A 71,301-nucleotide genomic window follows, 5' to 3' on the forward strand; every position below is an offset into this window, starting at 1 on the left:
TGTAGAACCACTGCTTCAAAAAGGTAAATATATGTAGGTGCATGCCTTTAATCTCAGCACTTGGGAGGCAGAGGCAGGCAGATCTATGTGAGTTTGAGGCTAGCCTTGTCTACAAAGTGAGATCCAGGACAGCCAGGGTTACACAAGGAAACCTGTCTTGAAACATACATCCACCATCCAAAAGGAAAATACAACATCCTTCCCTTCACAGCAAACATTCCCTTAGGTGATGGGCTCCACTACTAGAGGACAGCACTGTACACTGGGAAGAGTCTAGCAGGGATAAGGCAGTTTTACCCAACTTATCCAAAATCTCCATCTGCTTCATTCTAATAAAATGAAAAGATTTAGAAACAACCCAGAGACAAGTCAATGCCAGACACATACTCCATATCACCAAAGAATTTAAAGGACATTTGATAACTGGTAAATGAATGTTTATTTGAATTTTTTTAATTAGACGTACAACTAATTCATGACAAATTACCAGATGAATTTTATAATATTCTTCAGGACTGGGGTTTTTCGATGACTTCAAATTTGGGATCTAAAAAGAGGGAAAAGTTTCAGGCTTAGCCATGCAACAAAAACAAGATTCGCTACAATGCTTGAATTTTCTTAGATTTTTTTTTTTTTTAAGAAAATATCTGTTTTTGCCGGGCGGTGGTGGCGCACGCCTTTAATCCCAGCACTCGGGAGGCAGAGCCAGGCGGATCTCTGTGAGTTCAAGGCCAGCCTGGGCTACCAAGTGAGCTCCAGGAAAGGCGCAAAGCTACACAGAGAAACCCTGTCTCGAAAATCAAAAAAAAAAAAAAAAAAAAAAAAGAAAATATCTGTTTTTAAACATGTATACAGCCGGGCGGTGGTGGCGCACGCCTTTAATCCCAGCACTCGGGAGGCAGAGGCAGGCGGATCTCTGTGAGTTCGAGGCCAGCCTGGTCTCCAAAGCGAGTTCCAGGAAAGGCGCAAAGCTACACAGAGAAACCTTGTCTCGAAAAACCAAAAAAAAAAAAAAAAACATGTATACAAAAATATAACAACTGTCAACCTTTCAACAGCTTCTGTGAGTAGGGATCTCTATTTCCTATGCTGCATAAATAGTGTTGTGTGACTAGGCCAACCAAATGAGAAAGCTATCATAATCCACGTGCTCTCCTACACTGAAGTAAAACAGTGACCCAAAGGCTTCCTTTTGAACACATCACGGTTATAGGAACTCCACATGTAACTGTTATTTAAACTTCCAAACAATCCAAAAAACTCTCCTGGATGAAGTACAGCTCAGTGAGAGCATTTGCATAACAGAGGCAAGGTACTAGGTCTGAGCCTCACATGAACACCCAAAAGAAAATGTACGTGAATATTCTCTACCTATAATAATCCCCCAAATTTAATTTGTGATTAGACTGACCTTGAAATTTGAAGGTAGGAAACGTATTCATGTCCCCTCCACCATACATTTGTTTAAGCTTATAAAGCTCTTTGTCCAGCTCTTGCTGATACTCTGGGCCAGTATCAACAGGTCCTCCAGATGTCCTATTGGACAAATGAACAAAGAAAGCTGATTTTATGAACTAATTAAAAAAAAACAAAAACAAAACTGAAATTATACTTTATCATTAAGTTTTAAGAGATTTTAAAGGTACACCTATGGGGTAAAAAGAAAACTCTTTAGGATTTGAGTTAATTCAAATTTGTTTCAGAATAGGTTTCAGAGATGAGGCAACTTCAAACAAATCTCTAACACTCACGGTTTGTTAGCATCAAAGATACTTACTAATCAGACCCTCTCAGGATCTGAGTTGCAGTATATGGAAAATGATGCAGTCCAGATAAAAAAAGAAGAAACCCAAACCAGTAAAACAAGAAATCCCAGCAAAACCCAGCCCATCAGAGACCTGAACTGTTAAGCCTGGGAGCTGCTAAATAATAAACTGGTAAAGGGGCCAGGGAGACGGCTCAGCAGTTAGGAACATGTGCTGCTCTTGCACAGTACTCAGGTTCATTGCCCATCACCCACCAGTGGCTCACCAGTTAACCAGTTCACCATTAACACCAGTTCTAGGGGGCCGAACACTCCCTTCTGACCTCCATGGGCACCAGGCACACAAGCTGTGCACATACATATACATATATGCAAAACACTCACACACATTAATGAGAGATAACAACAACTAAGTTATTACAAACAGATGGGTCTTTCAAATACCCGAGGTCTGTATGTTGTACGCATGTATGGAGGCCAGGGGCCAATGATGACATCTAGTCACTTCCTCTACATCTTTCTCTCTCCATTTTGATTTTGGAGACAGGATTTCCCACTGAACCTTAGTTCATGAATAGGCTAAACTGGCTGGCCAGCAAGACCCCAAGGATGTCCTGTCTCTATCTACTAATGTTAGATTAAAGGCAAATGCTGCTGTGGCTACAGCATCAGGCTTTTTACATTGGTGCTAGGGATCCAAACTCTGGAACCTCTTTATTATGCAAGAACTTTACCAACTGAACCACCTTCCCAGTCCTCAAGACTTTTATTGACTGCATGGTTAGTTACCATTAGAGATCCAAAATAATTACCTGGCATTTAAACTTCAACCAAGTGGGTCCAACCTTTAACATTTGCCTTAGTTAGGGTTACTATTGTTATGATGAAACATCACTACCAAAGCAACTTGGGGAGGTAAAGCTTATGCTTCCATATCACTGCTTATCATCAAAGAAAGTAAGAACAGGGACTCCAGTAGGCAGGAACCTAGAGATGGGAGCTGGTGCAGAGGCCACATATGGAGCGGTGCTGCTTACTGGCTTATTTCACGTGGCTTGTTCAGACTGCTTTCTTATAGACCACAGGACTTCCAGCACTTGGTGGCCCCACCCACAATGGTGTGGACCCTTCCACATCAATCACCAATTAAGAAAATGCCCTACAAGCTTGCCTATGGTCCTGTCTTAGGGAGATATTTTCTCAGTTGAAGCTCTCTCATCTGATAACTCTAGCTTAGGTCAAGTTGACATAAAACCAAAAAGCATAACACTTTAATTTGACACTCACCTACAAAGCTCATGCTTGAGATTGTGCATATCCCCTATGCCCTGTACCTCTGGGATCAAAAGTGTGTAATTCTCCAAATTTCATGCTTTCTAGTTTTCACATTTTAATCTGACATCATTTTTCCATCCTAAAAGATATAACCTTCCTATTCCTATTTACCTATCTAGTCTTTAAAACTATTATTCTTAACCTGGTATAGTACTCGGTGTGTCTTCCAGTTGGTTGAGAATAAGCTATAAGCAAAATCATGAGTAAATTCTTTCCTTTCCTTTTCTTTTCTTTTCACACTGGGAAGATGATTTACAGCTGCCCAGGAGACACTCAAAAGAGTAGAATGATCCCAAGCACTGCCTTCAAAGCCCTAATGTGAACTTTTCCAAAATACCTTTCAAAAATGTCTCTAGCTGGGAAGTGTTTCCTTTCAAATCTCCAAACACTAGGAACCACCTAGTATCTAACCATTTACGTATACTTGTTTGTTTATAAGCTTTCTATTTCCATCAGGTTTTAAGAATCTGCATGTTATAAAAACATGGCCCATATCATTTAGCCCTCATTGTGGTGATATTGTGTTCCCCAAAATATTGTGCACCCTAATAAACTTATCTGGGGTCAGAGAACAGAACAGCCACTAGATATAGAGGCCAGAAAATGGTGGCACACATGCCTTTAATCCTATCACTTGGGAGGCAGAGATCCATCCAGATCTCTGTGAGTTTAAAGCCTGACTCACGCCTTTAATCCCAGGAAGTGAGCCTTTAATCTCAGGAAGTGATGGCAGAAAGCAGAAAGGTATTTCAGGTGTGAGGACCAGGAACTAGAGCTGGTTAAGCTTTTAGGCTTTTGAGCAGCACAGTTCAGCTGAGAGGCATCCAGTCTGAGGAAACAGGATCAGCTGAGGAATTGGCAAGGTGAGGTGGCTGTGGCTTGTTCTGTTTCTCTGATCTTCCAGCATTCACCCCAATAACTGGCCTTGGGTTTGGTTTTATTAATACTCTTTAAGGATTCATGCTACACCTCATGTTCTTTATAAATGACAGAAGACTAAAGAACAAAATTATACATTCCTGTGTATCATTTTCCTAAGATTTAGGGGTTGAACTAAATGATGGAAAAATTGGACATTCATCTCATATGTGTGCTTTGCAATCATGTTTTTCCAAGTCTTTTGAGTGTTTTGTCATTTCCAGGGATATATCACCATGTAAAACATTCTTAAAGAGAAAAATGCTGTTTACGTACATCCCCAAATCATGTCACAGAAAAAGCCAAAATTGAGAGTTGGAATACACTGATTGTATGTTTTGCCCAATCATTCTTAGTTCTATGATGTTAAGCTAATCAATGTCTCTGGGACTCAATTTTCTTAGATAGCTACTAAATGATTTCAAGATGCTGTGCACTTCTGTGACTTATTTCTTTGTAATGACATTATTGTGTCTATGCTTCAAATGACAACAGATTTACTGGAACTGTCCTTGGAGCCTTTATAAAGAAGATAGTTAGGACTTACATCTTGAAATTTGCATACTTTGAATATTTATAGTCACAGTGTTCTTGATCATCTCCCCACTTACTGTCGCTTTGCCTTGTACTCCCTTATCTTGTCCACGAAGAGTTTCTGTATAGGATCAAGTTCCTTATTAAACACCACCGCCGTCACACCAATGTTCCTCCTCAGATGCACAGAGACTGCCGAGCGAAGGACAGAGGAGAACCTGAAGAGCCTCTGGAGAATCATGGTGAGCCTCTGGTACTGGACAAGCATCAGAAGGTTATGCACTTTTCATAAAACACCCCAAATGCATCAATTAAGTTATAGAACTACACTGCACCAGAACTCAGGCTACATCTGGTCACTCACAGGCATGTGTAATGACCCTTCCATTACAAAACCTTTGCTTTTTACCGAAAGGCTCTGGGACATAGGAGCAGCTGTGAGTTCTAGTAGGGTTACAGCAGAAAGACCTAAGGAAACAGTGAGGTGAGGCTCTCAAGAACATTACTTGTCTCCAGCAGGAAAAGACACTTTGCTCATAATGTGCCAGTTTCCATGACCCCTCAGAGGGCCAACGGGCGGTGGACAAAGAGAGTACAGACAGTTGTCTTAGCCAGGAACGAGAGACTGGAAAGTTCCACTTCACAGGCCCACTTAACATCATAACAACCAAATCAGCTTCCAACAGAAACAGTAAAGGAAAACAACCACCCCAAGTGAGCCCTGCAGTAACAGAGAGATCAGATGATAGAAGCTCATCAGAGAGTTTGCACAAGGTCAAAGTCAAAAGTTTAAAAATCAGAGCTTAGCCTTTCAAGTCCTTAGACCTCCTGAAGCTAAAACCAAGTAATTTTCTAGCTAAAAATGTTGATAGATACATTAAAGGACAGGATAATTCTTGTTGAGACCTGAGTTAATGATTTACAACTCAAATGCAAAAATATTCCTAATTACAACAAATATACTCAAGTAGGAACTCCATAAGGAAGAGACAGGGAACCTGAAATTTAGCAGAAGAAAAATTTCTCCAGATCTAGACTTAGCTTATAAAGGGAAAGGGATCACCAAACCCTAGTGAAATGGCAATAGAAGGACCACATTTCAACAGACGGGGGATAGGTTTGTAACGTTTCTTTAGACCCTGGGAAATAAAACCAGCCCTCTCCCACCTCACATCTGTTTAATAATCATTGTGCTACAGTCTGCTGTCTCACAGTTAATGCTTCTCAAACTGTCAGTGACAAAGGGTCACTCAACCCCTGAGGAAAACCGGCTCCCACCCAGATTTTATCTGTATCCGCCTGCTGAAAACTGACTTCTACTGAACTGTGAGGACCCATGGCAGTGGGCACACTGCTACTAGTGTATATTAGTGGGGAAACTAGGAACAAGGATTTAACAACTTTTACAGCAATTTGACAAATTAATTTGTCCCTTGAATCTGGTGAGGACAGTTACAAAAGTGGTGGTAGATGGGTAGCATTTGATCCCCAGAATCTGCGCGTTCTGTTTCCTTTTGGTTGTCTCTAAAGTCAGGATTGGCAGCAAGCTTATAACGCCAGCACTGGGGAGGCAGAGACGAGCAGATGTTTGGACTCAGTTGATAACCCAGTCTTCTTGGCAAGATCTTGGACACTGACTGACCTTGTCTCAAAAACCAACATGCATAGTACCTGGAGAGTAACAGCTGAGGCTGACCTCTGGCTGCCTGAGAAACACATATAGAAGTGCCCACATACACCTACATAAATACCCAGATGCACACAGATAGACAGACAGACAGATAGAATTACATAGAGGGGTTGGAGTAGCCCTTTATCACTGAAAGTTTGAGAATCATTAACTACAAGCCAGCAGAATGGCACAATGGTTACTAAACCTATGTGAAGGGAGTAATTTTATCTCCCAGGGCACATTTGTTGTCTCAAGACAATTTTAGTTGTCCCGAATAGGTTGGATGCAAGTGTCTTGTCGTGGGTGGGGATCGGCCACACTTCTATACCCCTACAACATGAAAAGTAACAACCCTCCTACTCTCACTTCAAAAAGTTAGGCACTCTAAAGTGTCAATCAATAATACCAACTTCAACAAAGCCTCGAATAACATTTAGTACTGCTCAAAGAAATCAAACAAGCAGAGGGATATCATTCACTGACCAGGAGGAAAACATTTGAAGAAATTAAAGTCTTGATTAATGCGTCACTCATAATCTACCAGAGAATTATGCAGGTGAAAGGGCTACAAGCAAACAAATAAACAGAAGGTCCTTATATCAGGAAAGTATCACCCAACTCAATGTCTGTCCTCCGCTCTGGAAATCTAGGAACACGTAAAATACATCAGTAAGGGTAACAACACTTGTTTCCTAGAAATTTTGAAAAATACATTGCCCACTTAAGGAAATACCCTTTAAAGAGTTAGGGGAAGGTGGTCTTAGTCTTGCTTTCAGTTGATAAAAACTATATCTAAGGAAGGTTATTGTTTACTTAACGTTCTACAGTCAACCTGCTCTCAAGCTGACTTCAAAGACTGTCATTTCTTCTACAAAAATAGGCAAAAAAAAAAGTCCCAGTTTTCAATCATGTATCAGCAAAGTACTGATTCTCAATTCACATTTCTAATTTTACCCTATTTCCTGAGTCCCAAACATACATGTATGTGTTTATCTGCCTCCTAAATCTGACACAATCATCCAAAACATGAACACATAGTCTCTTACCAAAACTACTTGCTGCTTCTCCTTTACTGCCTTCCACTTTTTCAGATTCAACAGTGAATATGGACTGTTCACTAGCACACAGAAGAAAATGTCACCTGAAGTGTATAAAACATCTGTGACAAATTCTGTATTGATGTACTATCAGGAGCTAGCTGTCTGTGAGGGGTCCAACATTAAAATATCGGGGAAAGCATCGTGGGGGAGGAGGGGGAATCAACGTTCAAACCCAGAGGTGTAGCCTTGGGAAGGAGCATGGCTCTCCTATTTATAGCGATGACTGACCAGCCCAGCCAAAAGCTCGTCCGTTTGCTGCCTGTTAGTATATATTCATACATCAACCCATTGTTTCTAAAGCCAACCCGTAAAGCTGTTTTTCACACCATCGTGTCTAGACTAGATGCAAACTTTGGGGAATATCACTAGTGCCCCCCCCCTTTTTCCGTCTTAAGGGGCTCGACCGGGCGCTCCTGCCCAATTCCCGAGCTCCGAGCTCGTGCCTCGACCTCGGGCTGCCCCCAGCGGGCTGCAGATCCACCACCACCCCCCGCCCTTCCGCCTTCCGTGCGGGGCTGCTCTGCTCTCCAAGGGGGCATCGACGGTCTTTTTGGTGTCTCGGGCACAGTTCGATACCCAGCACGGCCGGAGGTCACCCGTGACCTCGGGCCGGGTGCCAAGGACGCGGGGCTCGCTCGCTCGCTCGCTCCGACTACAGCAGAGGTGATGGGCAGCCCTTGGCTGGTGAAGAAACCCAGACCCGCAGTCCCCAGAGGCCCCAGCGCGCCCGGTCACCCTCCCAAGTCACCTTGCCCTGAGTCCCGAGCTGCCAGAGTCGCCGCCGCCGCCGCCGCCACCGCTCGACTTCCGGCCCTGGCTCCGCCTACACACGCCTACCCGCCACCGCAGTGCATTGTGGGCCGCCGCCTCATCAGTCGTTCGACGCTCACCGGACAGGAAGCGCCTCGGAGACAGTCTGCGACCGGACGCCTCTAGGTGAGACAGACGCCAACCAGGAGGAGGAAGTGGAGGGCAAGTGCTTCCGGGTCCCCCCTCGCTGAGACTCCGCCATCTTATCTTCCCTTCCCTTCGCTTCACCCCTTTTCCGCCCCCCCTCCCCCCCACCACCACCTCTTGGAAACAGTGCCCTGTACGCATGCGTACTTGGTCCTCTCTGCTCGTTCGGGCTCCCTTCGGAGTCGGCGTCTTGTTCCGTGGGGTTGGGGGAGGTGGCTGCAGTGTGGGAGGGGGACGGGGGGGGGGGGGAGCAAGCGAGCGCGTAACACCGAGCGGCCAGGGGCGTTTGTGCCTCGCGAGCCTCCGTGGCCGGCGGCGTTCGTGCCGCGCAGCCTGCTGGGAGTTGTAGTTCCAGGCCCAGGGGTGCCTGGGAGGCGGGAGAGGGGCCGGGGTTCCTTAGCGCCGATTCCGCGGGAAGGGCCCCGGGGCCTCCTCACTCAGCGAGTGGCGGGCGCGGCGCGGCTTGACCCGGAGCGTCGCTGCACGTGGAGCCCGCGCCGCCGCCGTTCCCAGCCGGCTCTGGAGCGCGGCCGAAGCGGGGTGGAGGGGGAGGCCACGGGGGCGGATTCCGGAGCTGGTGAGTGCGGCGGCCCGCCGGGGCCGGCGGGGAGCGCGGTGGCCCCGCGCGGCCGGCCTGGTTCCGGGGCTTTTTCCCTCCCCTTCGCCGCGGCCCCCCCGCGGCCGCCTCTGTGTTTTGTTTCCGCTGGTCCCCGGCGTTTGTGACTCCCATTTCCGTTCGTGGAGACTTGAGGGAGCCGGGTGGGGAGGGGCGGGAGAGGCTGTGCGGGGAGCCGAGGGGAGGGGCGCGGGGAGCGGCGTGGGCCGGGGCCGGCGCGGCGCGGCGGAACGCTCGGGGCGCGCTTGGGCGCCGGGCGCAGTGCGGGCTCCGCGCGCTGGCTCGCCGGCTGCTGGCTGGCTGCTGGCTGCTGGCTGGCTGGGCGGCCCGGCGCTCCCCGGTCTCCCTGGAAGGGGCCAGACCAGCCTGTCACCCGACTCGGCGACCCCCGCACCCCACATCCAGATGCCCCTCGGGGACGGTCTCAGAATTGCACACTATAATCTTTCTGATGACTTCCAGTTCCTTTTACGAAGAAGTCAGTGAGGGTTAACGTAGTTGGCCAGCTTTTATTTATTTTATTTTATTTTTTTGTCGTTGGCGTAGTGCAACGACGATGGAGTTCAGGGATTCCACCCTAGGGTTAACAGCATGGGGAAGGGTGCCAGTTCGCCTTTTCAAGAGGCCGAGTAGTCCTTTGAAAGTAGATCCATATAGGTAGGGCCAGTGACATGGCCCGACAGGTAAAGCCACTTGCTGCCAAGCAAGCCTGATTACCCGAGTTCAGCCCCTGGAACCCCAGTGGCAGAGAGAACTGACTACCACAAGCTGCCCTCCGACCTCCACACACGTGCACCTACAGACATACCTCACTCTCTCGCTCTGGCTGCCCCGAGATTCCCTGTGTAGACCGGGCCGCCTAGAATGCAGAGGTCTGTGTGCCTCTGCTTTCTGAGCCCTGGCATTAAAGGAGTGTACCACCACACCTAGCAGTAAGTAAAGGCAATTTTTAAAAAAACCAATAGGTAGTTTGGACTAATGATAGGTCTGAGTGCTGCCAAGAGGAAATGATTGCAACAGATTCACCATCGTCACGTTCTTAGATACCACACAGTTGTCTTTAACTCCACAAGATACTGGCCACCACTTTAGTGCTTTTTTTTTTTTTTTCTTATTTGTATGCAGACCCGGGTACCAAGTGGACTGAAGTCCATTTTTACCTGTACTGCAAGTACAGAAGTGTGTCTTGGGTACATGGTCATGAAGTAGTGAATTAAGTACTGAGATGTAAAGTTGGAAGAGTCAGGAGAGCAGATAAAGGCCAACGACTGAATTAACACCGGTCACGGGAGTCTTCTGGCAACTAAAAAAACCTTAAATCTACAGGACTGAAAAGAAAAATGGTAGTTTTGAAAACTTGTATGCCCTTCACCTGAAGAAGGGTCTTCAGTTTTTAACTTTTAATCAGATTTTCGTTTTTGCTCTTTACACATACAACACAGATGTACATGCTGTCTGTTTTCCTAATGGTGATTGCATTTTCTAGGAAATGCACAATACAACGTGAATGAATTTCGTTTTGGAATGATTTGTACCTGTGCATTTCTTTATACCCTGAATTATTTTAGTTTGCTTTAGTATGAATTTCCTGTTTCTGTGCTGAGCTTTGCCAACTTTGGGAGTTTGTCCCAGGTGTTTTTTTTTTTTTTTCTCTCTTTTTGGTTATTAATTAACTGAGCATTTGGTCTTTCCACTTCATAGTCACTTAAACAAGAATATTAATCTTTATGTAATCAGACCAGATATTTAGCTAGACAGTTGTAATCAATCTCCGTGTTAAGCTTTAGGTTCGAATCTAAGTTGCTTTAATATAGTTGCTCCAACTTTGACTTGCTTTTGTAGTGTCTTGAATTAACTTACTTAGACTGGGCCAACAAGTTCCAATAAACAAAGGAATGGAATCGCCATATCGGGCTAATAAATGGCAGTTGAAACAAAAACTAGTTTATAGATGTGGTATATGAGCTTTCACATATATAAAGAGCACCTCTTCTCCCTCGGCTTTAATTCAGATTGAGTCTTTTTCTTGCATATCATTTTTGCTTATACAGATGATGTTTAAAAACCTTGACATTGAACTCTTCCAGGACTGAACATTGAAAGACTTCAGCCATGACTAAGAGAGAAGCAGAAGAGCTGATAGAGATTGAGATCGATGGAACTGAGAAGCCAGAGTGCACAGAAGAAAGGTTGGCGGTTCTGAATTGACCAGTTTTTACTATTACTGGTATTCCAGGTCACAGTCAAGGACCAGGCCAATGTGTTTAGTTTTGTCCCCCACCCCCCACCCCCGACTTAATAGGTCTGTAGCGCAGAGAGAAAGGCCTTTCTGAAATATAAGCAGTAGTCATGGGCACACAGTTAGAATAGCCTGTCCCCACCCCCATCTAAAAGGCATTTCACTTATTTTTTTTTATTTACTAAGTGCTGATCACTTTTATTTCAAAGACAGTTTAATTCAACCTGAATTTAACAATAGTTATGAATGACTGCTGTACATTAGTAACTTGGGAGTAAAACAAGACAGTTCCAGATGTCCTTATAAAAGCCAATGAACACCTGTGTCCACGGTACTGAGCACACAGGAGAAGTGCTGCTTCTTGGAATGATGGTGGAGCCTTACTGGAAAGGGGGTGGTGATGAATGCCGAGTCAAGGGAGAGATTCTGATGGAAACAGACTTGGAAAAAGTCATTAAGGAGGTTGTGGAGATAGTAGCGAAGGTGCTATTGTACTCTGAATCAGGAGACAAGCTAATCTACTGAAGCTAATGGGACTGAAAGGTCCTGGGGACTTCTACAGAGTAGCAAAAGGCAGGCTGGGATGACGTAGATCTGGAGGATGCTGAGTTAAGACAGCTAAAATTTAAACTTCAGTGCTAAAGAGAGCTTTGGATTGTTTGTTCTATTCTGCAGCACAAGAGTAGAATGCCTGGGATCAGCTTAGCTGGGAGGGTTTGACCTGAGTACTTTTAGAGCTTCTAGTTGAGTTGTCAGTGTGGTCTGCAGTCACCTAAGAGTAGTCTGGAGCTATAGTATCTACCCCAAAGATCACTCGTGATCTTGTTGGCAGGGAACCTCAGTGTGTCCATTGAGCCTTCCTCTAGGGCGTTTCAGTTACTCTGAGAAGGTGCCAAGAGAGAAGCCATGGTGCCTTTCAGTAACTCAGCCTAAGAAACCTTGTAGCATTTGGTCACACAGCTCAACCCTTGTTCAGGTTGGGAAGGAGCTGCAGAACTGGAGTCTAGCATATCTGTTTATTTTTATGCACACAAATACTCCTAAATGCTCTGTAGAGCCTAAAGTGTTTATCACTGGCCCTTTGCAGGTGTCTGGATGGGAGATTAGCTGTTAACATGTGGCTCAGTGTAAAGGAGGCCACAGTTTGTTATGTTGCAAGAATTGAGAAACAGTAATGTGAGATCATCCACATTCCTTCAAAAGAAACTACTGATTAAGATTTTTAGATTTCCCAAGGTTTATAATTTTGCAACAAGAAACTTTGAAAATCTTACTTAATACTTGTTATTCATAGAAGTGAAATTTTAGAATCTGTTCTAAGGTAGCATTTGGATCTTTTAAAAATCATTATTACTAAAAAGGATAGGCTTCAGTGCTTAACAGCCAAAAAATATGCTGAAAGTGCTCACTTTCAAAAAAACCAAAACATTCTTTATATTAACCAAGAATAATAATACACTGTTATTTTAAAATAATATTGTTTTTAATCATGAATGTTCTGTTTTATAAATTTTAAACATTTTAAGAAATGTGTTGTATATATTCACTAAATATATATATTTATTATATATCATTATACTTGGAAAATATGTAAAAATAAAATGACGTTGTGTATGTGTGCACACTCATGCACTTACACATGTTTGTGTGTGTTGAATATGGATGCCTGTATGCCATAGCATGCATGAGGAGGTCAGAGGTCAGCATCAGGTGTTTATCCTCACTATCCAGCTTGTTTAGACAGATCTCGTGTTTACCACTGCATAGGCCAACCCAGCTGGCCTGTGAGCCTAGGATTTTTGCTGCCTTGTCTCCCATCTTACTGTAGGAGCACTGGTGAGATGTGTACTACCACACCTGCCTTTACCTGGGTTCAGAGGATCCAAACTCTGATCCTCAACATGTACAGCAAGTGTTATCCTACTGAGCCATTTCCCTAGCCACTCACTCATGTTTTATTTTATTAGAAAATTTTATTTTTAATTATGTGTATTTCAGTTATATGTCTGAGTGTGAGTATATGCAGGTGAGTTTAGGTACTAGCAGAGGCAAAAGCATCAGATCACCATGCAACTTGAGTTTTAGATGGGTGTGAGCCACATGATGTAGGTACTCAGAACCAATTCATGTCCGTCCTTCCGTCCGTCAGTCAGTCCCCATGTGCGCCCCCCCCCACCACTGAGGTATTTTACTGACTCCCACTTCATACTTATTTTAATAACTATGAAGAGATTTAAGTCATATTTAAAGTTTAAATGTGTTTGAAACTTAATTTAGTAAATGCTCTTTCCTCAGTCTTCTCTTCCCCCCCCCCCCCGTAAGCATTTACAAGAGATATGTACAGTTACTTATCAAGGCTTTTAACCTATTTGAAATGTGAAATAACAGTGCAAAAGAGCTCTAAGTAAGTTTTAAGGGGCAATATAATTTTCTAAGACTACCAGGCAGTGATGGTGCAAGCCTTTACTCCCAGCACTCAGGAGACAGAGGCAGGTAGTTTCTGAATTCCAGGCCAGCTTGGTCTATGTAGTGAGTTCCAGGACAGCCAAGACTATTCAGATAAACCTCTCAAAAACCTAATAATTGGTTAGTATTCAAATTAAATCGGAAATATTTATATTGTTATGCCTTATCAATTTATATTTACTAGATTATATTGGTAAGGAAATTGATTAGTAGAAATGATGTACAAAATTTTGGTTTTGATTTTTGTTTTGAGTTTTGAGATAGGGGCTCATAGAGCCCAGGCTGGTTTATATTTCTCTATGGACCTGAGGATGGAGGATGACCTTGAACTGATGCTCCTGTGTCTACTTCCCAAGTGCTATGGTTACAGGCTTGTGCCAAAATCTCAACAAGTTTTGCAGATTTTAAAGGACACAGTGTATCACCATGGTTCTGGGCCTTAAATTCTTGAAAATAACTTAAGAGGTAATATAAAGGCACACATTTCCCCTTCTATAATATACATCAGCACTTACTTATGTACTGGTGCATGCATTTATGCACATAACTAAGCATGTTTTTAAGAGTGTTTAAGTTTCAGATTAGCTATGGAATTTAGCGCTCATATTGACAACATTAGTCCTGAGTCTAACAGCATCAAAGAGGAAATTAGTGCAGAACATAGAAGGAAAGAAAAGAGTTTCAAAGACCGTGTATGGTTCTGGTACTAATTTTGTTTTGAGCACAGTGTTATCTTTATATCAGGATAACATGTGATTATTAACCTTTATCTCCATTAACTTTTAGCATTGTGGAACAGACCTACACACCGGCTGAATGTGTAAGCCAGGCAATAGACATCAATGAACCAATAGGCAATTTAAAGAAACTCCTAGAACCAAGACTGCAGTGTTCTTTGGATGCTCATGAAATTTGCCTGCAAGATATTCAGGTAAGGTTTGTCTCTGTAAATATCTATAAATATATCTGATATAAAATTTGAGCACTTAGAAATGAAAATTCTACCAGGCGGTGGTGGCGCACGCGTTTAATCCCACCACTTGGGAGGCAGAGCCAGGAGGATCTCTGTGAGATGGAGGCCAGCCTGGGCTACAGAGTGAGTTCCAGGAAAGGCGCAAAGCTACACAGAGAAACCCTGTCTTGAAAAGAAAAAAAAAAAAAAAGGAAAGAAAAAAAAAAGAAAAGAAATGAAAATTCTTTCAGCAAATTTTCTTTATCTAAAACTTAAAGATTGAGTAATAAAATTGAATATGAAAGTCAAATTAACAATAGAGTGGTGGGAAGCATTAAGAAGTGAGACTGAAGAAGTTTGTGCTGCCTGACTTAACTTACTTAATAGGAGTTTTCTCACCTTTAGAATGAGGGCCATTGACGGAATGGTTTTATTGCCTTTGCATTTCTCTGGCAGTAAATTGGAAATATTTCCAATTGTAGTAGTATAGTATGTTTGAAGCATCCTCACAGACTTAGTTTACCTTTTTTTCCAGGTGATATTACTTTAATATATAAGAAGTAGTAACGTGAGTAAGATTGCTGAAGTAGTTTTCCATGACTTTACTTTTTTTTTTGGTTTTTCGAGAGAGAGTTTCTAGTGTAGCTTTGCGCCTTTCCTGAAACTCACTCTATAGCCCAGGTTGGCCTCAAACTCACAGAGATCCGCCTGCCTCTGCCTCCCGAGTGCTGGGATTAAAGGCGTGTGCCATCAACGCCCGGCCGCTTTATTCTTTACTGTCTGTAATCTTCATGCCTGTCTTGTGATGCCATTTTTCCATGTATTACAGAACTTTGCCTTAGTATTTTAAAAAATCGAGTCCTCTGCAGTTACTGTTAAATAATATTCTGTTATAAAGTAAATTGAAATATGCATTAGTTGCTATTAACCATATTTTAAGTCTTTTTCCTTTAATATACATATAATAAATGTTAATGGTGACTGGATATTGTCTTCTAAAATTAGAGACTATGGTTGTATCTACATGTTAAATTTTCTTCTTAGTAGTGAGAAGATAAATTAATAAGGTATTTTGAAAGCAGTTGATATTCAGTATCTTATTAGAAGTGTAAAGTGCCCAACAGTTCTACTTCAAAGAATTGTTCCTACATAATGCTCACCTGCATAATAGTATATTTATAAATATCCTAAAACTAAATCTTTTAAAACAGAATATTCAATACATAAATGCAGGATTCAAAATAGTCACTAAAAGTAGTGAGCTAGAGCTATAAGGATAGAGCACATTGAGCTAAACACTTGCAAAATACTTTCAAAGGATCCCATTTAATTGTATCAGTCATCAAAAACCACCATGTTATTATTTCTCTTCTGCATTGATAGATAGAATACCTGGCCTCGTAATGAAATATGACCTACAATGTACCTATTCTATCATAGTTTATTAGTAAGCATGGAAGTACGTGTAAATCGTGATATCATTAACTTGAGAGCTATGCTTGGATATATGGGCATTTCACATCCTTCTTAGCACCTCTCCCCAGCTGAACAAAGAATATGAACATGGCAGCTTCTGTTTCCCATGTCAGTGCAAGCATGCATTTGACATTAGTACCTGCTGCTTCTGGGAATGCCTTGGCATCGTCAGATAAATGCCAGCTTGAAAGCAGCTGGAGCAATCACTGAGTTGTACTTCTTTGAAGAATATGTTACACATTCAACCATGCTGGAGTCTTGTCCTTATATGTCCTAGTCTTAGTATGCTGTCGTTCGTATTCAGGATCTGAGATCTAACTTTTCAGTGGGTAATGCTAGTGTCCTCTCAACCTGGAGGAAAGGCTTGATGTTCAGAGAATGTTTAAATGCCAAGCAAAGACTTACATTAAGGAGTAGAAACTGCCACATTTAGCCAATCCAATGTGTTATAGAGTTTTTGTTTCTGTTCAAATCGGATATAAAGTCCACTTAATACTATAGGTTTTATGTATAAGACATTGTAAGTAGTTGAAATTGTGATTGTACCTTTACTGAATTCTTGGTAATAAGAGTGAAAGGAGGATTTGTGTGTTGAGTATATGTGCAGACACATCTAGACACAATGTACTTATGATGAAAGCCTGTTCCGAGCTAGTAATACAATAGCAGAGGTCAAGATTATTTTTATTTCATTAATAAGTCATGGTAAGAAATGCATTCACTAGAAGGATATATGAAGAGAAAAGAGCACCAGTGTTCCAAGGATGTGGAATTATGACAAAAGTAGATCCAGTAGTTGAGTCATGAATCCTTTAATTTTATTAACTTTGTGATTAGAGGCTTTAGTGTGAATCCTAAGTTTTAATATGTGGCATTAGTTACAAGGGAGATATGACATGAATATGTTAGTAAACTTAGATAAATTATCAGCCGCTAATTAACATCTTTCCTTATCTGATAAACATTGGATTATCTTGTCCTTTAAATGCATTTGCAGAATGAAGAATTGCCTGTTGGTGTTATTTAAGATCCCAGCTGAGATTGCAGAGCTCCCATAGAAAGCTGCCACTTAAAATACCTTTGCAGCAGCAGAGAATGGTTGCAGGATGTCTGCCTGGTACACATGAGGCCCTGACTAGTCCTCAGCACCACCAAAATAGAAAAATTAATGTGGTGGGTTTCTGCTGTCCTCCATTACTTCCTCAGTGGTGAAAATATTTCTAGTTTTAGCAAATAAATAGTATGACAGCTTTATAATTAAATGCATCCTTATAAATTATTAGTATGCTCAGAAATTCTGTTTGGTACACTGGTTTATACTCAACCACAGACAGTAACTTAGCTAAGGATTGAGCTAAAATAATCTTACTTACTCTTGTCTGTTTAGTTGGATCCAGAACGAAGCTTGTTTGACCAAGGAGTGAAAACAGATGGAACTGTACAGCTTAGTGTACAGGTAATTTCCTACCAAGGTAAGTTACTTCCATCGGCAGAGACTTAAAAATGGAGTTCATGTTTGTCCCCTAAGATAGCTGAAATCTGTCTGCTGAAGGTGTTTGAGACGAGTGTCCAGATGTCTAGAGTGGTTCTAGACTTGTGCCTTTGTTCACTAAGTACATCTTGAGGGTAAAGCTGAGAGTGTAGCACAGTTCACCTAAGTGAGATAGTGGTATATATTGAACTATAATAAATAGCAGAATCACATCATAAAGAACTATTTCTTCTATCATTTTTATTCTTTGAGAATTTTATTTTATTTTTATCATATTCACCCCCACTCCTGCCCTTAACAGTTTAGTTTTTTTTTTAATAAATACTATATCTTATGTACAGTTGTTTACCGTTTTTCTTAGGGTATAATTTCTAAATGTAATTCTGATTTCTGAAATAGCTTTAAGTTTTTGCCTGACTAAATCTCCATTGAGGAGTCTCCGTAGTGATAAATCACTTACCTCAACTTTATTTCTATCCTTTCCACAGGAACTACAGTTTTTAATGACATAGGGCCTAAATGTGTTTAGGATGTGGGCTAATTGATATGAATTTAATTGAACAAAGTCAGCAGATGTTTAGGATGGAAGACAAGGGCTGAGGAGATGGCTCAGTTTGTAAAGTGCTGTAAGTGAGCGTGAAGACCTGAGTTCAGATCCCAGCACCGCATAAAAGTTGGACACAGTGGTTCTTACCTATAATGCCAGTGTGGGGAGCAGAGAAAGGAAAATCCTTGGGACTTGCTGACTTTCCAGTCAGAATGAATTGGTGGCACTCAGACTCAGTGAAGCATCCTGACCCAAAAAAATAAGACGGAGAAAGATTGAGGAAGATGCCCCACATCAACTCTGACTTTCATGTGGTGCATGTGTACACCTGTACACACACACACACACACAAAACGCCACACACAATACAGTAAAAAGAAGGCAGACAGAGCCAAGTACAGTGGTTTGTAATCCCGGCACTTGGAAGGCAAACATGGGGATAGCTACTCTGGGCTGCATGGGACCCTGTTTAAGAGAGAAAGAACGGTCTCATATTAATTTCCTTAGACGGTTTGTAAAATCTTGAAGAATGTGTAGCTACTCATGCACTCTCTAGTTTCTGGGTTTTTTATATCAATGTCATATCATTATATCAATGCCTTCATCTTTTTATATTACTGTTGTAAGAAGTGGCATTTTTTCTCCATGTGGTATAGGTAGGTAATGTTTATCAAGTTAGTGTGCTCAGGTGTGAATTACTGCTAAAACTTAGAATGCTAGGTTAAAGAATTTTTAGATATTCTCTACATAGGTGTTAAGCTTTATTACATTTGACTTTACTTTTTTTTCTTCAAGCATGCATTTTTATTTTTCAATTATTTCAGGATAAATTGCAGACATGATTATTTTCTATCTCTAAATATATCATCAGTGTCTGTTTCCTTAAAACCAAGGGTCCTAGACTAGGGTGCAGCTCAGTGCTGGAGTTCTTCCCTCTTAGGTGTGGGGCCCTGTGTTGGATCCTCAGCACCGCAGTGGAACAGTGCTGGAGCAGTCTGCTGTGTGGTCACATAACTGCTGCCGGAGTCAGCACGGGTACCGACACGGCCTGTGCCTGCAGAATTGTACTCACTTAGAAATAAAGATCTGTTCAGCTTTTCATTATTTAAAGAACATTTTTTTTTTCTCATTTGGAAAAATGAACTTTACTTTTAGCTCTTTGTGTCTTATGGTTTTTATTTAAATTTGTATTTTTGTTTTATCCACTGTTAGGAATTGAGCCAAAGCTAAACATTCTTGAAATTGTTAAAACTGCGGAAACAGTTGAAGTGGTCATTGATCCAGATGCCCACCATGCAGAAGCAGAAGCACATCTCGTTGAAGAAGCCCAAGTGATAACTCTTGACGGCACCAAGCACATCACAACCATTTCGGATGAAACCTCGGAGCAAGTGACGAGATGGGCTGCTGCACTGGAAGGCTACAGAAAAGAGCAGGAGCGCCTCGGGATCCCCTATGGTAATGAGACAGCTGTTGTTGGGAGCAGTCAGCGTTAAAATAGATGTAGAAAATACCACTCGGATAAGATAGAATATTTTTTAATGTAGATGTTCTGGAAAGATTATTGATTTTTATATATCTAGTTAGTTTTGAACTAGAACATACTAAGAACATAATGAACAAATACTATGCTGATTGCTTGGAATACAAAGAATTATCAGAAGAAATTCTGCCCCTAGCATGTTCACAGTGTAGTTGAAGAGAACGACGATAAATAAAAAGAGGTGAGTGTCATAGAAAGTTTAAACTGTCAATGACTAATACAAATAAAGCATGCCTTTAGAACATCAAAGAAATGAATATTTTGAGGAATGCCAAATGGAGTTGAGACAGTAGTTCATGGAGTCAGGGCAAGCTTAGGCTTCTGTAGCAGGCGCTTTCTCAAAAAACAAACAAGAATGTTGTAGGATCAGAGTACTCAGAGGAAAATGGGAGTGAGTTTATTCTGAGAAACTACACTGCCATGAAGGTCATTTCAAACAGACATTCAGAACAAAACATAGACCTGGATAAATGCAAGAGTACTTAAGCTACATTGGATGAAGAGTTATTTCTGACATCGTAGAACTGCTTTTGGTTAGTGAAAGTGATAACTAAAAAAAAATGAATGTTGCCCAGATGTCCATAAGGTACATAGTGGCTGAGTGAGAAAAAACAAGAACATAGTAATACTGTTCAGATGAGTATAGACTAGGTGGCTTCTTTGGTAGTAAACAGGAAGAGATAGGTGAAAACAGTGATAAGGTTGGCAGATTGTGAATATGGAGAGAGGATATTCAAATACTGACCTAACTTGGAGAGCTTGAGTGACTTAGAGTGGTAGTTTTGGTACAAATTGGTTGCTTTTTCATTACAGTGGAATGATACTGTTTACTAGGCACTATGGTAAATTCTGGGCTAATGATGATCCCCAAGAACAGAGCATGCCTTTGACGACACACCCCTTAACCCTGTATAGGGCTGGCCTTAATGCCTTACGCTAGCTAGGCAAGCACTTGACCTTTAAACTAGATTCCTAACTGCTAAGCATACCTTTGAAAGTCTTTTGGAGGATGTAGGGATGTCTGGTATAAAGATTTCTTAAGGGAGAGTATTGATAGCATTTGACTTTGATGTAAAGTACATAAATCATAATTTAAGGGTACCCTTAAATTCACATAATTTCAGGAGCACAAACTCTCAGGCAGGAGATACAGATATTGTGTGGAGCACATTCATATTGGGTTTGTATTTGAAGACATAAAAATAAAAGTCTTTTGAAAGAAACATCATGGAGAAGAACACATTACTGGTTCCAAGACAACCTGTAGGGCAGGAGAAGGGAAACAGGGAAAACGTTAAAGATGCCAGGTGTAATGGCACATGTCTTTAATCCCATCACTCCAGTGGCAGAGGCAGGCAGATCTCTGAGATCTGGGTCAGCCAGACCTGCATAGTGAGACCTTGTCTCAAAATAAAATCCAAAATTAATGGTACAGCTAAAGACAAGGAAATAACTATGTAGTATCACTACTATTGAGGGAGAGTTATAGGTCGGTAACACTCTTGAGATGCTTTTGAGAAAGAAATACAAACATCTAGTTTGGTAATCATAGAACGAATGTTTAATTTGGGTTTAAGTTACTGTAGAGCTCAATAAAACTGAACTAGAGGTGGGACAACTTAGAAATGGGGGAACATTCATTAGAAGCAATAGAGAAGAAAAGCGTTAGGGAAACAAAGTATCATACAATTAAAGAGTTGGTAGTGTGCTCTTACCACTATTCCCTCAATAATATAATAACAACTTAGAGTATTCACAGTGTATTAGGTATTTTATTTAGACATGGTTTAAGTTACATGCGTTCACGTACATCCTTCATAAGTAAATACTGCACTGTTTTGTAGAAGACTTAGAGTCTGAGGAATTTGGTATTCCTGAGGAGAGGGGGCCTTCTGGAACCAGTTGCCCACAAATGCCAAGGGATAGTTATATGCAATTCCTCATTGTGACATGTAGAAATTTACTTTTGGCATGTAGAAGCTATTGTGGATATATAGTTTATTTGACCTTTGTGATAGCAAGTTAGGAATCACCTGAGAGGAAATGCTGAGAAGGGAAGAAAGGGACATGAAAATGCTGAATAGTGTTTTTGCAGTGTTTGCTGTATTTTCCACAAGACATTTTCAGTAGTAGTAGAGTCACAGGAAGTAATCATCAAGATGACCGTAGGTAGCAAGATGATTGATTCTCTGCGGTTCAAGGTCCTACCAGGAATGTCATTTACTTAAAAGCACATTTAAGCTGGGCAGTGGTGGCGCACGCCTTTAATACCAGCACTTGGGAGGCAGAGGCAGGTGGATCTTTGTGAGTTTGAGCCCATCCTGGTCTACAAAGCAAGTTTCAGGACAGTCAGGACTGTTAACACAGAGAAACTCTGTCTCCAAAAAAAAAAAAATTAAAAGTACATTTAAAATATTTGAGATCATCATTGATGAAATTTTTATCTATTAGGCAAGTGTCTTAGTTAGGGTTTTTGTTTCCATGAAGAGATACCATGACCACGGCAAATACTAAAGGAAAGCATTTAATTTGAGGTGACAGCCTACAGTTCAGAGGTTCAGTCCATTATCATGGCAGGAAGCACGGTGGCATGCAGGCAGACATGGTACTGGAAAAGTAGCTGAGAGTTCTACATGTTGGAAGCAACAGTAAGTCGACTGAGACACTGAGCAGTATCTTGAGGTTAGGAAGCCTCAAAATCCGCCCTGACAGTGACACACTTCTTCCAACAAGGCCGCACCCAATTACATTGAAACAATTACATTCCACTCTCTGGCCCCCAGAGCTTGTAACAATATCATAAGGCAAAATGTATTTAGTCCAACTTCAAAAGTCCCCATAGTCTATCACAGTCTCAATAGTGTTTTAAATTCCAAAGTTCCAAGTCTTTTCTGAGATTCATGCAATCTCTTAACTTGAATCACCTGTGAAAATCAATCTCAAAAAGCAGATCACATGGTTCAGGATATGCATTGCCATTCCAAAACACAGGGAAGGGAAAGTAGCAAGGAAATACTGGGCCAAAGTCAGACTGAGAGTCAGCAGGACACACTCCACACTCTGCATCTCTGCAGTCCAGGCTTCAACTTCACAGCTTCACGCAGTGGCCTCTCTACTAGGCCTCTATTCAGGGACACCCCTGACATATTTAGTTACATTCAAAATACCACAGCAAGCTTACAATGAGTAATGTTTTCTCAGAAAACTATCCTTTCAAACTTCTTTACATGCAGTTTTGACAAATGTACTACCTCAGTTACCACTGAAATATAATATGATTAACTATAGCTACTTTAAATGTCTTTGAAATACTGACCCACACTGGGAAATCCCTTAAAGTTCACATTAATATAAACCAGCTTTCTATCTTGATAGCAGCTTAGACACTTCTTCATTCATGTGGTTATATGTGCGAATATTTTTAGTATTGCCCATTAAACTAATCTGAAGATGAAATTAATAACTTTATAGTAGCCGGCGGTGGTGGCGCACGCCTTTAATCCCAGCACTTGGGAGGCAGAGGCAGGGGGATCTCTGTGAGTTCGAGGCCAGCCTGGGCTACAGAGTGAGTTCCAGGAAAGGCTCCAAAGCTATACAGAGAAACCCTGTCTTAAAAAAACAAAAAAACCCACAAAACTTTATAGTAGTTAGAAATCTATCAAAGAGATGGGCTGTCCAAAATGTTAAAACAATAAAAACAAATTCAGAGTCAAATATGTATTTTTTCCTTTATGAAATACATATATTGAAATGATAGATTGTGATTTTTATTCTTTTTTTAAAGTATTTTCTAAAAATTTGTTTCTGCCAGATACTAACATTTAAGAACATACGTAGATTATTAAATATAAATAATATTCACACAAGAAAAGTATTAGTGATTGTATCTAACTAGCTATCCAGTTCCATAGCTCTGTCTTCTCCACACGGGTAAACTCCTTTGCTTAGCTTCTCTCACAGGTCTGATAGAAAGCAAGCTTCTTAGAAGCCAGTTCTGCACCAGCTTTATTCTGGTGACTTGGCTGGTGTGTGCGGTGTGGTGTAGGTGGTTTGCTTTAGTGTGTTTTTTGAGATGAGCCTTCCTATGTGGCCCAGATGGACATTGGCTTGTGGTCATGCAGCGTAAGCCTCCCCATTTACTGGAATTGCAGGCACTTGGCTTTCATTTCTGTTTTATAAACTGCTCTGTAACTTTCATTTAAGTTAGTCTGATTGCCTTAGGACTACTCAAAATTGTTAAAGAACATGTTAGACAACTTTTAGGTTTCCTGAGTTCAGGATGGACTTCTTTTTTGTTGTTTGACTGGTTTTTTGTTCGTTTGTTTATGGACAGTCTCCCTCTACCCAGGCTATCCTAGATAGAATTCACCACGTAGCCCAGCTTGCCCTATCCTTGCAGCAGTCGCCTGCTCAGCTCCCTGAGGCTTATTTATAGTTGCCTAGGTTTGTATGCACATCCAGACTTTGTTTCTCCTGCCTGAGTGCTCAGCGTTAGTTCTTCTCACTCTCCTCTGGGTCTGGAAGCAGACTGCACATCTCCGGAGCTTTCCTCTTGGCCTTTGGGTCACTGTATGCTGAGGTCTCCAGTTCTGTGTTCGTAGCCTCGGCCTTGTCTTTACTCCTGCCTTTCGTTCTATTTACAGCTTCTCTGGAAAGGGTTCCTTAAAAGAGATTTTTGGTTTTACACTTCCAAACAATACATATTTTACTCTGCTCTGCTTGTGATAGTGTCATAGCACATTAAAGTGGACAATTTCACTTTTCTTTTAGGTTTGATGACCCCATTCCATTACTGTTGTCATATAAAACATTCAGAGGCACCTTAGTTCAAGTTCTTAATTCAAATCTGCTCCTGTGTTTGGTCTTTTTCTTCGTTTGGTTATAGTGAGAATCTTTTCTTTCGTTGTGGTATGCATTAGTATTTATTCATGGTAATGTGATTCTTAAAAGAATAATCTCGCCGCATACATTAAATGAGTTCCCGCCTCTTTATCCTTCTGCCTTTCTTGCTGCATGGAGTCAGCACAACCTGAGCGGTCCTGCATCTGAAGCGAGGAGTTCTCACTTTCTACTGGGGTCCTCCGGGGTGGACAGTTTGGGTCGTAGTTTGGCTCTCCTGAGTAAATTGGTTCTTGGCCAGCTCACTGCTTTAGGAACTAAACCTCCTTCCCCTCGCGACTGTGTCTGGGTTGCTGTGCTTGTGCATCCTTAAATAAGTGCTGCTCTGTCCCTTCATTGTAATGTTGAAGAAAGACGAATACGCGGCCAGTTCAGTAGATTACACTGGGTGTCCTGGTATTTGAGGAAAACAGGAGAGACTGTTTCCCTTGCCTTACTTATCTTGATAGTTTCTTGTAAATTTCTATAGAAAATGAGCTTACTTTCTGAAATCTTTGAAAGGGAGGTGCGGGGCAAGGTAACTTGGCTAACTCAGAGCCGGCTTAGTTGCTCTCAGGCAGCTCTCCAGGGCTGAGCGACTCCAGGGCTGAGCGACTCCAGGGCTGAGCGACTCCAGGGCTGAGCACTGCGCGCTCTCGGCTCTCGCTTGCTGCGTATTCACTCTCATGCACTGCATCCTTCATCGTCCCCATCTCCCTCCCTCCTTTTCCTTCCTTTCGCTTTTGTTGGCAATAATGGAGGTTGACCCCATGGACTCATGGGTGCTTGGCCAGCACTCTACCACTGAGCTGTGTCTCAACCCTCTTTTCAAGTTTTTATTTTGAGACATGGTCTCCTTAAATTGCCCAGGCTGGCCTTGGACTGTGACTGATCCTCCTGCCTCAAACTCCCAGGTAACCAGGCTGTGGTTCTGCACCTCCAGGCCCAGCATCTGTTCATTCTCTATTGTTTCTTTGGTTGTTTCCTTCCTGGTCTGCTTCCACTGGGCTGTGTCTGTGCATCTCCTTGTCGTGCCCCTGTGCTTCTCACTGTGTTCTCATCCCTCCCTGACCCTGCACTCAGCGGCTGCTGCCTTGGGAAAACTAGGCTGTAGCCTTCATGTTTGAGTTTGGCCTGCTGTACTTCCCGTGACTGCTTCTCAGCTGAATTCCGGCTTCCTGTGCTCAGAATGAATTACGTTGGTCGCTTCCCTTTGCATTCTTCTGCATGACGTTTTTACTACCTGAGATGAGAGCTGACTGTTGGCCAAGCTTCCCTCGAGTCACCTTAACAGTTGGGGTTACAAGAGTGCCAGCACACACAGTATCTTACAAACACGGCTTTGTCTTCACCCGTGTATATTATGGACTCTGTGGTAGATATTTTGTCATCTGGGTATTTCTCTGTTTGATTTTGGTGAGCATTTATAGGTTTCTGGTTTCACCCTCAGTTGCTTTTTCTTCTCTCTGTGTACATTCAGAAAAATCAAACTGTATTCCCATCTTCCTAGACTTTTCCCCTTCTCTTCTTGCTTTGAGTCCTGTGTTTATTTTTTCTATAAATTGTTCCTTGACAAAAAGATTGTTACTTCTTCACATATTTTCTTACTGAATAATACCCATTTGTTGGGTATGTGATCACTATTATTTGAGTAGACAGTCATCTTCAAACAAGAGTGCCAGTGCTAAAATTAATCCAGCATCAAATTCCCATAGATAACATTTTCTATTAGGTGCCAGGAGTATAGTGATGAAATCTTTGTATATACTGGCAATCTTTTTCGTCTATTTGCAAATTCAGTTAGCTTGTAAAAACAAAAAGAACAGAAAAGTTGCAGTAATTTATATAAGGTCAACAAGTATCTATTCAAGGTACTGTGGTAGACTCTGAAGTCAGATTTACCAGTCTTTGGAGTTATAGCCTTGATACCAATTGGGAAACAGCTGAGTAAACAGGTAGTTAGATAATATTCATAAGTGCCACCAAGTGTGAGTACCAGGTAGCTAACCTTTTATTGGAAGGGGCGGGGAAAGGGTGCATTGTGCATAAGTTGAAGAGTAACACTAGCTCTCTAGGATCCCATTTCATTTGTTTCAAGGCACCAAACCATACAGTGCTACAAAATAATATTTTGAGCTTGGGCAGTACCCTCCATTATCTCCAAGATAATATAGTTTAGTTGTCGTTTGGCCCACTAGAGAATGATTTTATAGTTTGGTTTTTATGATAAATAAAATCCAGACTAACTGATAGAGAACCAAGTGACCCCTCTGGAGACTTAGATTGAGAAATTGACAAAGAGTAAAGAAGAAAATATAGCATCAGCATGAAAGTCGTTCTTCATAGAATCCATTGTTCCACTTGGAAAAACATCTGTCTGGATTTCGTATGTGTATTTATGTGTATTGAGAAATTAACTGTAAATTGATCTAAAATGGAACTAGGCTAAAGGTAATATTTTTCTTTCTAGATCCTATACAGTGGTCCACAGACCAAGTCCTGCATTGGGTGGTTTGGGTAATGAAGGAGTTCAGCATGACTGATATAGACCTCACCACACTCAACATTTCGGGAAGAGAATTATGTAGTCTCAACCAAGAAGATTTTTTTCAGCGGGTCCCTCGGGGAGAAATTCTCTGGAGTCATCTGGAGCTTCTTCGAAAATGTATAAAACTAGAGTTATTATCTATTTGCATTGTAACTAAAGCTTTATTTTTTGTAACTTTGTTTTCACTTTATTGTTAATAAGCAAACACGTGCTATAGTAATTAACATTTATTGTCATAGATAGTTTGAAGAGTTCTTTATGTATTATCTCAATTCCTATAGTAATGCCATAAAGTATTACTTTTCTGATTTTTTTTAGTTTTTATGTGAGAGACTGAGGCTGTAAGATTCCTACAGAGTGTTAGACCTAGAGAGTGTACAAACTAAGATTCTAATTCAGGCTTATATGGCATTCCAAGGTCTCTCTTGTGTTTTTCTTTTTGAGACAGGTGTTACTGTGTGCAGTGGCTAGCCCTAATGCATGAACCTTGCTGCAGTTTCCCACATGATGGGATTGCAGGTGCAAGCCTGGCTCAAGTGGCATCCAAGGTCTTGAGTCTCCCAGGATGCTCCACCCTTAGCCCTTTTCATGTGTTCTAACCATTGCCTTCTCTTTGCCTGCTCACTGCCTGCAGTTGATCACAGACTTCCCTCCTAGTCTTTTATTTGTGGAATCAGGCATTTGAAATGCCTTCTAGTTGAATAAATGAGATTTTTTTATGAGCCACAGAGATTATGAATCATCAAGGGACTATGAGCAAAGCTTGAAAACTGCCTGGCTGACCAAAGAGTTCAAATAAATACAATCTTTTTTTCTTGTTTAATCTATCCCATATGTTAATAACTTTTACAGTAATTGTTAATCAATTTTATCAGCAGCCCGTCTTCTCATACTGTTGTATATATCAGTGATGTTAGCCAGACCTCTGTAGCTTTCAGTTTACAAGTGGATAGATGCTGTTCTTTTTGTTAGAGTCAAGGATGGAAATGTCACGGCTCCATCTTTGTTCTGCTATATGCTGATGAGGAAGGAGGACCTCACACAGTAATTTGACAGCATTTTCCTCCAAGGGTCATTCTGCTGTAGAGGAAGAGATGAGCTCTGGAAAGAAGCTCTGCTTGTTACATCTTGAATGGATTCTCATAGATGGTTTTTAAAGTGTTCCTAAGAGTCTGTATGTTCATTGACTGTATAGTGTTATTACCAGCTTCAGTTCTTATACACGAGTAAGTTGAATGTCTTGGTTGTACTTTGAGAGTCTCAACTGAATTATGTTCATTCAAACATTTTCTTGTTGGAATTCTTGGAACTACAACAGTAATAGTACTTAAAGTAGTCTCTTTGTCCAGTCTCTCCCAAATCAGCTCTTTCTTGTGCTTGGCACATTTTGATTCACCTGATGTTTCTCAAACTGTAAAATTAGTACTTGTTTGCCTTTCCTAGTCAGGAGGCAAGAGTCTTGTTTATCCTTCCTTTCCCATGCAATAGAATGGGTTCTTCTCAGAAAAGCTCTGCTCTAGAGTTGTAAAGCCTCCCTAAGTATCTTACAGAATTGCTTGCCTGTCCAGTGTGGATCTTTGCTCTGCTCTAGTAAGGCAATGACATTTGGTTTTAGAATCTAAGGCCCAGGTCAGCATTTACAGAATGGGCATGATGATCTAGAAGGCTGTTTGTGACAGACTATCTGTAGTTCCCAAGTCTCAGATCACTTCCCAAGAGAGCAGAAAGAAGAAAGGCCTATAGTTGAACTCTGGAAGGTACTGTTTCCTAGGACAGAACTGTTACTGAGCAGCCTGCTGCCTAGTCAGCCTTAGTGATCTCTTGTGGAGCTGTCTGAAGAGAGAGAAGAACTTTTTTTGTACCTTGATTACCACTTGGCCCATGTGAATGCAGCTCCTGTTAAAGTATCTTTCAGGTTCTACTATATTGGGAAGATAAATGTTTCAGGCGTACAAATTCTTGAGCATGCTTTTGATGTGAGCATCTGTCTTGTCAGCTTTATACTCTTAGAGCCTAATGTTTCCTCAGACCGCCCCATGTTCCCCAGGACTTCACTTTTAAGCATTCTATTTCCTTCATGCATGGCCAAGACTAGGGGGACTTTAGAGAAGTACTGTATTCAGGTTTCTATATTTTCTTAGATTAAGTATTCAAAAACCTATCACTTTGTGTGTTCTGCTTTCTGTCTTGAGAGTCTCTAAGAACCATACCAAACTCAAGTCTTTGAGAATGAAGGCTTTGGAACTGAGTTTCCAGGTTACCAGTGTCTGGGCTGTCTAATGACTCGTTTCTAATATGTCTTCTTTAAGGCTAAGCTACTTAAGATGGAATCATTTCAACTTCAGTAGCACTTTCCTTCATTGAGACTTTTAAAAATAGTGAGGGAAAAAAGTCTACCACAAACAAAGCTTTTAAGAGAGAACAGTTCTGAGGTAGAATGTTCAGAACTAGAGGTCTGAATAAAATATAATAATCCTCAGTTTACTTTGTTGTATGCTTCTTAAAAACAGTTTTCTTTAACATTCACAACAGCCTTGTTAGCTGTGTGAGATCTCACTTAGATGTGAAGAATATCCAGAGGTCGAAAGTTTACCTAAGTGGTCGTAATTGCTAAGATCTAAACCCCTGTCTCTCTGAAGCTAGTCCTAAATAATGAAGACCTCAAATTTATGAGCCCCAAAGAAAATTCTGTCTAATAGGTAGGATGCAGACCCTGTCTTAGTCTCCTAACCCTTGTGTGCTCTTGTATCTCAAACTGGACCCAAGCAGTACACCCTTAGTCTTCTTGGGGTCCCAGTCTGATGACTCACTCGTCCCAGGATGATCACTGACAGACAGTTTCGACAGACAGGCATAATTATGATAGGCATGGTTTGAAGTGCTAGAAACTTGGATGTGTGATTATGTGACAGGGTAAGCATTTGATCTGGGAAGAGTGACAGTGATTAATGAATGCTTTTGTAGAGTATTATGTTCAGGTCTGTGTTAGTTAGAGATCTCTAAGGAACCAAACTGATAAAGTGAACTCATGTGGCTGTAGTGAAAGTCTAACATTGAAAGCAGTATTTTAAACATGGTTAATTTGTAGCTCTTAGGACAACTAAGATTTTACTGAAAATTTAACTTTAGGAATATTATAAAGTTAAGGCAGATCTGTTCAAAAGTGACTTACAAAATGAAACATCTCAAGAAAGTTTTGGGTTTTGTTTTCTTATCCTGCTCAAGTTTCAGTTGTTTAATATATATCTTGTTTGTTTGTCTTCTTGGTTTTGATTTTAATTACAGTGCTTTCTAAAAACATTGTGTTTGCTAAATTCAGTTTTACTGGACTGGAAATTATATTTTTGGTTTTAAATGAAAATGATTTTTTTTTTGTCTTCTTCAGATGTTTTGGCAAGCCAAGAACAACAGATGAATGAGATAGTTACAATTGATCAGCGTGAGTATTCATTCATAGAATTTGCCCACTTATCAGTAGAAATGCTTCTTTATTAGATAACTTCAAGTTAAAGTTTCAACATAGCTTTCTGACAGATCATTGGGTTCACAGAGGAATGAAACATCATAACTATCTCATGTAGATGAGGAGTAGAGCCTGAGTGTTGGGTTTGCTTACTTGAGATCCTGTTTTCCCTCTCTAAATTGAGAACTGATTATCCACAACTATTCTTTCAGAGTTTTTTTCTTTTTACCAGCTCTGCTACCCTAAATACTCCATAGCCATTATCCTGTGCATGCTTGAAGCTTGCTACGTGGATCGTTGATAAACTGAGTTATTATTTAACACTACGAGACTTAGCTTTGTTGATACTTGCAACTCTGTTTCATTCATTTTCACTGCTGAATAGCATATCCAAAAATGCCACAAATATTATCAGAATGTTAAGTTTAAGAAAAATCCACAGCTTTTATTTCTACCCTTTCAATTTCAATGAGTAACAGCTTTTCTCACAGTGCTCTTGGGTTTATAGTCTTATAGATGAGTGTGAGTTCTTGGTATTCTGTTTTCACCATCTTTGAAACCATTTTTATAAACAAATATGTTGTGACTTGGCTGATGGTTATTTGGCGTTTTAAGTTGTTATGTTGGAACCAGGAAGACTAGCTGTCCCTAAGTGAAGATTCACAAACTGCAATGGAAACAACATAACTTGATTCTCTACCTAGGTCTGAAGTCTTTTCTTGACATAATTAGAGGGACATTAATTTTATTGATTGCATTTATTTTTACTTCCTGTAATAGAAGGAAAATACTTTCCTTTTTACCTTTTTTCTTAGCTGTGCAAATTATCCCAGCATCAGTGCAATCCGCTACACCAACTACGATCAAAGTTATAAACAGTAGTGCAAAGGCAGCCAAAGTGCAGAGGTCCCCAAGGATTTCAGGAGAAGACAGAAGCTCACCTGGAAACAGAACAGGTATTTTTGCATGGATTGGTGTTATAAAACTTGTCAAGTTAGATATGTAAAAGTATAAATATAGACTGTTTCTCTGGCAGTGTAGTTAATATTCTAAAATAAGAAGTTTGTTTTGCCTTGGATGAGATTGAACCAAGGCCTTGTGCACTGCCTTTGACTTGTGTTAGTTTCTAACATGATGACCTGTGCTTGTTCTGCTTATGGATTTAGGAAACAATGGTCAGATCCAACTGTGGCAGTTTTTGTTAGAACTTCTCACTGACAAGGATGCTCGAGACTGTATTTCTTGGGTTGGTGATGAAGGCGAATTTAAGCTGAATCAGCCTGAATTGGTTGCACAAAAATGGGGACAGCGTAAAAACAAGCCTACAATGAACTATGAGAAACTCAGCCGTGCGCTACGGTAAGCGTTTGTACTTTTTATTTGTTACCCCCAATACCAGACTTCTCTAAAATGTAGCTTCTCGTTCTTGATATAAAGCCTGGTAAGTAATGAAAATAAAATACTTTTTCTTAAGATAGTGGGTGTGAGCTGGGCGGTGGTGGGTGCATGCCTTTAATCTCAGCACTTGGGAGCCAAATGTAGGCAGATCTCTGTGAGTTCAAGGCCAGCCTGATCTACAGAGCCAGTTCCAGGACAGCCAAGGCTACACAGAGAAACACTGTCTTAAAAAACCAAAAAGGAGCCGGGCGGTGGTGGCGCACGCCTTTAATCCCAGCACTCGGGAGGCAGAGGCAGGCGGATCTCTGTGAGTTCGAGGCCAGCCTGGGCTACCAAGTGAGTTCCAGGAAAGGCGCAAAGCTACACAGAGAAACCTTGTCTCGAAAAACCAAAAAAAAAAAAAAAAAAAAAAAACCAAAAAGGGAGAGAAAAAAAAAGATAATGGGTGTGTTAGTTGATTAATGGGATGGCTCAGTGGGTAAAGGTGTTCATCACAAGCCTGCCCTGCCAAGTTCCCTCTTTAGATCTACACAGTAGTAGAGGAGTGCTAGCTTCTAACTCATACACATGCACACCCACAGAATAAACAGAATGTGATTTAAAAAAAATTTTTAAAGCTAAAACTGAGTTTTAAGAGTTTACTTATAATTTTGAGGTGCATAAAACTTTTTTAAAAGATTATAAGGTTATTTGTTTTATGGGATTTAAAAGCATCCCTGTTCAAAAACAACCTGCTTATTAATCTTTAATATTTTTACAATTTACATTACAAAGATGCTATTTACATACTAAATTGAATGTATATTTTATCAAATATGTGAATACTGTCTTCTATTTTTACAATTATATTTACAGTTTTATCCTTTACCTCTGCCTAAATCTGTATATCCAAAAGTAGAACTTGCAATTATTTTCCCTTAATACTATGAATACTCCAGCTGGAAAGACCTCTACTACCTTGTGTTAGTAAAACTATGGGAGTACTTCCACACTGTAGCCAGAGGTCCGCCCTGCAGAACTGGGTCCAGTGAGGAGTGCACTTGTGCCCACTAAGTTTCTAAGTAACTTTTCTTAGTAGATGACAAAACAGAAATGTCTGAATGTCCACACACATATTATGTCCTAAATCAGACCTCACCCATGTATCCATCAGCAAAAAAATGAGTTAACTAGTTGTGATACATTCGAGTATTAAAGATGAGCTACGGCCACAAATGGTGATACAGTGATGTTCTCGAAAGGGTGTGTGTGTGTGTGTGTGTGTGTGTGTGTGTGTGTGTATTCATTAGTATAGTTTGATAAGATAGGAAAAGCAAACTACAACACTTACGGATGTGCATTTCAGGAAAAAATACAAAGGAGCAATGAAATTAGTATCTTGAAGAAAGCTTGTATTTACCTTTAGAGGGAGGATTGGTTGGGAAGGAACAGAGGAGGCTCTAGGTATTGACAGTCTATTATTAGACCTTAGTGGTAGATAATGGTGAACCGTTAACTTCTGTGTCGTTTCTGTTTATGTGATACTAGTTGAGAGTTTCTGTTTAGTATCTAGTTTCACGAAGGTAAGGGGAGAGAGCTGTGGAACCAAATAGAGGGAGAGAGCAGAGCAGAGCATGCTGTCGTATGGCACCTTGTGATGCGTCGCTAGATTTTTTTTTTTTTTTTTTTTTTTTGGTTTTTCGAGACAGGGTTTCTCTGCGTAGCTTTGCGCCTTTCCCGGAACTCACTTGGTAGCCCAGGCTGGCCTCGAACTCACAGAGATCCGCCTGCCTCTGCCTCCCGAGTGCTGGGATTAAAGGCATGCGCCACCACCATCCGGCCACATCGCTAGATTAAAGGGAGGAAGGACTACACACAATTAAGGCTTGAGTGTGTGTGCTTTTTTCTTTTACCAAGAAACAATGATTACACCGATTCTAATTACATTCTAGAAAGAGGAAAGCGCTTTCTTTTTTCCTTTTCCCAAGTGTCTATTTATCATAAACTTGTATTTTTAAACTGCATGACAAGCAGTTTGGTGGTTTGTAAGCTTAGGTTCTTTATGATGCCCTTTATCTCTTCCTGTAGCCTGTTTGTTCTGACCCTTATAATTATTCTTTCGGGGCCTGTCCTAGTTAGGGTCTCTAATGCTGTGAAGAGACACCATGACCATGGCAGTTGTTTTGTTTTGTTTTTCGAGACGGTTTTTCTGTGTAGCCTTGCGCCTTTCCTGGAACTCACTCTGTAGTCCAGGCTGGCCTCAAACTCACAGAGATCCGCCTGCCTCTGCCTCCCGAGTGCTGGGATTAAAGGCATGTGCCACCACCGCCTGGCGACCATGGCAGTTTTTAAAAATATTTTATTTTATTTTATTAACATTTTATTTTACATACCGACCACAGTTTCCCCTCCCACTTCCCTACTCCCCTCCTCATCCACTCCTCCATTCAGAAAGAGTAGACCTCCTTGAGGGCTTGAACAAAGCGTGGTACATCAAGTAGAGGTAGGACCAAGCTCCTCTCCCTGCATCAAGGCTCGGTGAGGTAATCCAGCATGGGAAACAGGTTTCCCAAAGGACCACGGCAGTTTTTATAACAGAGGTTCAGTCTATTATCATCATGGTGGGACATGGCGGCATGCAGGCAGACATGGTGCTGGAGAAGGAGCTGAGATTCGTACATCTTGCAGGCAACAGAAAGTGGTCTCAAATACTGGGTGGCATCTTGAGAATTATAAGACCTCAAAGCCCACATCAACTGTAATGTACTTTATCCAACAAGGCCACACCTCCTAATAGTGCCACTCCCTCTGGGGGCCATTTTCTTTTAAACTATCACAGGACCCGTAAAGTTTTGTTTTTACCAAGAAATATGAGGAGCCTTTATTTAGTAAATGAAAAAGATGAAGGTATGTCTGTATTGTATTAGATATATCAATTTTTTGTTCTCTGGATTCTTACTAGCATAGCTTCTATTTTATAGAGAGTTAACTGTGGCAGTCATTGTGTGCTAAGCACTTTATAAAGATTATCCCTTTACTCAACAGTTCTGTGAGGTAAGTACTATTTTAACCTCATTTTATAGATGAGCAGTGAAGGATTAGAGGAAATAGGATGTTCCTGTGCTCACAGAGGAAGCAAGTCTAAGAGTGAGGAAGGATTTACAGCATGGCCTCTGGTTCGAAGCCCTTTGTTAGGTTCTGTTGCTGTTTCCAAGGCTCTTTGTTTTTTTGTCTTCTCTTTAGTAATTATGTTGGTCTCTAAATCAGTGTGTTATCACAGTCGTTAAAAGTTCATTTTGAAAGTTTGATGTCATTAACTATTGTGGTGGGTACAGAGCTCTGTAGGCTTGTATTTGTAGAAAAGTCTAAAACATAGGGAGTACAAACTTCATTTTTTACAAGGTCCTAATATGGTTTCTCTTTTTAAAGGTATTATTATGATGGGGACATGATTTGTAAAGTTCAAGGCAAGAGGTTTGTGTACAAATTTGTTTGTGACTTGAAGACTCTTATTGGATACAGTGCAGCAGAACTGAACCGCTTGGTCACAGAATGTGAACAGAAGAAACTGGCCAAGATGCAGCTCCATGGAATTGCCCAGCCAGTCACAGCCGTAGCCTTGGCTGCTGCCTCTCTACAAACAGAAAAGGACAATTGAGACCTAGGACCTCCTGGGAGTCTAAGGCTTTTCTTAAATATTCAGAGCAAGCTTGGCTCTAACCTTTATTACTGAATTTGAATCTTATTTCTAGACTGTACAATCTGATGCATGATTTTTTTATAAATATTTCATACTCTTGTGAATTTGGATCTTTTTACTTTGAGCATATATTTTAGAAAATGTATGTTAAAGGATCCCCACGATGCCTGAAGTGTGAGAGCAGGTTCATCATGGGGTAGTTTGCTAACAGTCAGGAAAGCTAAACTGGTCAGTATTAATGTCTAGCCCTACCAAAACCAGCCAGTAGCGTCTGCAGATGACAGTAGGGAGTGTCTCCAGGAAACAGCCGCCGGTGTAACCATCGCTGGAGTGAAGAAGCTGTTTCCTCTCTGCTGCTTTACATAGAGCCCGGAAAGAAGTCCTCAGCTAAAGCATGTGTGCCTGTTTCATCTAATCAAGCAGAGCTAAATGGTCATATCAAATACAATTATATGGATAATTACTAAACTATCAGGTTATTAATTTATATATTTGCAAGTAAAGAATAAGTTAACTGGCAGAAGAGAGTGTGGAATGAGACCCAGGTTTAAAGCTGGCTTAACTCAAGCCATTATTAATGGTTTTCTGTATAGTTTATTCATTATGTCAGGACAAGGACTTAAATTATTTTGAGAGAGGCGTTTAATTCTAATAAACCAGCTATTGCAAAAATTCCAAGATGATATCATTCTTTCTCTCAGATTTAAAAAAGTATACCTCAGCAAGAAAATAAAAATTTGGTTTAGTTTAACTTCTTTTTTTTAATTAATCTGTAGTACCAGATTATTATGCAACACCATTTATATATTCATTTCTGTGTTTCTGATAAAATGACTTTAGATCAGACAAAAGTACTTAACGTTTGAAGATGTTAGTGAATGACTTGTGAATAGTTATGAAAGGATATTTGCCTTGGCGCTGTAGGTGATCTTTAAATAAACTTCCCCACTTGTTTCATCTTTTCCTTTTGAATATTGCATATGTGTCTCTAAAAACATAAATGGCCAACTAATCACTTTCTGCATGTATGAAGACATAAAGATATTCAAAAGGGAGACTATTATTTCTAAAATCTTTAAATAAATCTTATATGAGATGCCTTACTGCTTGCTAACACTAAGAAGAAAAGGCTAGAAAAAAAAATCTTTTTTCTTTTGTTTGTTTTAAAGTATTTTGCCTAAATCATGATATGAGAGACTAGCAAATAGTTTTCAAAGCAGAAAGTTGTTCCTCAGAACAGTATAAGGCTACTTTATACACCCCTCTCATTTTATTTTTTGAATGCATGCCAGACACGGCTGTAGAAGAACCCCTTGGGTGTTGACCAGCAAGGAAGGCACGTGTGACCGCAGCGATGGTGTTGCCTGCAGTAAGCAGTGGCTGGGCTTATGAGAAAGGGACAGGAAAGAAGGGTTGCTCACCTCCTGCAGCATCCTTCCCACTGCTGTGCTGTCAGTCTTCAAGGATGGGTAGTTTGCTTACATTACGTCCGTTAGGAGTCTACAGTAAATACTTAAAAACAATTCAATTGTGTTTTTATTTTATTTTTAATGAAGAGCTGGCAAATATCAGAATAATTTAATCCCCGTGATTTTAAGAATATCTGAGTATAAAAATGGGCTTGAGGCCCTAACTTCAGATAACAATTTAGTAGCTATAGAGAGGCTTTTCTCATCTTTTCAAAGCCTGGAGAGCCATAAGTCACTGTTTCAAAGCAGGATATTTCCATAGTACTTTGAGAGCTTGAGAGTCTTACAGTTAAAATGTTTCAGAGACATGGTGTTGAGGACAGGCTTTTTGTTTCATTTGTTTGTTTTTAAGGAACATCTGTATTTCTAGGTCCCTAAAATCTTACTAAGCATTTTCAAATGCAGTTAAAAAAAGAAAAAACCAAAAACTACATTCTGTAGATGTTCTTTCTTCAGTAGTTTTTGTTTTAGTTGTAATTTGAACAGTTCTCGGACATTAGATGTTTGCTTCTCTCCACCTCTCGCATCCTTCTATGCACCTTCACACAGGAAATGAGAGGGATTTCTCCTTGACGCAAGCTTTATTATTCTGTCTCCACTTAGATATAAAATTGTTGTCCTTATGAGGCCACAGTTTGCCTGTCTTTTATTAAAAACAACTCATGTTCTGAAAGAAAATATTAATTTGTGGTATTCTTTGCTCAGTTTCGTCATGCATTTTTTTCATAGATTTTAAAATTCGGTCAGACAGAAAAAACATAAAATTGTTTGACCATCTTTTGTACCTTGTAAGTTCAAGAATAATGAAATGTTCATTTTTGTTTTAAAACAATTTTTCCATGTGATGTTTACATTGAGCTCATTTTATACATGTGCTAGCCTGAAATCTGAACACTGGTGTTGGCATTAGAAAAGTCCAGCTAGTTAGGCAGAATTGCTGTGTGTGGTTGATCTCCATGTGATGAATTAACTGATAAACATTCATTTTGGTGTCAATCCATGTAAATAAATTAGGAAAAATTATTTTATTTTTCTCCCCAGATAAATGGTGATTCTCGAGTATGGTTATTTCTTTTAAGGAGTGTATCCAGATATTTTTGGCGAGTTTTGTCATTTTCTGCATTTACCGTTTATGCTACTGCCTTTTATAAAGAACTAGTGTATCCTTGAGATAGCACAAAAATGTTTTAAAATTTATAACTGCAAAAACTAACCTGTGACTGACTTAATGTCTTCAGATCTAAGGCTATAAAAATGTTGATATTTCAATATTTCACTTATTCCCAGGAAAAAGTATTCTCAGTCTTTTGTAGAAGGGAGAATTTTTGCATACATTTTTACTCTTTAAATAAAGACACTTATACTATCATAATAACAATTATGTATTTCTTTGGTTTTTTTGTAATTTTACATAAAACAGTTATTTTCTATTTTTACTCAGATAAAAATATTTGTGCATAAAATGTAAAAATAGTAAATGAGAAAAATAAAACTATTATACAATAAAATCTTATGTTGAAAGTTTATGTTTTTTGTTTTCTTCTGAAAAATAAAAAATCAGATTCCTGGGATTTTTAGTTGGTTGGAAATCTTGACAGTCCACTTCTCGTGAACATACATTTGTTCCTCTGTATTTCTTTTCATTGCTTAAAACCTATCAAAGTAGTAATCCCCAGGACACCCACCACCACCACCAACACACACACACACACACACACACACACACACACACACACACACACACACACGAGAAACAAAACATAATTTGGGGGAGAACAGATTCTGCTGAACTGTAATTAGTTGGTACAAGGTAGTTGGTAAGAAAAGTAATGTATTCCCACCCAAAGAAAGAACTAAGAATAGTAACAGGTAGATTGTTAAGGCTGAACACTTGTCAAAAAGACAAGGTAAGGGCTGGGGAGATGGTTCAGTGGTTAAAAGCACTTAGTGCTCTTGCAGAGGACCCAAGTTTGGTTCCCAGCACCCATGGCCTGCTCATGGCAGCCAAGGGATTGATAGAACCTCTTCCTGACCTCCACAGGCACACACATATGCACATAATTTAATAAAAATAAACCTTTTCGAAAATGCTGTACCTTAAAAATGATTAAAGTTAAATCTGGATATACAGTTTTCCCAATTAGTTATAGCTTACCAATGTTAGTAAAAGCAAAAAGGCTAGGCATATATTCTTTAATTGGTCTCTGTTAGCCTGAATAGACCTTAGATAAAGAGAGACCCCTTGTCAGACTGTTCAGGTATCATCAAATTGGAATATCTCAGTCTTGGGTGTTTAGCTGTGGTCCTAAGATATATAAGGCAAAACCAAGTTTTAACATTGCAAGCAATTTAGTTTCAATATCTGTGGGCTTATTTCTTAGGTTACAAAAGCCGCTGCCAGCAAGATTCATCCCTGGCAGAATGCAGAGGTGCAGCTTTAATATCTCAGTAAACCAGCATTGTTTTAAATTTTATCTTTTATAAACCTTGTTTTTAGGTCAGGACAGGAATTATCATGTAAAATACTATCCAATCCAAAATAATTTGGAGAACTGATGGATGGACCCATCTTCATGTGGTCACCCTTACTAAAGATAGCAGTGAGGTCATTCATGATTCTCTTTTTTTAACCTTAGTCAAGATGGTGACTGCCTGTGTGGTTACCCTCACCAGTGATGGCGGTGAAGTCATATATCCTGTCTGTCTTTGACCTTCGCCAAGATGGCACCTGCCCACATGGTCATCCTCATCATGGCATACCACGTGGTGTTTTCCAGAGCTGTTTAATGGAGTTACAAGTTTTTCAGGTCTTAAAACCATACCAAATTTCTTGGCTTTTTTTTTTTTTTTTCTCATTCTAAGGTAGAGCAGCATAAATAACTTTCTCTGTCATCACAAAATCTGAGCCCAAGCAGCTAGCAAGCATAGCCGAGCTGTTAGCAAGATGCATGGAACATTTAATCTCAAACATTCAAAAGCCAGTCAAAAACACGAAAACCCAAGCATCCAAGACCAGTTTAAAAAACAAACAAACAAACAAAAAAACCACATACTGTGGCCACATTATTCATACATACATTCCAACAGAAAGACAACTTGTTTCCCAGGAGATTACCAGCTGATGAACTTAAATTTTCTAAAATAAGAGTTTACAGTATAAAGTAGCATATAAGAAACTGTAAGAAGGAAAGACATTTCCTGGCCAAGGTGGTAGAGGCAGTGGTGCCAGATGTTGCTCACACTGGGTAAGACGGCAGCCATTGTCAGCCCAGATGCACACTTTTCTAAAGAAATTTACCTGAAACAGGTATCAAGGGTACTACAAAATTTACAACTACAAAATTGCATTAAAACTTAAGAATACTACATGAAGAGTATTATTAATGTTCTTTTTGTGTCTTTGGTAAGGATCAAGCCCATGGGGGACCCCAAGGGTGTTAGGTAAGTACTCTGTCATTTAGCAATGCCCCTGCCATGGATATACTAAGTTCTCATCACCAAATGGGAAGTTACTAACATTACATATCAGATGTATTTCTGAAAAGTTGCGCATATTAGAAATATAATTGTTAGTAGTATTTTATGTACTGTTGGCTTTAGAGCATGCATTCATAATTCTTAAATATCAGTGAAGAAAGTTTATACTTAAAATTTTCAAATTACAGAGAACAAATTCAAAATGTTCAGCCAGTAGAAACTGAAAAACATGAATGGATCCTGACCTTGTGTCATTGGTAATAGTTTTTCTGTAACTCGATAATCGGTTTCTCCACCTATGTAGCAAGCCAGATCAAACCGAATTTAAAAAGTAAAAGAATGGATTTTTTTGAGCAAAGCAACTCCCGGATGAGTTATTCAGCCCTAGAGATGGAGGCAGGATTAGTCACATGCCCAACCTAAAGCAGGGAGTTTTTATATGATGTAGGTGAGGGGTGATGATGTGTCTGCCATAAGTTGGGTTTGTGCCCAAGTATGGTCAAAAGCTGAATGCTTGGGGGGAGGGGAGACTTGGGGTGCTGGCTACTTAAGTGGCAGAGCTACCATAGCCACCAAGAATGCCAAACTGAGCTTCTTGGTGCCTTTCTTCATTGGAGATTCTCTGACAGCGTAGGGTTTGGAGAGAGAGGAATGGGGCTTTCTGAATCAAGCAGGAGTGAGTTGGAGGTTCCAGCTGAACAGTCCAGCTCAGCATTCAGGGAGGAAGGTTTTAGTCTTGCTAATAAAAGAATTTAAGAACAGACTCAAGCTGGGTGTGGGGGCCTAACATATTTAATTCCAGTACTCTGGAAGCAGAAGCAGGTGGATCTCTGTGAGTTCAAGACCAGACTGATCTTCACAGCAAGTTCCAGGAAAGCCAGAGCTACATAGTGATACCCTGTCTCAAAGAAAAAAAAAAAAATCAAACAAAATCTGACTCAGAAGGAAGCGTGAGACAAAGTTTGAGAAAAGGCAATAGGGAGGCAAGCTGTAAATCTTGGCAGCCATCGGGAGGAGAGAAAGACGTGTCTTTTGAGTTATAGTTTGAGAAACAGGCAGATTCTCAGGAATGGAGGTCAGAAGCAGCCGTAGCCATAGTCACATGGCCAGGGAGTGGGGAGGATGTCACTTTAGAGGAGTGAGAAAGTCCAGAACCTCTGGGAAGAAACACTGGTGCTTCTGGCCAGGATCTGGAAGAAGGGAAGAAGGAAATGGCAAGCTTCACGTTTCCGAGTGCGTTGGGAGCAGATGGACTCTGCAGCATTGCCTGTGGAAGCACTGTGTACAGGGGAGCGGCCTCTGGAAAGGCTAAATAGATTTCCTCAGGGGGATGCACTGTTTTCATTAGCATGAATTTTTAAATATTTATTATTTCATTTGTGTGCGTGTGCATGCGTGTGCATGCGTGTGTGTGTGTGTGTGTGTGTGTGTGTGTGTGTGTGTGTGTGTGCGCACCTGGAAAGTTTGGCGACAGTAAAAGGTCCCTGAAAGTGCAATGGCCAAAAGTTACTTCTAAATGAAACACAGCTGAATCGAGGGTGCTTCTGGTAGGTTTCATTGGCTTTGTCTTGTGTGATCTCATTGGAGCCCTGGTTCTGAACACACAACTTGCACAGTTCTACTGCATGCTGGTGCAGACACCAGTGCAAAGCCAACGAACCCTGCCTGGAACGCCTTGGTTCAGAGGAAAGGCTGTGGAATGTTATCAATCGCAATGTTTCTGCTTTGCATAGAAAATTTTCTATTCCTACAACATAATGGATTAACTTCCAAAAAACTTTGAATTCTTCCTTACCATCATTCCTCAGTATATGACAAGTTAGTAAATCTTTGGATTGTATCACATTCAAATGTTTGGTTTTAGAAATTGCTGCTCAAGTTGCTGATTTCTTTCCAAAAAAAAATCATTAAATGAATTGTATTTTAGGATTAGGACAAAATGTCCAACAGTTTCTGAAATGACCCTATAATACTTCTGTCATTTTGTACTGTGTATTTATGAAGCAGCATTGTCAGAACTGAAAAAAAAAATTCAACTCTGAAAAACAAGGCAGATTCTGTAAATCTGGAAATATCAAATATTCAGAGACTTAATTCTTTATGTAAAAATAACCATAGAGATTCATCCCATTACTATGTAAGTTTTCTTTTCTCTATAATAAGTGACAGTTAGATGTATATCAAATAACTGTTTTTAAATAAATTTCTTTATGATTTATTATCAGTACAGGTATGATTTCTATGCTTATTTCATATGTCACTATACCCTGTGTTGTGCAAAAATCTTTTTCAAATGTGAGCAGAAAAACTGTGAGCAGAAAAAGTTGAAGGAATATGGTGTTTTATAACTACCTCAAATCTCATTACAAAAGACACTGACTTGCACCAAGGGTACTGAGTAGAAAAAAGTGAAGAATGTCAGACTATCTTTAGTATTTCTTTAAGCCTATTTCTTAGTGCACAGTTCTAGAAATGGTAGGATTTCCCTACAGCCAAAACAGTTCTCAGGGGTTCAAAATTCCACTGGCACTTCTTGCTTCATGAGCTGGAAAACACAGCTGCTAAGCAAACTCTTTTGACACATTCTTGTAAAAAAAAAAAAAAATCTCAGGACTGATCAGTGAGATTTTCAAGGAGCTGTATGCCTCCGAAAAAAATTTAGCAAAGAGAAGACAGACAGCTCTCCGAGTTAAAATCACTTGCCTGAGTAGATTCGGGGTTGAAATATTCCATATGCACCTGGTAAACTTTTACACTTGCTGGAAGAAAATCCCCTTGCCATTTACTCAGCATTCTAAGTATTAGCACACCACATTCCTGCTGAGAAGCAAGCTGTGTCATGCGTCTTTGGAAAGAGATCAAAAGAAGTTTGTTTTCTATATTTCACTTTTGCCGGGGAACATACCGAAATCTCCCATGGCTATTTGGTTTTCAAGTCATTGGCGGGATCTCTGACTCCAGTGTTCTCTCTCAGGGGAGAAATGGTTGAATTTGTACCTTCCAGTGGGGCCTAGCAGAGTAAATTAGATACATTGGGAAAACTAGGTACATTTTTTTAAATGAAAGTCAGTCTCAGTATAACTAGTGTTCTAGAATTATGAAGGAGTTAATGTTGAGAGATGCTTCCTGAGGGAAGCCTTTGAAGGAGGCCTAGAGGGACATGGAAAGGGAAGGGAAGGGAAGGGAAGGGGAGGGGAGGGAGGGGAGGGGGAGGGGAGGGGAGGAGAGGGGAGGGGGAGGGGAGGGGAGGGGAGGGGAGGGGAGGGGAGGGGAGGGGAGGGGAGGAGAGGGGAGGGGAGGGGAGGGGAGGGGAGGAGAGGGGAGGAAGGGAGGGAAGGGAAAGAAGGAAAGGAAAGGAAAGGAAAGGAAAGGAAAGGAAAGGAAAGGAAAGGAAAGGAAAGGAAAGGAAAGGAAAGGAAAGGAAAGGAAAGGAAAGGAAAGGAAAGGAAAGGAAAAAGGAAAGGAAAGGAAAAAGGAAAGGAAAGGAAAGGAAAGGAAAGGAAAGGAAAGGAAAGGAAAGGAAAGGAAAGGAAAGGAAAAAGGAAAGGAAAGGAAAAAGGAAAGGAAAGGAAAGGAAAGGAAAGGAAAGGAAAGGAAAGGAAAGGAAAGGAAAGGAAAGGAAAGGAAAGGAAAAAGGAAAGGAAAGGAAAAAGGAAAGGAAAGAAGGAAAGCTAACTCCCCGAGATGATGGCTTCTTGATTCAGAATGTCATTGCAAGAAGAAATGGTGGGAAGGCCAGGGAGTGGACATCTGAACAGGACCAATAGGGGAAAAGGAAGGATGCAGGGGCCCCATTAAACGACCCAAGCCGTTGTCCACACAGCAGCCTCCCACCCTTCAGCCCCTCTTATCCCGAAGGGAGAAAGCTGTTATTTTGGTTTCTCCATGGCATATGTCGCCTTTTTGCCCCATTCTTTGTGGGAATGAAGCTAGCTTGGCAGGCCTCTAGATGATCACCAGCACACCCGATGCACCTTGCCGCATCCTTTCTCCATTTCCAAGAATTCATAGTTGGAAGATCAATTGAGTTTATCTTTTGCAGAGGGATATGCACAGAGATTGCGTGTCCTTCTCTTCTCTGAGATTGAAATGCTTTGTCTTGGTTATGACTGGTCCTTGTTTGTTTTGGTGTGTATGTGTGTGACCATGTTAGGGTGATGTACCTGTGCGCACCACACATGTTTGGAGTCCAGAGAACAACGTCAAGTGTCAGTCTTCAAGTGCCTTTTGCCTTTTGATTGAGACGGGGCCTCTCATGGGTCCGTTTGCTCCCTTGCATGGGACTCACATGTTTTCAGGAATCCTCCAACCTTTGCCTCCCATCTCGACATTGCTGGGATTATAGGCGTACACGACAGCATCTAACTAATGCCTGGATTTTTATGTGGTTTACAGGGAGCTCAAGTCAAGCCCTTGTGTTTATGAGATAGGGTCTCCACTGACTGAGTCATGTTTCCACACCCAGCCTTTATCATTTCTTTTTTACACTGCCCCTCTGCCTTCAAAAACCTTACTATCTTTTATTGTCCTAAACTGACAAGACCCTCCTTGAACGTGCTTGTTGAAACTACATTCACCTAATCTCTAGTTGATTCCTACCTTGGGGCTCAGTATTGGTCTCCCCTCCTTGAGCCTTAAGTTAGGTAACTCTAACTTTACAAGTGATTGACATGACTGTCAAAGTGTTAATAAAATAATCTTTTTTTATTTTTATTGTTTTATTTTATTTTATTTTACAATACTATTCAGTTCTACATAACAGCCACAGATTCCCTTGTTCTCCCCCTTCCTGCCCCCTCCCCTTCCCCCCAGCCCACCCCCCATTCCCACCTCCTCCAGATCAAGGCCTCCCCCAAAGAGTGAGATCGACCTGATAGACTCAGTCCAGGCAGGTCCAGTCCCCTTCTCCCAGATTGAGCCAAGCGTCCCTGCATAAGTCCCAGGTTTCAAACAGCTAACTCATGCAATGAGCCCAGGACCTGGTACCACTGCCTAGATGCCTCCCAAACAGATCAAGCCAATTGACTGTCTCACATATTCAGAGGGCCTAATCCAGTTGGGGGCCCCTCAGCCTTTGGTTCATAGTTCATGTGTTTAATAAAATAATCTTAATGGTCTCCTAGAATCCACAAATATTGCCAAGTGTTTACAAAGATGTTATAACAGGACATTTCATTAAAAAATATGGTGAAGTTAATATTTTCCATTCATTTCTGCTCTTTCTAGCTTTTTCTTCTCAGTTAACAGAATCTCTGTCAAATCAAATGCTCTAAAGAAAGACTTCAAAACATCCTTGATCCTTCTGCTCTCCATCCGAACACTCAACCTACCAGTAAGGAATCTACCACTAATCTCATGAGTTCATTCTCGGTGTAGACCACATTGCCCAGGCCAAAGGTTTTCACTGGATATTTGGAGACATCTCTTTAGATATGGTGAGTTATATTTGAATGGGGGAAAAATGAATAAAAAAGGAAAGTAACATAACTGCTCCTAGGTATGATGGAGGAGAAAGTTTATTATAGACATGTAGGAGAGCATAGTCAGAGGCAGAGACATCTGGGAGAGTCTAGAGTGGTCATGTGAGGAGAGGGGTGAGAGGAGAACCAGGTGCAGCAGTCAGGAGGCCCAAAAAGTGGGGTAGCCAAAATGGTTGGATTATATGGGGAGGAACATCTTGGGGGTGGGGAGGACAGCCCAGCCCAATATCTGGGCTGGAGAAGTTTGGGACAGGATGTACGGGTATGCCAGCCAGCAGAACCTTACTTCTGCCATCTGTACTGGGTTTGAAACCTAACAATATTGAATACAATTTTTTTTTTAATAGACAGAGAGTCTTGCTATATTGTTCAGGCTGATCTCAGTTTTCTGGGCTCAAGCAATCCTCTTGTCTTAGCTTTCCAAGTTGCAGGAACAAGAGGTGTATGCTTAGCTTGACTGGATTTTAAATGTTAAATCAACCTTGGTCCTGATGTATTTTAGCATATTGGTGAATTCAGTTTGCTAATATTTGGTTGAAGATTGTCTGTGTTCCAAAAGGATCCTGGCCTGCAACTTTGTTTGCTTGTACTCTGCAGATGCTGAGAATCAGGGACAGGATGTCCTCTAACCTCTGGTAACTTTTGTTCAGTGCTGGCAACACTCAAATTCCTTAAATCTCCTATAGAATTCACCAGTGCAAATAGCCCAGTCTCTTTAATCCCTGGGATAAATTTAGGATAAAACTTCAGTTCCTCACAAAATGGTACTGGTTAATTTGAGGGGGGAACAAAGAGTATTATGCATGTACCAACATGCCTCACTTTGAGGCATACATGCATCATCACGTGTGAATTGTATACAGCCAGCTTGTAAGAAAGGTGCCAAGCATGGTGGCACACATCCCTAATCCCAGCACTCCGGAGAGGGCAACACAGATTTCTGACTTCAAGGATTACGTAGTGACACGGTCTCAAAGAAAGAGGGGGGGGGGGCTCTGCTGGCTTGGGACAGTCCCCTCCACTCTCTTCCAAGACTCTGAGATTGGATGTGTGAGGAGATGGCTAGGGCCAAACTGGAAAAAAATGTTTTTGTTTTTGTTTTTTGACAACTGTGTCCGGTTTAATTACAAATAAGAAAAGGATCACCACGTGGCTACATCTCTTCCTTCTCATGAATCTCCCCAACTCCTAGGTCCTCTTGACCCTTTTTAAGTATGAATAACCATAGTTGGTTAGGTCAAAACCTGACCTTGATTTGGTCAAAAACATCCTTCAAAGATGTTGATTATAATTCAAAGAGATACAAAACTTAGCACTTCTGTAATATTAAAATAAAAACTGTTGATGTAACCAACCATCTTATTAAATAAGAAACACAGAAACAATGTAAAAGAGAAAGCCGAGAGGTCAGAGGTCAGAGCTCAGAGCTAAAATCTCACCCTTCCGCCTGCGGTGTCCCAGCTTCCCGAAAGAGACTATTTCCTGTCTGTTCGTCTATTTATAGTATTTTGTTCTGCCTTCTCATTGGTTGTAAACCCAAACACATGACTGCCTCATCACTGTCTGAATGTACAGCCCCCTAGGTCTTAAAGGCATGTCTCCAATGCTGGCTGTATCCCTGAACACACAGAGATCTATGGGATTAAAGGCGTGTGCCACCACCGCCACACTCTGTCTATGCCTCTAATAGCTCTGACCCCTGGGCAACTTTATTTATTAACATACAATCAAAATCACATTTCAGTACAATTAGAATACCACCACAAAAAACAAAACAAAAACCAACCAAATGACTTGATTTTTTAAAAACCCAAAATACGAATAGCTGCCTGAAGAGGAGATCTTGATTCTTTCACTAAACATATTCTTCTCATATCCACAGGAGGCCATCCACAGGAGGACAAAAGTCAAAATGAATCCATTACTCATTTCCTCTTCTTGTGGCTTTTCTTATTAGACCTTTCAGGAGACTTGGAGTGACTCCTATGTCTGTGACTATGGTGGTGCCCTGGGGATTTAGAGCGGAATCTGTGTCGTCTGTCTCGGGACCTGCTTCGATGGCGTCGTGGACTCTTGCTCCTATGCCTTTCTTGGCGTGGAGAAGGGCTTCTTCTTTTGGGGGATCTACTTCGCCTCCTGGGAGACCGACTCCGACTCCTCCTGGAGCGCAGTGCAGGAGAACGTCGTGACTTGTTCAGGTCTCGGTAGCTTCTTCGTTGATGGTCAGGTGATGGTACTCTTTCCAGCTTCTCACCTTCTTCCTCCTCTTCACTGGATTCCACATCATCCATGTCCTTTTCTAGAGCACTAACTCGAGGCTCCAGTTGTTCAGCTTCCTCCAGCACATAGCGTTTCTGTAGCCGGGGCAAAATGATATCACAGACTCTCTCACTGTGCAGAAGTTCATCAATGAACTCATCTACGTGCATCAGTTCAAACTCCCCATTCCGGTTCTGGCTCTTGATTTTCCGATAGTCATTGTACAAAGGCTCCAGGTACTTGTAGCAATCAATTGCAGTTCCTGTGAGCCTCATGTAAAGTGCCCCCAACATCCGGACGTACTTGAAATCTTCATTTTTTATGAACTCAACAATGATATCCTTCTCAGGTTGAATCTGAAGCATCTTCAAGGTTAAACACAGAAAAGGAGTTGGCTTTATGTTTCCACCGTAGACACCACCCACAAACCTTAACTCCATGGCTTTGTCGACTACAAGCTCAGCCGTAAGTCCAAAGCACTCTTCTTTCCAGTACTTTGATTCATAGATCCGCGTGCGAATGATCTTCTCCACCAGATACTGAGGGTTGGTGCCATGGATGCTGTGGGCATCCTTCACCGTACGGTTCGCCATCTTAGAACGCTTTCGATTCTTTTTCCGTGGGCTTCTTCAATACGCCACCTCCAGGTTTTAAGAAAAGACGTCCAGAGGCGGAGGAAACCCTTCTAAGATGCGCAGGCCACCAGCTTGGAACGGGAAATGGCGGCGCCGCACCCTTCCCCGGGACTCAGCAAGACTGGCCTCAGAGATGGCGGAAGCACGTCAGGAGCCGCGGTGGGCGTGGCGAGGCGGTTGAGAACGCCAATCAGAACCAAGCTGTGGGCGGGGTCACGGCTGGCGAAAAGTTTTCTCCTCTGACTTCTCGTCCCGCTCGGGCGTGGAAAAAACGTTTATAAGAAATGTGATTTTCGGCCGGGCGGTGGTGGTGCACGCCTTTAATCCCAGCACCTGGGAGGCAGAGCCAGGAGAATCTCTGTGAGTTCAAGGCCAGCTTGGGCTACCAAGTGAGTTCCAGGACAGGCCCCAAAGCTATACAGAGAAACCCTGTCTCGAAAAACCTAAATAAATAAATAAATAAATAAGTAATTAAGTAAATAAATAAATGCACAGAACCAGGTGGTCAGTAACCGATTGCTTTACCCACCTTTAGATATAGGGAAGTCCGCTGAATCTTTTTTTTCCCCGAGATAGGGTTTCTCTGTAATATTTTTCTGTAATATTAAAATAAAAACAAAACAAGCCCAGGAAGCTTTTCTCAGAGCAGACTCGGGACTTGTAATGGTGAGGCACTGAATCCTGCAATCTGAAAGTATTAATATTGACTATTAATCTGTCATGATTTTTTCTTAAATCTACTTTTAAAAACCTTGAAAGCTAGAGATCAATTTCATATTACCATTCATACATTTCCCAAAATATAGAATTATATCTCACGGCCTGTAGCGTTGATCTAACTATTCTTTATCAATAAAAACTCAGGAGTCTGCTATCGGGGTATTGATCAGAGCAGCAATGGAGACATGACCAGTGACCTCCTCTGTCTCTCTCCTTCCTCAATCCAAAAGGGCCAGGAATCTTTCTAAGCTCCTCCCTACTGCTTCTGTCTATACGTCCTTGGTCCTCCAACACCTCTATGGTTAATTTGGGTCAGCTAGCAGCTGGCTCTGCCCGCTGATTCAAAGAAAACTATATCGTCAGTCTCAGGAGTGTCAGAGTGTGACCAAAATATCCCCCAACAATGGCCATTAACATACATCTTTAAATTTATTTTCGTTATTTCTATGAATCTTGCAAAACCCTTTCCCCCTAATCCAATGAGGATGTTTATGCTACTTATCTGGCCACTATTGAATTCCACGCCTACACAGTCAGAATGAAAACTTGTGAAGGTGTGGTTTCTGTGACGATTTAAGGTCCCAGTTCCAACGCTTTCCAGTTGGTGTCACTATGGCTAAGGTGACATCCACACAGCTGACATAAGACAGGAGAGGAAGAAGGATGCAAATCTGAAAATGTGGCTGAACCGGGCGGGGGGGGGACACGGATCTGGGGAGATGAGGATAAATGTGTGTCTGGGGGTGGGGTGGAAACACCAGAATTCTCTTATGGAATCAGTGGCTGAGAGAGCACATGTACCCGAGGCTGTGAGCGGGCACAACAGACCCGCAGACAAAGGTGGTTGGCATCATTGGCCTTTGCAGTGACGCGGCATATAAATCATCCCGGCCTGTATTGCAGTAGCACCCAGATCCCTGCTTACAGCTCCAGCGCTGGCTTGAGTCTGAGCCCCGCAGAAAGTGGTGGAGACAAGCCTCGGCTGCCTTTCTATCACCAGGGCTGGAGCATCGTCTTTTTCCCTGCATGTCGCTAGGACACGTGACAGGAAGTCTAAAGCAAACCTAGTGTTGTTTATTAAAAAGAGTTATCCCAGCTCAGAGTGTCTGAAAATTCTAGGATAAAAAATGTCTGCCTGGACACGTTATAGCTCCAAAATAAACAGTGCGTCCTTGAACTCCACCAGCTGTTTGGGTATTCACACATGTAGTGTAAATGGCAAGATAAAGACATTTATGTAACTAAACACTGCTCATCCACAAGGACTCCCTGGGTTTTTTTATTTTTTATTTTTATATATTTTTGAAATGGGAAAACATATTTTTCAGATCTTACTCCGTTGTTCAAGAAGGTAAACAGATGTATTCCTTAACACTCCCCACAGAACATATTGAGCTATTCACACGTACAGCGTGCTGGAGCTGAGGTTACACAAAGGCTGTCTGTTATGAAACCTGTCTCCACAGAACCATAATTTCCAGCGAGGATCTCATTTAAGACCATTTGTTGGTGACACACTTTGTGTGAAAGGTGATTTTTCTTATGAACATAGTATAATTCACATGTAAACCTTATTTTAATGAGTAGTTATTCCTCCCTGTCTCCTTCTTAAATTGAGAGGATTTAAATCTGTTTAAAATTCAGTTTTCCCTGTCAAGATGTTGAATACCTCTGGCAAGGAAAGGGCCTGGGTAAAGGTGAAGGGAATTCCAGGCATGGGTGTAAAATGATACTAAAGCCAACACAAAACAGATCGACTTGGAATCTGTGTTCCATTTTAAAACTACGAATTGATGATAATGTTCCTCCTGGGAACAGCATTCATTTGGAATTCTGCCAGAGGAATTCCGGTACGGTCAGCACCACCCTGACATCCAGAGGCTGGAGGAGTCTTTAGTTGAGTCTCAGTGGCCCAAGAGAAGTCTCAGGAGGGGTTTGTGAAGAAGACACCTGGGTCTTGGATACTCTTTAGCAATCCTACATTAGAGTTGTCCTCTTCTGTGGTGGTAATCTAATTGTACTGAAATGTGATTTTGATTGTATGTTAATAAATAAAGTTGCCCGGGGGTCAGAGCTATTAGAGCCATAGACAGAGTGTGGCGGTGGTGGCACACGCCTTTAATCCCATAGATCTCTGTGTGTTCAGGGATACAGCCAGCATTGGAGACATATGCCTTTAAGACCTAGGGGGCTGTACATACAGACAGTGACGAGGCAGTCACGTGTTTGGGTTTACAACCAATGAAAAGGCAGAACAATAATACTATAAAAAAGACGTACAGACAGGAAGTAGCTCTCTTTCGGGAAGCTGGGACAGCAGAAGGAAGGGTGAGATTTTAGCTCTGAGTTCTGACCTCTTGGCTTTCTCTTTTACATTGTTTCTGTGTTTCTTATTTAATAAGACGGTTGGTTACATCAACACTCTTCTGTCCCGTGAGGGAATGGTTCAAGACACAGGCATCAAACTTTGAGGATGGCCAGCACTCATATGCCAAGTATTTGCATATAACATAAACACACACTCCCTAAGTCACCTCTGGATTAATGCCAAATACAATGTAAGCACTATGTAAATGGTTGTTTGGCTGTGCCATTCAGGGGTAATGACAGGAAAATGGTTTGCTTTTGGTCACTACCGATGAAATATTTTGGTTTTGTTTGTTTGTTTGTTGTTGTTGTTTTTAAGATTCTCTTTTAGCTCAGGGTTGGCTTTGAATTCATTCTATAGCAGCAGCTGGCGTTGAACTCCTGACCTTCGTGCCTCTGCCTCCCAAGTGCTGAGAGTACAGGCTTTCACAGCGTGGCTGGCCAGATGTAACTTGTTTTCAAGCCATTTTTATGCACAGTTTGCTGAAGCTGCTGATGTGGAACTCAGAGATATGGAAGGCTGACTGTATTTCAGATTAGTCACTGGAATATTGAAATGAGCTGTAAAGGCTCAAGGGACCATGACTGTTCAGCAAAATAACAATAGCAGGTTCTACCCTAAAGCCTGAGATCTTCCACACCATCAAATTTTGGCCAGAATTATAGTTCCAGATCTGAAATTCCTTCCTTCCATCAAATCCAACAAGAACACAATTACCCCATATGAGTCATACTCCTACTGCACCAGTGGCCAAATCTTGTCAGGCAGATCAGTACTGTAGCATGCTGAACCCTAAAAGGGACATTTTTAATCAGCCCATTGCCCCCACCAAAGTTCAGGGAACATTACAGATAAGGAGGCAGAAAGACAAACAAACAAGAAAACAAAAAACCGTAAGAGCATGCCATGAAGTTCATCATTCTATCTCATTTTGGAGGTACAGTTTCACTGTGGACCCTTGGATGGCCTAGAACTCCTTAGACAGACAAGTCTGACCTCAAGTTCCCAGAAACCCAATGGCTTCTGTCTCTTCATGCTATGACTAAATGCATGCACTGCTGCTGTGGGGTATCATTCTGTTTGCTATGAATATGTGTTGCTATGATTGGTTAATAACGAAGTTGCTCTGGCCTATAGCAAGCCAGGATACAACCAGGCAAGGAATCCAAGAGAGAGACAGAAAGAAGAAAGGCAGAGGCAGAAGAGACACCAGCACCATCAGGAGAAGCAAGATGTGAAAGTACCAGTAAGCCACAAAGCCACACGGCAACTTACAGATTAATAGACATGGGTTAAGTTCTAAGAGTTAGCTAGTGAGAAGCTTGAGCCATGTAAATAATATAAGCCTCTGTGTGTTTACTTGGGACTAACCAACTTCAGGATGCAAATGGGAGAGATTTGTCCTGACTGAGAGATGGGCGGGACACAGGGAAACTTCTGACTACACACTGCCATACCCTTTGACAATTCTGTCTTCCTGATAGGGCATGACTATCATTTTCATGAATTCACACTAGGCGTGGTTACTGGCACTACACTTACACAAAATCAAGCCAGTAAAATTCCGGAATGGATGGGGGAAATGATCTCCATCTGGGCCACACACCTTAGTGAGAAACTATCAGCAGTTGATAGTTGTTGAGGGGAGTGGTGGGGAAATCACTGTTCTTTGAGAGTGCAGCCACTAGTAGGTGGCCTAAGCTTCAGTGAATGGCCCCATAAACATGCACACATGGGCAGCGTTAATTGGACTTAGTGGGGCACTAAAAACAACACCAGTAACAACATACGAAGTTAGGAGGGCAAGGGAGTGTTAAGAGGAAACAAGGGAAGGTTGGAGGAGATAATGGGTGGTATAAAAGACCACATTATGTTGTCGGCATGTATGGAATTCTCAGAGGATAAAAAAATAATGGCACAGGGAGAGTATACAGTTCTACACCTTTGACCAGGACATGATTATAAATGAGTTTTTCTCATTTTTTTGTTTTGTTTGATTGTAAGTGATATCCTGAATTTAAGGAGGAATTTCTGTTATTTATTAAGTGTCGCTGTTTACCATGTGAGAGAAGCCACAAGGCACAACAAAACCCACAATAAGAGTTTATTAAGGGAAGGGAATAGAAAAGATGTGCATAGGCCTATGGAATGACCGTGCAGGAAGAGAGAGAAGGAAGAGGCAGAACTCGCTTTTATAGGTTCCCCCTCTCACATGCGCATATGGGTTTACATAGCTATGCCACACATGGTAACGTGATCACAATGCTCACAGATTACGTGATCACACAGTGCACGGATTACATAGGATACAAGGCCCTAGGATGACTAAGCATCTTGCCTGACTACTGAACAGCACATGCTTGGGGAGTGGCTAGGAATTCTAACAATTTCTGTTGTACTGATACTTTGAAACTTAGGATCTTAACACTTCATTAAATTTAATGCATTCTTGAGCTGGGCATGGTAGGGTATGCTTTTAATTCCAGGCAGGAATAGGGGAGAGACAGAAGGCCCATACATTTGAGACCTGCCTGTCTCAAACAACAGCAAACAAAACACAACAAAAAAAGCTTGCATTTTGTCACGGATTTTTTTTTTTTTTTAAAGAAATGTCAACAGTATTGCGTCTAAGTTTAGACACACTAGTAATCTAAAACCAGGAAGGTTTTCAGAGAAAGAATTGCTGCCTGGGGCAGAGATTCATTTCACTCCCTAACCAATTGCTATACAGAACTAAGATTCCTGCCTGCTTCATCATCAAGCCCCCCCCACCCATCGAGAACTCCATCCAATAGGAACTGGACTAGAAGAGAGATCACCGTCAAGTTCTTACGATTGTATTTCTGTCCCTGCCATTAGTAGTTTGACAAAACCATTTGCTCTTGAAAAAGTGAGAAGACTGAGCTTGTGGATAAAAAGCCCAGTTTTTGAGATGGAAAAAAAAAATCATAGACATGGAACAGGTGAGATGGTTCAGGCGGTAAGGTGACTGCTGCCAAGGCTGGCCACCTGGGTTCTCCTTCCTGTTGGAAGGAGAGAACTGACTCCTGCAAGTTGACCCCTGGCCTCCATACATGGGTCCCACAGCACTAATATGCCCACATAGATACACATAACTAAATATTTTTAAACCACCATAATGCACTTACTACAGTGCCTTATGGATTGTCTCTGTGTGTTTTCTGAATATCGGGTTGCCACACATTCATTTCCCAGAGGACATAGATGTTTTCCCCAATACATATCAACACTGCTGAAAAATCACTATAAAATATTCTCACCATTAAAAGCAAGTTTTAAGACCTTTAGGACCTTTGATCCTGAACGCACACCGACACTTCCTCCCCTCATATGGACACTGACTTTACTTTGGAGATACTCTTTCTGCTGAGAACATGTGCCGATGACTAGTAAAGATGCAAAAATGGAAAAGTTTAAGAATGTTCCAAGACAAAAAAAAAAAAAAAATCTAAGTAGATTTGAACCCTGGTGAGTCTGCAGCTGGGCAGAGGGAGATGAGAATTTGCCACTGGTGGCATAAATTGCTCTAGAAAAGCCAGTGGCCAGTGTTAATTCACGGTAGAAAAAGGGTGGCGTGTTTCCTCTAGCCTGTATATATAACTCTGTGAGTTCAAAGCCACACTGGAAATAGCCAGAAATGGTGACACACACCTTTAATCCCAGGAAGTGATGGCAAGAAGCAGAAAGGTATATAAGGTGTGAGGACCAGGAACTAGGGTCCTGTTAAGCTTTTAGCTTTTAGCAGCAGTTCAACTGAGACCCATTCGGATGAGGACACAGAGGCTTCCAGTTTGAGGAAACTAGATCAGCTGAGGAATTGGTGAGGTGAGGTTGGCTGTGGCCTGTTCTGTCTCTCTGATCTTCCGGCGTTCACCCCAATACCTGGCCCCAGGTTTGTTTTATTAATAAGACCTTTTAAGATTCATGTTACACTTAAGTTTCTCAGACTGCAGACCTAATGGGCAAAGACTACCCTGTGGCCATAGTCCCCCTAGTGGCTGAATGCTGAATTGCAATGCCTCCAGTGAGGTCGGGCAAGCGGGGAGTCAGAGGAAGCAAGGGCTAATCCAAGGACAAAACCAACACAGCCCCGGGAGCCTGCAGTCCAAACGTCGGGAATGCTTGAAGAATAATGCAGAGAAAAGAAACTGGCAAAATAATCATTAAATAACTCAAAACCAGGACCACTGTCTCAAAGAATATTAAACATTTTCTGTAGGGGGGGAGATAGCTTAGGCTACACAGTGAGCCTGGGATCAGCCTGGAATGGAGAGAGAAATGAGGGGAACATCCTTCTCATGAAAGGAGGAAAGGAGGGAGGGAGGAGAGCTGAGACAATACATAAATCAATCAAGAATGAGTGAAGACAAAAAAAATAGCTGTTTTAGAACTATTAGAAACCAACGACACAGAATCATAATAACCCGAAGACATGGTGTAAACTTCACTGTGCACAAGAGACGGGAAAAGGTTGATGCAGGTGAGAAGCGGCCGTAAGGCTTCCCAGACACTCTATGTAAACATAGATTTCTATGTGAAGAGTGAGCCAAGTACCAATGAATGTGAGTGAAAACGAATCTTAACAATCAACTATAACAGACCCTTTAAGAAATTCAAGAGTTGCCTGGGAGAAACACAAAATCACACCAACTGCCAAAGGGTCGTTATCAGTAAAGATTTATGTCGGAAGGGAACAGATTCTCAGCCACGAGTTTTGTGCCCAGAAAATGAGGGGGTAAACTCAGATGGGGTTCAAAATCATGTTCTCATGCTTGAGAACCAGCATTGTTCTGTCTGAACCATATCCCCATCCCCGGAGGAGACTCTTCACAGTCCAAACAAAAATGAGCCATGTTGAGTAATAATGGATGTTTTCTGCTTTGAGCTGCTCAACCCTAGGCAGCTGGAATATTTAACAAAAAAGATTGGGAAAACTGATTGGACTAGATAATTTGAGATTCCTGATCATTTGAACCACGGTAACTTGTGTCATCTTTAGAAAAATTCAAATAAACTCAGTTTACCTCACATTCATGTTTACAGACTATTTAATTCCCCCCCCAAAAGATCAACTTCAAAATAACTGGATTAAAGACCTTTTTAATTACTTTTGTAATTTTATTTTTCTTGCCTACTTTTTGTACCCAACTAATAGTAATAAGAGATAAATTCTGCAGAGGATAGGGGGAAAATCAGTGACAAAATCAGTTAACCTTATTTCATAGTTTAGTTACTAAAAATAAGAAGATGAAGACAAAGAATACAATTTTATACTAGCAGTATAAAATATGAAGTTCATGAGATACATTGAATAAAATCTGTGCAATATCAGCCGGGTGGTGGCGGCGGCGGCGGCGGCGGCGGTGGCGGTGGCGGTGGCGGCGGCGGCGGCGGCGGCGGCGCACACCTTTAATCCCAGCACTCGGGAGGCAGAGCCAGGCGGATCTCTGTGAGTTCGAGGCTCAGCCTGGACTACCAAGTGAGTTCCAGGAAAAGGCGCAAAGCTACACAGAGAAACCCTGTCTCGAAAAACCAAAAAAAAAAAAAAAAAAAAAAAAAAAAAAAAAAAAAAAAAACCAAAAAACAAAAAACAAACAAAAAAAAATCTGTGCAATATCAAAAGCTACTGGGGACCAGCCCCTTGATAGTCTTTACCCAGAGTTCCAGAAAAGATGCTACCAGCGGCGGATTAATCTGAGGGGTTCACTAACAAATCTATGCATACGGAACTCTTTAGTTCATTCCCTTTATTTTTCTGAGTCAGTTCTCTCTCTACGCTGCTTCTGTTCTGCTCTCTCATTTAGCTCCATCCCCTCTGTGTGTTACCTTAATTCCTTCATCTTAGTTCTGCCCCATCTTGGTCTTTCTCATTTCGTTCTTACCTACCTAGTTCTTCCCCATCAGGCTTTTCCTCATCTTCCATCTTGTCCTTCTAGTTCTCATCCTCCAATCTAGTGCCCCAAGTCTCTGAGGTTTACAGTTATATACCCATGCAATAGCAATGCTCTGGCTAAGGCAAGGTCACCAGGCTTGAATTCTTACAGGGTCATCAAGGCAGGTAAGAGTCTTCCTCAGGCGGTGACTGTCAGGCTTTCTTTTACAACCCAAAAGGGGAGTGGTTAAAGGAGGAGGTCAACTGAGAGCTAAAATCGGTTAATGTATCAGAAAAAGGACATTTATGTGCTCAGACTACATTCCTAGAAGTGGCTAGGTAAAATGTTAGGAGTCTGTAATGTTGGTATAAATCATGAGTAAAATAAAACTGCTTATGTTTCTTTGGGTCTTGAACTGTCTCATTCACTGGCAGGATGGGGATCTCTAGGCAGCTGTGTCTCAGCTTGACTATCTGGTATGCAAAAAAATCCTATTGTTCTAAGTTAAATGTCAAGAGGGAAGTCCTAGACTGAGCTTAATTTTCACAGGAAACAAAACTATATACATAACTTCTGCCTGACCTAGGCGGTGTCTTCACATGGATATTTACCTTAAGGTCTGGAATGCTTATCCTAATCTACCATTTGGCCTTGGATGCTTGAGAGGTATTTCAGATAAAATACACTGTTAGAAGTTCTTGAGGGAAGTTATGAGAGCACACAAGAAATTGGTAGCAGGAAACAGCTGATGTATTAAAAGCTGAATAACACCAAATACTACCTGAGATTTGGCTTTTCCTCTGGAAGAATTCCCTGATTCTTCCAGGTATAGCTTTACCATATTCAGTTGAATTCTTACTACATTCCTGTGGTTCGTAGCAGTGCAAGCTCTATTTATGTATTGAAAACCATAAAGCCCTGCTACAGTAAATGAAAGAGTCCATAAATAACATGTCTATTCTGTTTTCTCACCTGTAAAATGGACAGAGTAGTGGTACCTATTAATATCAAGCTGTTGGTAGGCAGCAGACAAAGTATTAGACTACCACTGAATATCGATGCCTAGTAAATGATGAAGACAAATGCAACGTGTGTCAATTGATGACTAAAATTACTTTTGCTGTGGAGAATATTGAATGATAATAATGATTGAATGATAGGTGTTTAGGATCATTTGTTTTCTTCTACATTTCTGTTCAAGTCTTTTTCCAATTCATAACAGCCTTTAAATATATCCTAATTGATTTTTAAAGTGCTTTGTAAGCTAAGGCTAGTTGCTGTTTCTTTACGCTCTTTTAATACCTGTAGACATCTTTTTAGTGTATTATTGATTCTCCCACTTGTTAATAACATGTTAATAATTTTGATAAATTATTTCTTTATACTTTATTGTATTGGGTTCATCATGTATTTACAGGAAAGCATACAATATCCCCTACTCTCACCTTTCCCCTCTTCAGCATTGGTCCTCTTCATCCCCTAGACAGTTTAGCTTCTATTCTCATGTCATCTGTACGTGTATGTTAACACCTTTTTTTTAAAAAAACATTTATTTATTCATTATGTAGACAGTGTTCTGTTTGCATGTATCCCTGCAGGCCAGAAGAGGGCACCAGACCTCATTACAGATGGTTGTGAGCCACCATGTGGGTGCTGGGAATTGAACTCGGGACCTCTGGAAGAACAACCAGTGTTCTTCACCTCTGAACCATCTCTCCAGCCCCCGTTGACACCTTCTTACGCCTTTTTTATACCCAGCAAATATTCCTTCATTATTGTATCAGTTGAAGTTTCTGCTTTCTACATTTTCTTCTGTCTCTCTAATCCAAAATGAATTCATTTTAGTAATTCATGACTTCTCTGAAGTCTTCGACGTTGTTATGAACAGTACACTCTCAAGAGTACTTATTCAACTGGGAGCTATTTAATAAATTACAGTCATGTTTCTAAAGAGAAAACCCAGAATGATGATGCTTGAAAATCAAGGAAATCACCCAGTCTCCTTAACAGGCAGGGATATTATTTCTAAAGAAGTACTATCATTGGCTGAGAAGCTCCTATGTTGGAAAGCTGTGTGTAATGAAAGTCGACAAGGAACCCTACTTTTTGAGACTGAACGGTGCTCAAAAAAAATGCCCCCGTCTTTATTAGTTACTCTCTGTCGCTCTGACAAAATGTCATGACCAAGGCAACTTATGGAAGGAAGAGTTGATTTTGTCTTAGCCTTCCTGAAAGATAAAGAGTCCATCATGGTGGGGAGGCATGGCAGCAAGGGGCAAGCACAGTGACAGGAGCATGAAGTTCACACCTTCAAACGCAAGCACGGCACAAACCGAGACAAGTGGGAATGGTGTCAGGCCTTACGCTGCCAAAGCCCACCCCCAGTGACACACTTTCTTCGGTAAGGATGCTAAAAGAGCTCTACCAGGTACTCAATGTCTGGTTCTTTGTGGAAAAATTCTCACCCAAACCTCCACACTGTCCTTTGGGAATTTGACCTCAAGGAAGCTGCAGTGGTCCCTCTTACTTCTCTGGCTCTTTATGAAGCTTGGTGAAGAGGACTAGTCTTCCAGGACAACCTTATCCAACTGGATGGGGACTGATCTTCTCTGACAAACTTCCTCCATTCCTGCCTGGCCTTCCTCCCAACATCACCTGGTGATGGATGTATTGGATGCCATTTCCAGTAGGGTCTTGCTATACACACTTTCTAGGAAGCAATGATAATCAGAAATATTTTCAGTGGGCAGACCTCCAGCCTTGAACCATCCGGAAGCTGGCAGTCTGCAAACAGCTATTTCTGAAGATATCTAAAGGAGTTCACTTCTCATCAGGATCACTTGACTTTTAGAAGACAGGCTTGAGTTTGCGAAGATGTTTTTATCTGAAAGTCATTGCTATCTTCTAATTCTGTCCTCTGAAGACTCTAAAAATAGCCAGCACTGACAACTTGTGTTTTTTGTTGTGATCTGCCTTCCTTTAAGTGGCTGAAGAATATTTTTGGCCTCACGGGAGATTGCATCTGTGCAGCTGAGTCCTTCAGTGATGTTTCATCTCCCAGTGTTTGGGGTTCTGACTTTTGATATGGAATCCTATGACCTTTGATATGGTACTTTATCATGACAGGTGCTGACATGGCCCAGGGCTTCTTAGCGCAGGTGAGTTTAAGGCAGGAATGCTACTGGCTTCCAAAAGAAACACGAGGGAAGACAAGTGTAGGAAAGCCAACTTGTCAGAGTGCTTTCATTCTGGTGAAAGGATTTCTGTGTAATTTTTTTTGAAGACCTTGGAAGCTAACCTTGGCTTTCAGATTAATAACCAGTGTGTTAGGGGAACATTTTCTAAGCCTAACTTCTTAGTAATCCTTAGATGGCTGTAAACTGAAGTTTTCAAAAAGGAAAACAATAAACCACAGCCATTTTGAAGACTCTACAAACCGAATTAACTAGCTAGAATGTAGTGACTCTGGAGGGATGGAATATTGCAGACCCAGAGCTCAATTATTTGGGGCTATCTTTTGTCCCATTATCAGCCATTTCATATCTATTTCTGTTTATGACTTAGCATCCTTTCATGTATCAAGCAGATCCTTTGGAATACATAAATTTAGCAGACCACTACCTTTCACTCATCCAAAAGCTAAGTGTTATTAGATAATATCTGAAACTTTCATGGTGATTTCCCTGCTTTGCTGTGGCCTGCTTACCCACTGTGATAGTTTCATTTGTCCACTTGACCCAACTTAGAATCACCTGGAAGAGAGTCCTGGTGAGGTACTGTCTGGATCAGGTTGACATGTCTGTGAGGAATTGCCTTAATTATGGCAGTTGAAGACCCAGCCTACTGTGGGTGGCACTATTCCCTAGATGTGGCTTCTAGACTATATAAAAGTGAAGAAGAGCTATGTAGCAAGGATGCATACATTTGTTCTCTCTCTTGACTTCAAGTGCTTCCTACCCTGACTTCTCCACAATGATGGACTGTAACCTAGAACTGTGAGCTGAGGTAAACTCCTTTCTCCCCTAAGTTGTTTTTGCTAGGATGAGATATGAAAGAAAAGTAAGATACGTTGGCAAATGCCTTGATACATACATATTTATATATTATCAATATATATAAAACATATATAGCATTATATCTTTTGTTCTGTGGCTATAAAAGTTCATGTATGAGCTTCTAAATTGGAAGATACCATTAGAGGAAACTGTGTTCCCAGGCAATGGTCATTCATATTTCTCAGAATAAATTCTATTCCCTTTGCGGTGAGAGCTGTTCTGCAGTGATATTACAAATCTTACAAGTCGACTAGTGTGTAACAAATAGCCTGAAGTGAGTGTAGGGGGTTGAAGAGTATAATAACTGTACTCAGTTTGTTTCTGCTCACAGTCCAAGAGCATAACCTTGTTTGGAAATGGGGCCATTGAAGATGTTTCTTAGGTAAGGATGGAGATGGGTACATACTTGATTCAGTGCATCTGGAAGTCAATTGGAGTACCTTTATCAGACACAAAAGAAAACCGAGACCCAGAAAAGAGGGCCAAGAAGAAAGCAGAGTCTAGAAACCCGCTGCCACAAGCAGATGAATACCAGGAAACAACAGGAAAAAAAATCATTTTTTTTCTCTAGATCCTTTGGAGGGATTGTGGCTAAGTAGACCTCTTTATTTCAGACATCTGGCTGCCAGAAAATGAGAAAAAAAATAAATGTGTTGCTGTAAACTCCATTGATCTTGACACCCTGTGATACCAGACCTAGAAACTAATATAAAATGGTTTGATTTATGGTTTCATTTACAACTTAAGCAGTTCCTTTTTGATATCTGATTCTTTTCTTTTCTTTTCTTTTTTTTTTTTTTTTGTTGCGACATGGTGTTACTATAACAGCTCAGGCTTGCGCATCCGCAGATGATTCTTGTTCTGTGAGTTAAAGCATAATAAACACATTTGCATCTGCCCTTTGCCATGGTTTGATACCAAGATCCACTATTTGAAATGCATCTCCAATATTGCTTTCTGCCAGAGACCTTACATTGGTTTCAAACTCTCTTACCTCAGTTTCTCCATCTCCAAATTTAGTTGTAACAATGCCATTTCCCTGAGTTAATGATACTAACAGACTATAGGAAAATAAAGCAAAATTATAGTGAGATTCTATCAGAATGGAATCATTCTGTCAGGTGGTTGTCATTCAGAAAACGAACTAAAAACGGCAGTGGGAATGTGATGAAAAAGAGCTCCCACAGTCTTGGTGAGAATATAAATTAGTGTGGCGACTACGGAAATTAGTGCACAGTTTCTCCAAAAACCTCAAATTAGGACTATTTTATGATGCAGATATCCTGCTTCTGGACACATATTCAAATGCATCTAAGCCGGCTAGCCTTTTCATGTTTAGTGCCGTACCTTTCACTCTAGCCAAATGGTGGATTCAGCCTGGTGCCCATTGTCAGATGAGTGAAAAAGAATATCACACACACACACACACACACACACACACACACACACACACACACACACACACACTGGTATACTATCCAGTCATTAAGAAGAATAAAACTGTGTTATGATCAAGAAAATGGATGGACCTGGAGGATCAGCATGTTTAGTGAAATAAGCCAGATTGAAATATTGTTCTGCATTTTTATCTTATATGTAAAATGATACTTGGAAAAAAAAGATTTGAAAGTCAAGGGAGGACTATTTAAGAAGAGGGATCAGCAGGAGTGAGAAGAGACAGGAGAGGGTAAAGGGTGGGTACATAGAATCAGATACACATTATACGTACTTGAGAATGCTACAATGAAACCTGTCATTTGTACAATGAACACAGGCTAATAATGATAGCATAGAAGGTTCTTTAAGCAGCACTGTGTAATTGTGAGCTGCACATTAGGAATCCCTAGTCTGGAAATCAAAAATATAAAACTTTTTGATTTATATCAAAAAGCACAGTGGAAAATTCCACATTTGGTCTAATAAAAAGATTGTGGTAGGCTCTAAGCAATGTTTCAGGGACTCAACCTTAATGACCTGAGATTGTAAAACCCACCATGGGAGGAAAAAACTGACTCTTGAAGAATGTCTTCCAACCTTCATACTCATACCATGGCATACACATTCCTGCACTGACATACATACAACAAACATATATTAAGAATAGATAGAGAAAACAAAGAAATGATGGTGATTAAAATGAAATCACATTCAAAATACTTTATTCCTTTAAGCATGTGTTTAAGACATAGATAAGGTAGAAATCAATTTCATGCTTATACTGTGGTCCCATATATAAATACTTCATAACTTTTTTAAAGCAAATTTGAAATACTTCTGGTCCCAAGCTTTGAATAACGAATGCTCAGCTCATAGTATTTCTTGAGGCTTTTCTCAGGGAGTTTATATTCTCATGCACCAGAATCAACTGGAGTGCTTAGTACAGTATGCAGTCAATAAAAATTTGTAAGTGACTTACCTGGAGATGAATGAATGCCCAGAGAGAATGATTTTGCTTTGCATTCTTGCTGTTTATCTTTCATCTAAGAAAGCATTTTTAAGGATTATTATGAAGTCATACAAATAAAATTTTTATAGTCATAAAACCCACATTGAGTTGCAACACAGATACCAAAGGACAAAGTAAGAACAAAGAAACTAATTGGCAGCTCTCTACAGTTGGATACAATCGTATGTTGTGCACCAGAAAGTCTTTTGCAAAATCATCTTAGATCAGGAGACGATGAAGCAATTGTCAACATCCTGGAAAACAGTTTCTCTGCATCTCCTCCTTTCTTTCAATGTCCTCCTTCAGCATGGATGGTCATTGCTTTTGGTGATTGACATCCCTTCAAGGTGCTTTGTCGTAAGTACTACATTAACAACTGTAACCTGCATATCCCTGTCCACATCTACAGTTCCTATAGTTATACCCAGTGTAATTTTATTTAGCGTAGCCAGTATATTTTTCATCACATCATAGGCACGATTAGAATTTCTAAATTCTTGATCATAATAGTTATTAAGTCTTGATTACTGTTCTAACTTGACCTGGCCCACAATCCCTAGTGCCACCTTGTCCACAGCTGTAGCTGCTCTTTCTTGTTGCTGTTGCTGCCTGTAGACCTCTTGGGGCTTCACATTTGCTGATGCCTGCTTCTGAATAGTTTCCTTACTGTTCTGCATCTAGAGATGAGATAAACGTAATTGTCTTCTTCCGTTGACTTTTGCGTCCGTGGGGGTGTTTTGTGTTTTCAATCTCCCCAAAGGCTTCAAAATATTCTTGAAGGACCTGGGCTCCATCTAACCAAAAAAAACCCTTTGAAGGGATTATTCTACCTTTAAAGCTTTGGCCCTTTGTGGAACGTCTATTGATTTGCCCTCTAGATTGTGTTCTTTCCATTTCAAAACTTCACCAATACTCACAGCATCTTTGAAAACCACAAATCCAGATCCTCATAATCCCACAGCAGCTGGGTCTGCTTTAATTGAATAATCTACAACTTCCCCAAATGGAGACATGTACTCAGTCAGGTCTTGCTTTCTTGCATCCTGGACATGCTAGAAACATTTACCGCCATCCTGTTGATTCTTGCTGAGTTAATCTTGGATCACTCTGAAAATTCCTCTGTTGTGCTGTATTGGTTCCTGTCTCCAATGACGACAGAGCTGTTGGCACAGTCAGGTCCTGGCAGCAAAATGCCGGTGGTGAAGCATTGCCTGTATCTGTGTTTAAGCAATCCTTTCCCTTTCTTTTTTGAGTATTGTAAACTCTGTAATTTAGAGACTAAGAGCTGCAGAGCACTCGTGCTCGTGACTCAAGCACAAAAAGACCTCCACAGGATCTTGAGGCAGAGCCGCAGTGTCTTGTGCCCACTATGGAGTACACAGTGGAAATTCAATTCCTCCTTCATGATTTTCATCAGTGGAATTTCCTAGAGCATTACTTTTGGAGGGTTAAACACTGAAAAATCAACTGTGAATCTTTAGTTTTCACAGTCATGCTCTTCAAAGTTTTCTGAACTCTTAAACATTTGAAGAATGAAAAGTATGTACATCTGTATCTATCTATCTATCTATCTATCTATCTATCTATCTATCTATCTATCTATCTATCTATCTGTCTGTCTGTCTGTCTGTCTGTCTATCTATCTATCTATCTATCTATCTATCTATGCATGTGTGTTTTTTATATAAGCATATACATATATAACAGGTATTGATGTATGCACACACATACTTTTATGATGTGTCATATATTCATTAGATGGCCTTTGTATATGGAGACTCTCTAATCAGCCATTCATTAACTTGCTACAATAAGGATCTCTTAGAGTTAATTTTTAGTGTCCCTTGTGTGCAAATGTCCTTGCCAGGCAATAAAGGGCAGGTCAGCGTGCTTACGGCCTGCTCAACAGCCCTACTTCTACCACAGGGCTTCCAAAAAAGCTTGCTGCAGCTAGCCAGCTTACCTTGAGATATACTTCTGCAGGGAGACAATATTGGGCATTGGATCCAACACCAGCCCAAGAAAACCTACTAATCTTCCTGTCTGTGAAGGGTGATTGGGCACGAGTAGCACTAGGAAATCTAGTCACTCTTTGTTCTGGTCCTGGATGCAAATCCTTTAGACTCTCAATCTCGGAACAGAAAAATGTTTTCTTCTAAAGGTGAAATCAGCACCTGCATTTCTTTCCACCTAACACCATCTTTTAAAGTTATGATGATTCCATTTTTTTTTCTCAAGCAGAAGAGAAAAAGATCAGAACAGAAGATCAGTGACTCCCAAAAGAGCCTGGGAAAACCAGAACCACCTGTAAGGTCAGCTCTGGACTGACTTTGCCATATTTGAGGCTCTCTGTACTTCATATAGAGCATACATTTGCTGTGATTAGCCTTGATGTCCAATTTTAGAGCCTGCATTTCTTGTCAAATGATGAGCACCTACAAGGTTAATCTTTGAAATATCTTCTGTCATTACTCTTTATCCATAGCATTAGCTCTTTAACTGTTGATAGGAAATCGCTCCAATGTCTAAGCCTCCTTGTTTTGTGAAGGACAAGTGTAGAATATACTAGATTTCCTCCTATTGCTCTTTGTTATCAATAAGAAATGATAAGGGAGTGTGTGTGTGTGTGTGTGTGTGTGTGTGTGTGTGTGAGAGAGAGAGAGAGAGAGAGAGAGAGAGAGAGACTCTTATGAAATTCATGACAAAAAACAACATAAAAAAATAACATCTATTTTGACTCCGACCCTGTAGAGAACAGCAGTGATATGCTTGTCTGACAGTGGCTATGTCTTAGGGTATCCTAGTACAGGGTGAAGTTCAGCTTCTGTGAGGATGAGCAGCCTTGCCTGGGCTTATCTGAGACTCCAATGTGTGTAGTCTGTGACTACTGCAACTTTTAGTTACATGAGTAGAGCTATTTCTTTCCTTTTTCTTTTTCTTTTTCTTGTATTTTTTTGTCATTTTTGTTTTGTTTAAGACAATGTCTCATATATCCAGGGATAACCTCAAACCCACTATGTAGCTGAAGCTGGCCTTGAATTCCTGACTCATCTACTTTGACTTACTGGGATTGTAGGAGTTTACCATTATTCTTGGCTAGACTCTGTTTCTATAAACAAACAAACAAACAAACAAACAAATAAGTAAATAAAATATAATAAACCTTTGGCCAGAAAAAAGGAGATCTTTGTAGAAGAAAATCTACACATCAAAAGGAAACTCCACCCAGAGACCTTTACAGGAACAGACAGGAACAAGAGCCCGAGAAGCCAGCAGAATGGCATGCTGCTGGATGGCTCTCTGGAAGGAAAAAGAAAAAGTGCTGATCCATGATCCATAGAGCTGCTGGTATAGAGGTGTGAATATTCCACTGAGCTGATTTAAGACTAGTAACAGCTGCTGGGTGGTGAGGGCACACGCCTTTAAATCCCAGCACTTGGGAGGCAGAGGCAGACAGAGCTCTGTGAGTTCGAGGCCAGGCTGGTCTTCCCAGCAAGTCCAGGACAGCCAGGCTGTTACACAGAGAAACTCTGCCTAGAAAAAAAACCAAAAAGGAAAAAAAAAAAGACTCTATAAAAGGTGATGTGAGGTTTATAGGGCAGTTGATAGAGTAGTGTAATGGTTTTCATGCTGTCCACAGTGCTGATATCAGCACCTTATATTATGGACATGGTCCCCTTGCAGTAATTAATGAACTTCTAGCCAATATGCTAGAAGTAACTCAAGTCCATATTTTCCTATCTTACTTAGGATTTACTTTACTTTTCTTTCCTTCTCTGTTTTCCTTCCTTTCTCTCTCTCCTTCCCTTTCTTTCTTTCTTTCTTTCTTTCTTTCTTTCTTTCTTTCTTTCTTTCTTTCTTTCTTTCTTTCTTTCTTTCTTTCTTCCTTCTTTCCTTCCTTCCTTCCTTCCTTCCTTCCTTCCTTCCTTCCTTCCTTCCTTCCTTCCTTCCTTCCTTCCTTCCTTCCTTCCTTCCTTCCTTCCTTCCTTTCTTTCTTTCTTTCTTTCTTTCTTTCTTTCTTTCTTTCTTTCTTTCTTTCTTTCTTTCTCTTCTATTTCAGAATCCTGTCCATGAACCTGCACCACATCATCAGGGGTCCTTGGCTTCCTGCTGGCTATGGTAGTTTTCACACATTCCTTGCTTTGTACCATAGAATTACGAGAGCGTGTGCAGAAATCCCCATGTTGACTTGACCTTGACAGCTGTGAGACTTACTCATCATGTCTGTGTGTTTTACAGCATGCAGCTCGGTCGGAGTCGTCTGATGTAGTTCTCATGGCTGGAGCAGGACTGTAGATATTAAAGGAAGGAACAGAGGCGAAGCTTCATTTCTATAGTACGGTGTCAAAGAGCAAAGTGTCGGCATCATTGGTTGCTGTTGGTGTTCTCCATCGTGTGGTGGAGGAAATGCGGTTCCATTGTGAAGATACTGCTGTCTTTTACCCAGGAGAACCTTAAATGCAAAGGATAGCTCACATTTATTGGAGCTAGGTTAGGCCTGCAGGAGGCAAGCTCCAGAGAGCCACACCCTGTCTTCACTATACTCCCCTTCCACCCCACCCCCGCCCAGCACAGATGTCACAGCACCCTTGAATGGTAGAATCTGACTTCCATCTTTTCTTTCTTTCTCTTTCTTTCTTTCTTTCTTTCTTTCTTTCTTTCTTTCTTTCTTTCTTTCTTTCTTTCTTTCTTTCTTTCTTTCTTTCCTTCCTTCCTTCCTTCCTTCCTTCCTTCCTTCCTTCCTTCCTTCCTTCCTCTCTCTCTCTCTCTCTCTCTCTCTCTCTCTCTCTCTCTCTCTCTCTCTCTCTCAAGACAAGCTCTCACTGGGTAACCCTGGCTGGCTTGGAATTCACTATATAGATCAGGCTGGCCTTGAATTCACAGAGATCTGCCTGCTTCTGTCTCCTTAAGGATGAAAGGTGTGTGTTAACATACCCAGTTTACTCTTGACTTTTTTTTTTTTTGAAATTTTTTTATTTGCTGTCTTTTTTTTCAGATGCTGTATCATGCCTTTTTTTAAATTTTATTTTATAATACTATTCAGTTCTACATAACAGCCACAGATTCCCTTGTTCTCCCCCTGCCTGCCCCCCTCCCCTTCCCCCCAGTCCAACCCCCATTCCCACCTCCTCCAGATCAAGGCCTCCCCCGAGGACTGAGATCGACCTGGTAGACTCAGTCCAGGCAGGTCCAGTCCCCTCCTCCCAGATTGAGCCAAGCGTCCCTGCATAAGTCCCAGGTTTCAAACAGCTAACTCATGCAATGAGCCCAGGACCTGGTACCACTGCCTAGATGCCTCCCAAACAGATCAAGCCAATCAACTGTCTCACCTATTCAGAGGGCCTGATCCAGTTGGGGGCTCCTCAGCCTTTGGTTCATAGTTCATGTGTGCTAAAGAGGCCCACAGAAATCCACAGAGATACCCCCACAAAAGACTGCTGGCAATGGCCGAGAGACAGCCGGGACTGACTTACTCTTGACTTTTTATGTGAGTCTTGCAGATTTAAACTTGGGTCCTCCTGCTTAACTCTTATCCTCTGAGCCATCTCTCTAGCCTCTGGATATGACTCCTAAGCTTGCCTAACCATAAAAAACCAAATTGTAGTTTTGAGAAAGCACCTCCTTGGATTTCACATGGAGGTTCTGATTCATTTGGGTAAGGGATTCCCTGGCAGGAACCCACTTTTCTGGCAAGTACAGATTCTCCTAATATAGTCTCTCTAGACTATGTCCCCTTGGAAGAAACAGACAAACTAGGAAGGGAAATTGAGAGAGTGACCGTACCACACAGAAGTTGCTGTTTCTTTTTATGGGATGCTGGAGTGGAGGCCAGTTCCCTTGTGAGTGGTCTTACGGCATCATCCCATGGCATAACGTATAATTAGCATCTATCCCAATGCTTTTGTCTCTTGAAAAGCACTTTTGTACCCTTCTTGGACTGGCAGGTCATTTCTCAATGTGCTGCAATTGCATTTTGCAAAACCAACATCCCATCCTAATGCAGCTGTTTGTGGGCTTACACAGCTGAAATCAAATGAAAAAAAAAATCCTAGATTACAGAGTAACAGAAAATATTATTAAAGGAAGACCACAACTGACTGGCACATTTTTACTCTGTAGGGATAGTGGGTTTCACTTCATGGAAACTTTTACTTATCAGTTAGAAAAGCTCCTTACTGGGTCATTTGGTTACCAAACAAGGACTCCCAGATCCATCTGCATTAGAAAGGAGGAAGCAAATGGAGCCATTCGTATCCTCATGACAAATTAAAATAAAAAACAGACCTAGACACTCTTCCAGAGAATATGTGGCCTTTCTTTCACCAGGTTCCAGAAGGATCAGGATCTAGAATGCTCCTGGAATTTAGAGACAGTAGGGAGGGAGGGAGGTGAAGACTCATGATTAAACATGGGTGTAACTCAAATTGCTAAATGGTCTTCTTAATAAAAAAACCCAGAGCCAGGTATTGGGGTCAAAACTGAAAGATCAGATAAGCAGAGCAAGCCACAGCCACCACCTATTACCTCACCAACTCCACAAATCCTCTGACTGAAATCCTCAGCCTCTAGAGCACGAGTTTCTGTCTCCTCATGCCTTATATACCTTTCTGTGTCCTGCCATATTACTTCCTGGGATTAAAGGAGTGTGTGTGTTTCCCAAGCAAAAGCGTGAGATCTCAAGTGTTGGGTTTAAAGGCGTGTGCCACCATGCCTAGCTCTGCTCCCAGGGTGGCCTTGAACTCACAGAGATCCTCCCAAGTGATAGGATTAAAGTTTTCTGGACAATGAGACACGTCTACTCCTTGCAGTACCAATTACTTCAAAGAGGATGATGAGCATCAAAGAAACTCATTATGGAGTTTGGTTTTCTTGTGGCAAAAGTTAGCCACTGGGCAAAAAACTGCCCTTGCCTTGACTGC

General features: G+C 41.1%; 2 protein-coding genes and 1 pseudogene across 9 annotated transcripts; 1 reads left to right on the forward strand and 2 right to left on the reverse strand.

Moving 5' to 3' along the window:
- Positions 1-415: 415 nt before the first annotated feature.
- Atp5pf (ATP synthase peripheral stalk subunit F6) lies at positions 416-8,219 on the reverse strand. 3 transcript variants are annotated; one of them, XM_042259507.2, is made up of 5 exons: positions 8,073-8,219; positions 7,271-7,341; positions 4,630-4,808; positions 1,412-1,536; positions 416-547 (listed from the first exon to the last, which is right to left on the reverse strand). In XM_042259507.2, the coding sequence occupies exons 3-5, from the start codon at positions 4,791-4,793 to the stop codon at positions 510-512; spliced, it is 327 nt and encodes a 108-aa protein (XP_042115441.1). In that variant the 5' UTR covers positions 4,794-4,808; positions 7,271-7,341; positions 8,073-8,219; the 3' UTR covers positions 416-509. The 3 variants fall into 3 exon arrangements, with proteins under 3 accessions (XP_042115441.1, XP_042115440.1, XP_076405256.1); XM_042259506.2 differs by lacking the exon at positions 7,271-7,341; XM_076549141.1 differs by lacking the exon at positions 8,073-8,219 and having other exon boundaries at positions 7,271-7,358.
- Positions 8,123-38,571, forward strand: Gabpa (GA binding protein transcription factor subunit alpha). 5 transcript variants are annotated; one of them, XM_016006433.3, is made up of 10 exons: positions 8,123-8,260; positions 10,985-11,086; positions 14,389-14,533; positions 17,418-17,502; positions 19,282-19,527; positions 26,961-27,155; positions 30,424-30,477; positions 31,317-31,457; positions 31,668-31,860; positions 35,308-38,571. In XM_016006433.3, exons 2-10 carry the CDS (start codon positions 11,010-11,012, stop codon positions 35,534-35,536), a joined length of 1,365 nt encoding a protein of 454 aa, XP_015861919.1. In that variant the 5' UTR covers positions 8,123-8,260; positions 10,985-11,009; the 3' UTR covers positions 35,537-38,571. The 5 variants fall into 5 exon arrangements, with proteins under 5 accessions (XP_015861919.1, XP_076405252.1, XP_076405248.1 ...); XM_076549133.1 differs by lacking the exon at positions 8,123-8,260 and adding an exon at positions 8,720-8,858; XM_076549135.1 differs by lacking the exon at positions 8,123-8,260 and adding an exon at positions 9,446-9,829.
- An 8,826-nt stretch (positions 38,572-47,397) lies between these two features.
- On the reverse strand, positions 47,398-49,006 carry LOC143268152 (pre-mRNA-splicing factor 38A pseudogene; annotated as a pseudogene). Its single transcript, XR_013043836.1, has one exon. The product of XR_013043836.1 is annotated as a pre-mRNA-splicing factor 38A pseudogene (transcript).
- Positions 49,007-71,301: the final 22,295 nt, after the last annotated feature.

The sequence above is a fragment of the Peromyscus maniculatus genome, chromosome 12 (genome assembly GCF_049852395.1).
Source record: "Peromyscus maniculatus bairdii isolate BWxNUB_F1_BW_parent chromosome 12, HU_Pman_BW_mat_3.1, whole genome shotgun sequence".
Classification (NCBI taxonomy): domain Eukaryota; kingdom Metazoa; phylum Chordata; class Mammalia; order Rodentia; family Cricetidae; genus Peromyscus; species Peromyscus maniculatus.

What these genes read in the sequence shown, in the direction of transcription:
- Gabpa (XM_016006433.3), top strand. Translation starts at nt 11,010, where the DNA reads ATGACTAAGAGAGAAGCAGAAGAGCTGATAGAGATTGAGATCGATGGA. An exon ending in CCAGAGTGCACAGAAGAAAG is followed by an intron (nt 11,087 to 14,388) that starts GTTGGCGGTTCT and finishes ATTAACTTTTAG; the next exon opens with CATTGTGGAACAGACCTACA. An exon ending in AAACTCAGCCGTGCGCTACG is followed by an intron (nt 31,861 to 35,307) that starts GTAAGCGTTTGT and finishes CTCTTTTTAAAG; the next exon opens with GTATTATTATGATGGGGACA.
- Atp5pf (XM_042259506.2), bottom strand. Translation starts at nt 4,793, where the DNA reads ATGATTCTCCAGAGGCTCTTCAGGTTCTCCTCTGTCCTTCGCTCGGCA. An exon ending in GAGTACAAGGCAAAGCGACA is followed by an intron (nt 1,537 to 4,629) that starts GTAAGTGGGGAG and finishes TTTGTCCAATAG; the next exon opens with GACATCTGGAGGACCTGTTG. An exon ending in TCCTACCTTCAAATTTCAAG is followed by an intron (nt 548 to 1,411) that starts GTCAGTCTAATC and finishes CCCTCTTTTTAG; the next exon opens with ATCCCAAATTTGAAGTCATC.